This window comes from Sparus aurata, chromosome 19 (genome assembly GCF_900880675.1).
Source record: "Sparus aurata chromosome 19, fSpaAur1.1, whole genome shotgun sequence".
Lineage (NCBI taxonomy): Eukaryota > Metazoa > Chordata > Actinopteri > Spariformes > Sparidae > Sparus > Sparus aurata.
In genome coordinates, this window is record NC_044205.1 from 27756949 (window position 1) to 27818849 (window position 61901).

At 41.3% G+C, this 61901-nt stretch overlaps 5 protein-coding genes and 1 pseudogene across 5 annotated transcripts; 2 read left to right on the forward strand and 4 right to left on the reverse strand.

The window, feature by feature from the left end:
• Positions 1 to 3855: 3855 nt before the first annotated feature.
• Positions 3856 to 5205, reverse strand: LOC115569932 (NACHT, LRR and PYD domains-containing protein 1b allele 2-like; annotated as a pseudogene).
• Positions 5206 to 9006: 3801 nt separating this feature from the next.
• Positions 9007 to 10332, reverse strand: LOC115569823 (NACHT, LRR and PYD domains-containing protein 1b allele 2-like). The gene has a single exon (XM_030397989.1). It carries the CDS (start codon positions 10138 to 10140, stop codon positions 9007 to 9009), a length of 1134 nt encoding a protein of 377 aa, XP_030253849.1. The 5' UTR covers positions 10141 to 10332.
• Positions 10333 to 34419: 24087 nt separating this feature from the next.
• LOC115569923 (uncharacterized) lies at positions 34420 to 37200 on the forward strand. The gene has a single exon (XM_030398156.1). It carries the CDS (start codon positions 34808 to 34810, stop codon positions 36314 to 36316), a length of 1509 nt encoding a protein of 502 aa, XP_030254016.1. The 5' UTR covers positions 34420 to 34807; the 3' UTR covers positions 36317 to 37200.
• A 1939-nt stretch (positions 37201 to 39139) lies between these two features.
• LOC115569906 (uncharacterized) lies at positions 39140 to 44229 on the forward strand. Its single transcript, XM_030398124.1, has 2 exons — positions 39140 to 39400; positions 41115 to 44229. The coding sequence occupies exon 2, from the start codon at positions 41195 to 41197 to the stop codon at positions 43340 to 43342; it is 2148 nt and encodes a 715-aa protein (XP_030253984.1). The 5' UTR covers positions 39140 to 39400; positions 41115 to 41194; the 3' UTR covers positions 43343 to 44229.
• A 1627-nt stretch (positions 44230 to 45856) lies between these two features.
• On the reverse strand, positions 45857 to 47546 carry LOC115569933 (NACHT, LRR and PYD domains-containing protein 1b allele 2-like). The gene has a single exon (XM_030398173.1). The coding sequence runs from the start codon at positions 47521 to 47523 to the stop codon at positions 46192 to 46194; it is 1332 nt and encodes a 443-aa protein (XP_030254033.1). The 5' UTR covers positions 47524 to 47546; the 3' UTR covers positions 45857 to 46191.
• A 9694-nt stretch (positions 47547 to 57240) lies between these two features.
• On the reverse strand, positions 57241 to 59079 carry LOC115569825 (NACHT, LRR and PYD domains-containing protein 1b allele 2-like). Its single transcript, XM_030397990.1, has one exon. It carries the CDS (start codon positions 59077 to 59079, stop codon positions 57691 to 57693), a length of 1389 nt encoding a protein of 462 aa, XP_030253850.1. The 3' UTR covers positions 57241 to 57690.
• Between the last annotated feature and the right edge of the window lie 2822 nt (positions 59080 to 61901).

The window sequence follows — 61901 nt, forward strand, 5'->3', positions numbered from 1 at the left end:
TAGTCAGTAATGTAATTGAAGTAAAACCGTCCACTCATCTAATTCATAACTGTTCACTGTGTATTTCAAATAAGTACATTAATTTAATACATCAGCTGCACCAGTAATGGTCAGATTTTTCTCTGAATATTTTTTTCCCTCTCTCACTTCACCTGTTTGTTTTCAGCTAATTCAGTCTGACCCTAAATATGCTCTCTGAACTTTAAATATTAATGTTCATGTTTTCAATTTGATCACAGCAAAGGAAAAAGTGTGTGTGCGGCTTGTGCTTTTACTCTATGAACAATTTGAACTTACAGAAACAATATGGACTAAGGTACGTTTTAACCGTTTGTTTTTTTGGTATAAATGACACATTCAGAAACCAGAAACAGGTCGTTTTTTCGTTTTTGTAATTGTGGGCAAAAAACAGAAATCACCAATATGGCTCAATTTCTTGTTTCTTGTTCGTACTGACAAAACAAATTTACCACTCACTATTTCGTTTCCATTGGTGGGTGGGCCTTCAGCACCCCAATGCCTCTGATTGGCTAGTGTGCTCTATCAATTATATTTGTGCTGTGCTCTTCAAAATAAAGGTTTAATTAATTAAAAAACCTACTGATGAAAAGGTTCACATTGCATCCTTCAGAAAACATACTATAGTACTTTCATTTTCAAAACAGACATAGTGCAGTTTTAGTCTATCAGCTGCACATTAACTGTCATTACAATATTTATTTGATTTATTTATTTAGGCTATCTTTTTCTCTTGCATTACTTTATAATCCATGCACCAGCAGAACATTTCAAAAAGGAATGAAAGGTTGTTCATTTGATATGACAAACATTTTTGTTGTCATTAAAGGTGATAAAACAAAATCATGTGCGGCACTTCTCAGTGAGAGCATAATGAGGCTAAAGGCCGTCAGTATGGTCTGTGATCATAATGCAGTCTCATCTCGTCTGTCTGTCGCAATTTGTGTTAACATTGCACTGTCTAAAGGCCGAGACGTACGCAAGAACCTTTATTGTGAAGAGCACAGCACAAATATAATTGATAGAGCACACTAGCCAATCAGAGGCATTGGGGTGCCGAAGGCCCATCAACCAATGGAAACGAAATAGTGAGTGGTAAATTTGTTTTGTCAGTACGAACAAAAAAACAAGAAATTGAGCCATATTGGTGATTTCTGTTTTTTGCCCACAGTTAGAAAAACGAAAAAACGACCTGTTTCTGGTTTCTGAATGTGTCATTTATACCAAAAAAACAAACGGTTAAAACGTACCTTAGTCCATATTGTTTCTGTAAGTTCAAATTGTTCATAGAGTAAAAGCACAAGCCGCACACACACTTTTTCCTTTGCTGTGATCAAATTGAAAACATGAACATTAATATTTAAAGTTCGGCAAAAAGGTTTTGTAGACTTGTCTGGTGAAAAAAACATTTCCCCTTGGAGCCGTTGTGGTCAGGTGGGATGGACTGAACCATTTGTTGGGTGGGGGTCTTTCCAACAGCCTCCTCCATGGACGGGTCTTTGACTTTATGGTCCTCCAGGGCCCACTCTCTGTTTCGGGCAGCTGAAGGACACAAACGAGAACAGAGATGGTTGAGAATAAGCTGCTGGTGTAAACAAACAGTGTTGGAAATGTTGTTTAAATCCGTATGATTATAGCCTGACCAGAACTGGACTTTTGAGGCCAGTACCAATATTGAGATGTGTTTGTTTATATCAGCCATAAGTACATTTTTTAAACATTAACAGTCTTGATACAAATCAGGACTATGAACGGCAGTATCAGTCTGTCAGCTAGTCGAGTGTCCTGTTTTTCCACAAATCCGGGGTGGCAACCCGAGGCCCGACCCGTTGAGAACTGTACATGTAATAGAGCTACCGTTCCCTCCATCACCTCACAGTCCCTGTATTAACATTACTACCTGCTTACCGGCTGTACTACACTGTCCCTGTTGGTCAGCATCATCTCTGCTGCTCCTCTCCTGCCCGCTGCTGCTGTCTTCACCTTCAACCTGCTGCTGCTGGATCATAGCTGTCTCAGAGGACGTGGAGGCTACAGCAGCTTCTCCAGCCAACATGTCTGTGATCTTTGCACATTGCAGCATCTACAGTGAGATTCTTCTCTCCGCACGCAACTTCTCCGCACCCAATTTCTTTCTCTTTGGTTGCTCCATGTTGCCACTCCTCACACTCAACACTTTGAAACTAGCGGAAGTTACAGTAGACAGCACAGAGAGGGGCCGGGTCGCTGTCGTACTACATCCTGATTGGTTCAGTCCACTGTCTATATTGAAGATGGACCAATGGGCCGCTCCCTCTAAATTGTGGTCCGGTCTCTTAAAAAAAAAAAGAAATCCATCAGCATCGGCCCCTGAGGGCTGTCGGCCCACCGGGAAAATGCCCAGTATGCCAGATTACCAGTCCAGCCCTGGCTGTGGCAAAAAAAAAAAATTAATAATCCACTGGTCAGATTCATACTTCAAACAAAGTGATTAACAGCTAACTGCTGCTATCTGTTGCCGCCAGGATTGGAGCTCAGAGCACCAGGAGAGTGTTGGTCTTTACACATGATATCAAAACTGCAATTTCTTCACATTTTCTTGACAATTTTAGGCAATTTTTTTTTAAAGTTTTCAACTCAAACTTGTACATATTGCACCTTCAAATTCAATAATTAGGCCACATGTAATTTCTGGATGAGAGAGTTCTTCAGTTTATGTGTCATTTCACTTACTGCCAACCACGAGGAGTTAGTGGCATTGTCTTTAATGTTTATTTCCTTATTAATACAGTTATTTCAGTTTGTATTTCTTACTGTTTTAGACCACATACCATAAATTGTGGCAAGGCAGATGGATGAGATGATAAAGAATTGCACCTGATGGTTAAACCAATCACTGAAGCATATCTTGACCCCACGTGACGTATTGTTGAACACAACCAAAACCAACTAAAACCTCCAATATGTTTACTGTCTTTAATAAGACTCTGACTACACATGTTACACGACAAAAAAATGTGTCTGATGTGTTTTTTTCCCCACAAAAAGATGTCAACTTTGGTTTGCAGAGAGACATTAAAAACAGCAACACTGATTAACAGAAGCAATCAATACTGACAGAGATAAAAGTATGTACAAGTAAATAAAAAAATACTTAAAAATACTTTAAAAAAAACAGCAGAAACAACCAAAGAGGGTAGAATGACAAACACTGAAGGGTCAGAATTAATCATAGAGTTCCGCAGTTTAAAGGAGCGCTATGTAGTTTTGTATAAAAACTCAGAATTTAAATATTTACAATACTAATCAGGCGATAATGCACTTTCTTTTCAATAAATGGTTGTATAAGCTGTGCTCAGAGTAAAATAAGAAGAACAATGTTTAAAGCGAGACAGGTGGCAGGGTCCGCCACACATAAACAAAGTAAAACAGCATAAATTGTGTTGTCATAGAAACAAATAGTTTGTTTATTAAGTTTGTTTAGGCAGGACAGATCAGTCAATGGAAATCTATCTCATCTCATTAACATTTCTTCCTTAAAACTACAGACTGCTCCTTTAATCAGAGACACACATCATGAATATTCTTCATTTAGCCACAGAGATCCCACGCTAACAAAATCAAATCTGTATCAATAATAAACATGGCAGGATAACGATTTATCTGTTGTGTCTCCAGATTTTGAAAGGAGGAAGTTCACCTGGACAAGAAGTGCTTAATTTGAAAAATGGACATTTAAAATGATTAATTTCCATGACATCCATCAGCTGAGGAGATTATTTGATACGACTGGAGAGCAGCCTCTGAAAGGACCAGCAGAGGGCTCCAGACCTCCTCAGGTCTCCTCTCAGGTTGGTTTAGCTTCAGATCAGCCCAAGATGTTCACAGAGGAAGGGGTCGACCTCACAGAGGAACTCGATCATCTCTGAACTGGCAGCTTCACCTTTCATCCTCACTGTGTCGATAACAAAACGAGCTTTGTCTCCTCTGTTTCGCATCTCGTCCGCTGACTCCCTCTCAGAATTAATCAGCACCTTTTTCTCAAACAGTTTGTCCAGCAGACTCTTGAGAACAGGTCCTGATATCCCCTCGATGAAGCTGCTCCGTATGTCAAACAGCTTCTCGTGTGAAGGCAGATTCAGAGCGCTCTGTCTACAGGACTTTGTTAGTCCAGCTGATGAAAGACAAACTCGTCTCTCCCAGACACTGTGTCTGTTGGTGTCTCTCAGAAACAGTTTAATATGTTTCAGGATTTTCTCTAAATCCACCTGGAATGATGGGATGTAGTTGTCATAGATGTCACAGTCAAACTCTGCTGTTGTTGGTTGAACTAGAACTGAGTCGTCTTCAGGACAAGTGGACAGTGTGTATTCCTGCCCTGGCAGCAGTTTACAGTGTGAGGATGTCTCTATGTAGAGCTCATCTCCTACTCATTTCTTCCTGGTGCGCTGCACATCTCGGACCGAGACGTTACCTGGTAGCATCAACACATTGAGGAGGGATTCAAGATTGGGATCATCTGCAGGCCTGTAGAACAGCAGAACCAGCGCTCGGACCGGCTCAGGAGGTGAGTCTTCATCCTTGATGTTACCATAACTAGAAAACCCTGAGATGTTGATGATCACATGAGTTTCTGTTATCTTATGAGGGGGGATGAACTCGATGCTCTCATCATTCAGGTGAGCGACTGACAAGAATGGACATCCAGCTGTGGATGGGATCTCACAGTGTGGGAGATGAAGCCGACACACAGACTGCTGCAGACATTTGATGTCAAACAGGGGTCCTGCAGGCTTCTTGTGATGTTGGGCCAGTAGCCTCCTGTCCCAAGAGACAATCCTGTAAACCACGTCCCCTTCTCCCTCCATGTGGAACACCAGGCCCGTCACACTGCACTGGTACAGGCCTGGGCAGGAGCACAGGAACCGGTAGCTTTCATCATCCTCATCAACAGTGATATCAGGTGTAAACTCCTCAAAGCTGCTTTTTAACAGCATGTCAGGTAAGCTCTGTGATGGTCTGAAGGTCTTGTTCTCTGCACAGCTTATTTGACTCAGTGAGGGAACGCTGTGAGAACGAGGCAAACAGCTGGAGCCTCTTTGACTCCAACCAGGATCTGAGGACAGCTGGAGGTGAGGACGGGTCGGCTGGGTGTTTGTGACTGAGGAGCTCACAGCTGTAACAGGTTCCTCCATTTCTTCCAGGGGGTCATAGATATCGCTTGGCCAGCTTTCAGGACACTGATACAACCGCTCAAATGCATCTGGACATAACAGGGCATGTCCAGAGGAATAAGTAGAACTAGCTGTGAATGGGAGTCTATTACCCTCGTCGAAATCGTCAATGTCCTCATAAATCTCTGCTAAAGAAATACAATCTTCAAAATCAGGTTCAGTAAAAGAACTACCTGTGAGTTCGAGCATTTGACTCTCGACTTCTAAATAGTCATCGTCATCCGGGGGACTCCTGATGCTAGTGTTTCCATCATCAGGGGAAGAAGCAGAACTATCTCCACAAATCCTGGACAGGGCCCTCCTGATCCTGCTGGCTGCTCTGCTGAAACATGATGCTCGTCTTCCTCTTCTTCTAGGTTCCACAGTCGACTCCATGTTGCTGCGATCACATTCAGAGTCAGGCTGAATAAGCAGGAGAATCAGGAATCTGCTGAGTTTCTTCTATCTCGTTCTGACTCCCTTTTTCAGCTCCAGATGAACTTTCCTGTCCATCTGTGAGTCTCTTTTGTGTTTCTTCTGCTCCCTGAAATAAAATGATGAACATTCAAAGATTTCTCACAAATCCTTCACTTCATATATTTAACAAAATAAATATCTGTCCAGATGTTTTACCCCAAATACCACCATGGATAACCCAGTTTACTAGTATACAGAATGTTTCAAGTCAATTAAAATCTACAAGGTTTATATAAAAACTATTGGATCTCAAGTTGTGACTTTATAAAATAATCTGAAATGACCTTGAATAAACCAGGAGGAGTTGATCAAATTACAGTTGTTCCTTCACCAGTTTCATGTCAGCTCATTATTCATTCACCTTCTTTAAGACTAAAAGAACACAGAGACTGTAAAATCCAAATATCAGATCAATCCTACTAAATTGAACTTGAATAAATTCTCCACAGATGATCCTGATGTCACTGCATCAGATGCTGCTGAGAAAACAACTACATCTTAAAACTACTTCCTCAGAGAGGTTTAATAAACACAACAGAATGTTTCACATCATTTCAACTGACACACACATTCAACAGTATTATAACAATTAATGAATCATAAACTTTAACTGTTCTTTCTTGCCAGCCTGACTTTTCTCTGTGTGATGTGAATAAACTGAACCTTCCAGACAAATGACTACAAACACAAACACATATCTGATTGTAGATTTTAGTTGTTAATTAAGTTAAAACATCAGTTTTGTGTCTGACTCACCGGCGAGCTGCACTCGATCAGATCAGTCTGAAGAATACATCGTGCCAGAGACGGCTGGTGGCCAGTTTTCAAACTTCTGCAATTTTATTACAAATTACTTCTGTAATTTCTTCCTGTTCTGATTTCAGAACGTTCACACCAACAAGTTAATAATCGGAACTTTTAACACCTCTCATAGACTTTTCTGTAATGATTCATTTCAGTTTGACACATTGGCTAAATCCTGGAAAACAGAACTACAGAACTAGAAGCAGAACTACTTGTACTAATAAGGATGTGGTGTTGTCTTTTTATCTTGTGAACGAAATATTCAGATCTCGTGATCTGTTTTTTTTTTTCTTTTCTATCCTCAGGACGACTTTTTCCAGTTTTTTGCCCTTAGAGATTGTGTTTTTCCTTTTTTGTAATTCATTCAGTTTTTGTAGTTTTAACAATCTTACTTAGTTAATCTTTTTTGTCCGGTCTGTGACGACTGGATGGAGGGCATTGGATATGGATGTGTTGGAGAACCAGTTGTTAAGACTGGACACTGCAGACTTTGTAGGTTCAGGGACGATGGTGTCCGTCTTGAAGCAGGTAAGAACAGTTTCATATGAGAATGAGACGTTTAAAATATTGGTAAAAAAACTGACAAGCTGATTCGTGAACAGCAAGGGATGTTATCAGGTCCAAACACTTTGTTAGTAAACGCACATGTTTTGCATTGTTTTGTCTGATCGTCCACATGGATCCTGTAAACGCACTTTTTTGAAACCTGGTCTCAGGTGGAAAAATGAGAAAACTCCGCCCTTGTGTTCTCGTTTGGACAGCGAATCTGCATACTTTGCGTATCGATGACGCCATCGCCCCACCCCTCGACCTCTGAACCCCGTGATGTCTCACAACAACAACAACAACAACAATGGTGGACTACATGTTTGTGTTTGTGCTGCAGAAGATAATGAGTCTATTTGGGTTACTAGGGCAAAATATTCTGCTCCTCTGCCACTACGCTGAGCGAAAAAAGATTATGGACAACTGCATACGCCACATCATTTGTGTTCAGTTTCTCCTTCGACTGTCTGTTTGTATACAGCTCTTCGCCGTTTTTGGTGAATTTCAAACGCCACCTATAGGCCTGAAATATGAACCAAAGCATGTTGACTCATTTGCAATGGATCCGTTTGGATGCAAATATTCTTGAAATGATGCTGAGGAAGACGGGGATAAAAGATTGTTTTTGTTCATGTGGACATGGCCTCAGAGTTTGTTGAGGAGATCAATACGAGCATGAAATGTGATCAGCTAATCAGGAGTGGCCTTACACATGGTGGGGCATATTTGAGTCACCATGCCTGTAAAAGAACACGCCTTCATCTTGTGGTTAGGTTAGTAATGATAAATATGCAACATCCAGTTAGACTTTCAAAATAAAGGTACCAATACTATTTGGTTAGTTTTAGGACGAGATCATGATTTGGCTTCAAACAACTTCTTCCTTTAAAACAACAACATTTGTTATTGTAACGGCCCCGGATCCAGTGGCGGTTCTAGACCAGTTTTAATAGGGGGGCCAGGTTGGTCTGAGTATTCTATTAGAGGGGCACATACAACCTGGGAAAACAAGACCAATCCCTCAATCAGACGAGGGATACAGTTAATGGGACTTAAACAGTGTTTACAATTTAGACATTTTTAATTGGATAGTAAACTGCTGAGACACTTTATTTCCACCTTTCCCTTCAGTACAAAATCATTGCAAGAAATCTGTCATTGTGTTATTGATGCAGACTTCATGTCGGGGGGCCACAGGGGGGTCCGGACTCAGAGTTACGGGGGCACTGGACCCTGTTGGCCCCCCTAGAACCACCACTGCCTGGATCCCTCATGTTCTGCTCGTGTTCATGTCCACAACCTCAGAGACGCAGTTTAATGGATACAGTTCATTTACAAAAGTGGCTTTCAAGGTATGTGAGTTTTTTTTATTTTATGCTACTTTAATACATTTACTTTTTAATTTCTAACATTCGGTAGCTGTATTTGTTACTTTCTATCAGGAAAAGGTTAAAAATGTATATATTTTTTCCATCTAGCTGTGACAGAAGATGTAGGACAGGTGAAGACTTCTTTTTCTTGGTGAGCACCTGATGGACAAAAACATCAAATGTCCAGTAGATGGAGATATTTTACCAGTTATAGTGCAGATACTTGAAAGGATTGAAGTTCACCTGGCTAAGAAGTGCTTAATTTGAAAAATTGACATTTAACATGATTCATTTCCATGACATCCATCAGCTGAGGAGATTATTCGATACAGCTGGAGAGCAGCCTCTGAAAGGACCAGCAGAGGGCTCCAGACCTCCTCAGGTCTCCTCTCAGGTTCAGCCTGTAAACAGACGGGAGATTCCCCCGAAGCACCTGAACTAGTTCATAGCCTCATCAACAGGAAACTCAGTTTAACCAACCAGCTGAACTCTGTTCTCATTAGCTCTCATGTTGTATGTCACTAAACATTTCATAAGGTACAATATTTACATTTGGTACGACCCTCTTAGACTTTGTGTTTCTAGCTGTTTGTTGAGCTTCAGATCAGCCCAAGATGTTCAGAAAGGAAGGGGTCGACCTCACAGAGGAACTCGATCATCTCTGAACTGGCAGCTTCACCTTTCATCCTCACGGTGTCGATAACAAAACGAGCTTTGTCTCTTTTGTTTTGCATCTCGTCCGCTGACTCCCTCTCAGAATCAGTCAGCACCTTTTTCTCAAACAGTTTGTCCAGCAGACTCTTGAGAACAGGTCCTGATATCCCCTCGATGAAGCTGCTCCGTATGTCAAACAGCTTCTCGTGTGAAGGCAGATTCAGAGCGCTCTGTCTACAGGACTTTGTTAGTCCAGCTGATGAAAGACAAACTCGTCTCTCCCAGACACTGTGTTTGTTGGTGTCTCTCAGAAACAGTTTAATATGTTTCAGGATTTTCTCTAAATCCACCTCAAATGATGTAAAGTAGTTGTCATAGTTGTCACTGTGAAATTTTGCTGTAGTTGGCTGAACTAGAACTGAGTCGTCTTCAGGACAAGTGGACAGTGTGTATTCCTGCCCTGGCAGCAGTTTACAGTGTGGAGATGTTCCTATGTAGAGCTCATCTCCTACTAAGCTCTTCCTGGTGCGTTGCACATTTCGGACCAAAACATTACCTGGCAGCATCAACACATTGAGCTGAGATTCAAGATCGGGATCATCTGCAGGCCTGTAGAACAGCAGAACCAGCGCTCGGACCGGCTCAGGAGGTGAGTCTTCATCCTTGACGTTACCATAACCAGAAAACCCTGAGATGTTGATGATCACATGAGTGTCTGTTATCTTATGAGGGGGGATGAACTCGATGCCCTCATCATTCAGGTGAGCGACTGACAAGAATGGACATCCAGCTGTGGATGGGATCTCACAGTGTGGGAGATGAAGCCGACACACAGACTGCTGCAGACATTTGATGTCAAACAGGGGTCCTGCAGGCTTCTTGTGATGTTGGGCCAGTAGCCTCCTGTCCCAAGAGACAATCCTGTAAACCACGTCCCCTTCTCCCTCCATGTGGAACACCAGGCCCGTCACACTGCACTGGTACAGGCCTGGGCAGGAGCACAGGAACCGGTAGCTTTCATCATCCTCATCAACAGTGATATCAGGTGTAAACTCCTCAAAGCTGCTTTTTAACAGCATGTCAGGTAAGCTCTGTGATGGTCTGAAGGTCTTGTTCTCTGCACAGCTTATTTGACTCAGTGAGGGAACGCTGTGAGAACGAGGCAAACAGCTGGAGCCTCTTTGACTCCAACCAGGATCTGAGGACAGCTGGAGGTGAGGACGGGTCGGCTGGGTGTTTGTGACTGAGGAGATCACAGCTGGAACAGGAGCCTCCATTTTAACCAGGGAGTCACTGTCACCTGCTGATGGGCTTTCAGACTGCACAGACAACTGCTCAAACAAGACATTCAAATCAGCTGAGAGAGCGTGCTCTGATCGAGGGACTAACAAAACAGGATCATCTCTGTCGATGTCACTCTGGGATGCTGATAAAACCACAGTCTCAGGTTCGTCCACTGTTGCCAGGGTGCCAAAGTAACCTGTAAATCTGGACATGTTGTCAGACCTCTGAGACAACAGACTGCCAGGACGATACATGGACGGTTGATGGATAGATCCAGGGGAAGAAGCAGATCTACTTATATGTGGGGATATGAGACCCTTCCATCCCCCCTCTTTTAAACAGTCCGGTTCATATGAGGGACTCATGTGTATAGTGTCACCATAATCAGAAGAAGAGGCAGAACTACCTGTGACGAGGAATATTTGCCTCTCTTCTTCTAAATAGTTGTCTTGACAGGGGGGAATCCTGTCTCTAGTGTCAAAATGAAAAGGGGCTGACCAATAAGTACTAGACCTAGTGAATTGGGGTGTGAAAGGCGCATTAGAATTCCCCCCATTAAAGGTGGACCTACTGTTGCAAACATATTCAAGGGAAGAAGCAGAACGAACGAACCTTCAAGACAAATGACTACAAACACAAACACATCTCTGACTGTAGATTTTAGCTGTTAATTAAAATGTTAAAACATCAGTTTTGTGTCTGACTCACCGGCGAGCTGCACTCGATCAGATCAGTCTGAAGAAAACATCGTGCCAGAGACGGTTGGTGGTCGGTTTTCAAACCTCTGTGTCAGTACCTTCTTCCTCTTCTGATTTCAGAGCTTTCACAACAACAAGCTCAACAGGCTGAACTTTAAACACCTCTCAAACTTTTCTGTAATGATTCTTTTCAGTTTGACACATTGGCTCAATCCTGGAAAACAGAACTGCATAACTAGAAGCAGAACTACTTGTACTAATAAGGATGTGGTGTTGTCTTTTTATCTTGTGAACGAAATATTCAGATCTTGTGATCTGTCCGCTTTTTTTAATCCTCGGGACACCTTTTTACACTTTTCTGTCCTTAGAGAGGCTATTTTCCCTTTTTTGTAACTCATTCAGTGTTTGTATTTTTTGTTTTAACAATCTTACAATCATCATATGTATAAAACTTAATTACTGTGAATGCTAAAGGCATTCACAGTAATTAAGTTTTTAAGCTTTTTTGGCTGTCTTTCTTCATCCTTTTTAACCTTTTTAAACTTGTTCGGCACTCTTACTCTACAGCTATTCACCTTTTCATCCTTTTTTCACCTTTTGAAATTCTTTCACCCTTTAACTTTTTTTACATCTACTAAGAAGGCTCGACACAACATGAAACTTTGAGAACATTGTTTGTGTACAAACACAGAGTTTACTAAAAAGAAGGTTTTTGAACACCTCACGTTAGCAGTAGCTTGTTCTGCTGGACTAGACTGGACACTGCAGTCTTTGTAGGTCCTTTGATGGTGTCCGTCTTCAAGCAGGTAGGAACAGTCTCATGTGGGAATGAGACGTTTAAAATATCGACTAGCTGATTCATTATTACCTTAGACAACATTTCTCTCATTTGAAAAGCACTATACAAGATAAATGTGTTACAATTATTATATCTGCTGAGGCGGTGTCGACTTCACAGCTGAGGGTCCGTCCACATGGAAACACTTTTGTGTGTAACTCACATGTTTTGCATCGTTTTGTCTGATCTTCCACATGGATCCTGTAAACGCACTTTTTTGAAACCTGGTCTCAGGTGGAAAAATGTTAAAACGCTGCCGTTGTGCTCTCGTTTGGACAGCGAATCTGCATACTTTGCGTATCGATGTAACCATCGCCCCAACCCTCGACCTCTGAACCCCACAATTTCTCATAACAACAACAACAACAACAACAATGGTGGACTACATGCTTGTGTTCGTGCTGCAGAAGATATTGAGCCTATTCGGGTCACAAGGGCAAAATATTTTGATCCTGATCTGTAGCCTGTCATGATCTGGTTTGAATTTCTTTATTTTGATAAATAAAACAAGCACAAAATAAAAGCAGTTTTAAAGTAACAATGGCATAAAGTGAAATATAAACACAATATAAATAAGTGGTGGACAAAAAATATAATATCAAAGAAATCGGTGAGAACGCAATCTGTAATGGAGGCAGGTTCAATTGTTACTGGAGAGATGCATTAATGAATCATCAGGTAATGATTAGTTCATAAATATCTGTGAATCTACATTCTGAAAACTTTCATCGGGAGTTCATCTTGATTCATCATAAATACGACTCAAATACAGGTCATTTTCTTTAGCAATAGTGATGTTGACGCCTTGAAAATAATTGTGTGGACCTTCCTGGGCTCTCTGGACGGGCTCCATCCCCAGAACAAACACGTCTCTCTCTATCAAAACACGCTTCCCAGAATTGACAGAGTTGACACGAGGGTGTAAGCTGGTCTGAGATCTGCGCAGCTAAGTCACGAGAATGTTCGTGAAAGCGAAAGTAAGAACTGGGGTCAGTGTGAAGGCCCTCCTCCTCCTCCTCCTACTCCTCCTCCACCAGACCTGTCAGTCACCGACACACATGATTAACACTGATGGAGGAATCTGTGCGTAAAAGTCCGCCTGTGTCCACGGAACAGGTCCGACCCACCTGACCGCTGAAGAAAACACACAGAACTCAGAGGGACTCCTGAAGACAGTGAGAGATAACACCGCGTGGCATCTGTTACAGGTAAGTGTGAAACACGGAGACCCGGAACGAACTGCTGTCTGTACTAGAGCAGCTGATGTAACAGTGAAGGGAAGTTCTGTCCAGCACGAAGAACTGAAGGGAAAATAGCCTTCAGTTGGTTCATCAAAAAATGTCCTCCCTCCAGTTTACAGCTCGATAACATTTACTAGTAAAGATGAAGGCAGCCAAACATCCCATCATGTTATGGAACAGTTACAAACGAGTTAAAATCAAAAAGCATTTCACCTCTCTGGGTGTTGGCCTCAGTGAAGTGGATCTTTTTCCTGGTTTCCATCTTGGAGGACTGTTAATCTGTTCAAAGCATAATTCGGCCTCAACCAAGAAATGTTAACCAGGAAAAGACATTAAATGGATTTGTCAGAATGTTTTTCCTGCAGTAATTTTCTACTCTGATCTTAAAGGAGACACTCATTACATCGCCTTAAATCTCTTAATGCCATAATCTCTTAATTACAAAATGTTTGTCGCCACCAGTGGCAGATTTAGCAGTTTGGGGGCCCAAGGCGAAGTTAGCCAGGGGGCCTCCCACATCCGTTCTTTTAACACAAAAACAGTAGGAATGGCCACCTCAAAGGCACCTGTCAGTACTTGCTCGAAATAAAGATCGAGTGGAATGCAAAAAATAAGTTTCAGATATAACACCAGTGTGTGTCAAAATGCCAAATATTTATTTTTCTAAAAATCTCAACAGACGTGTGTGTGTGTGTGTATGTTTGTGTGTGTGTGTGTGTGTGTGTGTATGTTTGTGTGTGTGTGTGTGTATGTGTGTGTGTGTATGAGTGAGTGAGATTGGAATTATAAAATTAACAATTACAATACAGCAATCGCAATTGCAAAACAATGTATGCAAACAGTCATACAACGTAGTATACAAAGTGTGTATGAGAGGAAGGGTTGAGATGGGGATAAAGGGAGGGTTCGCAAAGATTAATCATGTTTTTGTGTGTCTGTGTGAGAGTGTGTGTGTGTGAGAGAGAGAGAGCTTAGTTGGACGAATGAATAGTGAGTGTATTAGGACTAACAGAGTGATTGTATGGGGTGAGGTTATGATAATGGAAAGGTAATTATTAATGGACGTTGTGAAAAGGAATTCATGCCAGAGAGCGTGAGAGGGAGAGAGTGGAAGTTTGACACATATCCACAATACATATTCTACTCATTCTCTTGTTTGAGTCCATCCATGTGCATTGTTGTCCATGTTTTTCATTGCACACATGTCTAAGAAAGAAAGTCCTGCTTGTTGCTGTAACTTCTCACCAGTTTTCATACATCAGTGATGTGTAGATAGCTGGAACTGCACCTTTAAATAAACAACAAACAAATTAAATACACAATAACATATTAAGAGTTTAACAAACGCACCTTTTTACTTAACATTTTTTCATATGCAATATGATATATAGTATGTACAAAAGTTCATACTGTATATCATCTTGTTTATGAATATAAGAATACTTTTTTCCCACTAAAAGAGTCCTGCTCTTTTTTGTCACTATATTCATCTTCTTATGACCAGGTGGCACAGTTGAGATCATATAGTCATCAAACAAATCTAACCCTTCGTGCTTTGGCCTCAGCAAACTTGTCTATCACTGACTCATATCAAGTGTTTTTTGGACTTCATGTTCTATAGCAATGGTCGAGGGTGGACAGTCTGTCCTGAGACATTGTGGAATGCATATATGTTTTCAGCCACCCGACACTCCCATCGTGTTGTGGACAAGGCCTTGACTGAGAAATCTTTTACGTGTTTTTGAAGAATTGTCCTGCGATAAACAGAGCCACTAAACAAATGTTAAAGTCTTTGCAATGTCCCAAAGTACCCTAGGGAAATTGTAAACGACTTGGCAGCATTCCCAACCACCGGGTTTAAGGGTTGACTGCCGCATGGAACACACAGTGCTTTATGAGTTCAAGGACTCTCGCCTGGATTACCTGCCTTTTCCCTTGCTTATTGCTACCCTTATCATAGGATTGGCCACGGCAGTCAGAGAGATCCAAGCCGAGTGTTTCCAGGTGTCCTAGAAGCAGTGTTGTGTCGCTTAAAGTGAGCCTGAATATTTTTCCAATTATTAGAGCCATTGGAGCTCAGCCATATATCTCCATCCCCCCAAAAAACTACAACCAAAGCATATAACAAAATCCTTTGATTTACTGTATGTCACGAGGGGTTTAAAGGGAAAACTAAAAGGTGGACCCAAATGCAGCTCAGGCAGGAGGCAGGATCAGGGGGAAAAAAAGGCGAGCTTTAGGGGCCGTCCACACGGGCGAAAACGATCTTTTTTTTCTCCGTCTTGCTGGTCATCGTTTTAAGAATATTTGCGTCCACATGGATCCACTGAAAACGACCGAAAACGCTGTAGTTCATATTCCAGCCTCTAGGTGGCGCTTGACATTCACCAAAAATGGAGAAGAAGACACGGAGCATGCGCATTAAGCTTGCGCGCTGTAAACAAACAGACAGTAGACGGAGAAACCGAACACAACAAGAAGAAGATGAAAATGGCGAGTGCAAGGAAACCAGAATCGTTTGTGTGGACCGATAATGAGGTCGAACTGTTGCTGCGACTCACACTCAACTACAAGGAGAGTAAGTTGCAAGAAAGGCTAAATCTCTTCTTCGGCACGAACACGAGCATGTAGGCCGCCATTGTTGTTGTTGTTATGGGACGTCGCGGGGTGGGGCGATTGAGTCATCATTTTGGAAAGTATGCAGATTTGCCGTCCACATGAAAACGGGAGGGCTGCGTTTTCGGATTTCTCCACCCCAAGACCCGTGTTCAAAAAAGTGCGTTTTCAGGATCCATATGGACGGTCGGCTAAAACGATGCAATACATGTGCGTTTTCGAAAAAAAAACCCTTTGTCGTCTGGACGGGGGCCTAAATGATCAAAAGCTGAATTCAAAACAATCAAAAGGAGCTAGTTCCATAAACTAGTAGTAACAGTTGGAAGGCAAAGTAACAAATCAAACAGTAGAACAAACTTCAAATAAAAAGACAAAGTACAAATCCAAAATATAAAACAGACTAAAAAACTGGGGAATGGAGATGAAACACAAGGAAATCTGAGAAAGAAACTTGGAGGAGACAACAAGCACAATAACATTGGACAGAAACAAACGGAAACAATGTACTGACCAAGAGAAGAGGGACAGCAGAAACTAAATTTCCAGGAGCCGGCGGCCTGGAAGCCCACGGAAGATCACAGGGAAGTGGTGGCCTGGAGGCTCCGAGGGGGCTGGCAGAGAGATGCCGGCATCTGTCAGCGGCAGCACTTCACTTCCTGGCGGCTGTCTTTCATCTTTTCGCGGTCATGATGTCACATGGAATAGTCCATTACAGTACGAAAGGGGAAGGGAAGGCAGATAATACAATTTGGGCATTCTGATGGTTTTTTTGTTGTTACTGTCTGTTCAGAAGTACACAATTATAATTCACAAAGGCAATGGTGGGGGGCTGACTGCTGACTAGCATCTGTATTTAAATATTATGGTGTTTGTGTAGATAAAGAAAACAATAATGTCTTAAATCAAATGTCTTTCCATGTCAAACATTCTTCTTTGTCATCTTTATAGAGACATTGGAGATAAGATGGCTTCAGTTTGTGACGGTAAGACTCAGACAGGTGTTGTTGTTGTGTGTTTATTACAATGTGCAAATTTAATACATTCTTTGTACATCAAGCTTATAAAACTCTGCCAGACAGCTTATAAAACACAAACACTGTTATGAATTGTTTTTGCAGGTTCTGATTTGAGAATTGTGATTATTGGAAGGACTGGTAGGGGCAAGAGTGCTACTGGAAACACCATTCTGGGAGTGGAACATTTCACATCCAGACGGGGCCCTTCATCAGTGACAAAGTGCTGTGAAAAAGCTGTGACACACTGGGGTAACAGACGAATTAGTGTGGTTGACACACCAGCAGTGTGCATAATATGCTAAAGGTTCTTAAAGGTTACTCTAGCCTACCAAATTAAAACAGTCTCTTAGGGTTTACCAGAAGCCCTTAAAATCCAACTGAGCACCAGACCAAGTGCACTGATCATTTACAGGAGAGCTGCCATTAACGGGTGTGGCTTGTGGCCGTATCTGACTCAAGGGCTTCATGTCAGGTGCCAAACCAGAGGAAGCTGGTAGACATTCGAATTCAGGCAGTTAGAAGCTTGGCAAGTCTCCTCACTACCAGCTTAAGCAACCCCTATTTGAATTCTCAGTTTTTATGTAACCTTTTGTAGGTTTAGGGATCCTTTATAACAAAGAGCTGGTCCAGTGCCTCCTGGACAGGGTCTAACAGACCCCAAACACTTTTTCACAGAACTCTTACCTTCCTCCCAGAACTCTGAGACCCAAGCCAGAACTATGACCTCAAACACAGATCTCTGACCCCTCCTCCCTGAACTCTGCGCTTAAACCCAGATCTCCCATTTCAATCCCAGATATCCAACCTGTTTTCCTAGAGGTCTGAACTTCCTCCCAGAACCCTGACCCTTTTTCCAGAACTCCAGCTTCTTTCCCAGAATTCTGACCCCAATCCCAGGACCAACTTCAAAGTCAGAACTCTGGGGAAAAAACAAAAAACAAAACAGAATTGTAGATATGGACAGTTTTAAATGTTGAATCTATTTAATATTTTTTAACTAATGAATCTTTATGACATTTTTAACCTGATATCTTGAACACAGTCTGTTTCACTGTTTTTATGATGTTTATCACCTGATTCTTTGATCACTGAGTCTTGGTATGTTTGATTTCAGAACTTCTGTCTCTTTATTTTCTTACATTCTGTGTTTGTTGCTGTCATGTTGCTTTCTGTAAAGTCCCCAACAAGAACCAGGTGTCATTAAATCTGAACTCCAGCTAAAAACCAATGGGACTCCTCAGGTACAGCAGGTAGAGCGTCTTTATTCAGGTAGCCCTTTTATTTAGATGTCACTTATTGTCAGTAGTGTCAGTAACACTGTGACTCTGCAGCTGAGTCACATTGATTCCAGGTGAGATCATGACCTCATGTGGGTGAAGAGAAACAACACTTTTCAGCCTGGTGTGAGTCTTTAAATTCATCTTAAAGGAACTTAAAATCCCTCCTCTTATTCTGTTGTACAATAAATGATCTCATCTTACTGTGTCTCAAAATAACAGCTGTCTTTATATGATGTTATACCTTCATCAGCTAGCAGGGGGAGTCACCTGCTGGTTAATAATGTGAGAGCTGTTTGGACCGAGTCAGAACTTTACTGTCATGAAACAAGATGAGAGGCTTCTGTTTAAAAGACTGCTTTCTGATTCTGTGTCATGTATTATTAATAATCATGTCCTGCCCACGATATGATTATAATATCTTATTGCATCAGAGTCACATTAATGATTGGAAGTCATGTTACTGTTATCCCTTCATTCCCAAGGACTTAGGGTCAGTTGAGAATTGTTCACATCTTCCAATTGGAGAAGGAGTTAACCTTCAATCAAGGGAGGAGTGTGAATCGGAGTAACCTGAATCACATTGGCTGAACGACAGTGGTGGGGAGAGACATCCTGACCTAAGTCTTAACAACTCCTCCTTGTGTGAACAAAGATCTAACTCTGCTGAGTGCAGGTCTTATAAATAGCACATGGCTTTCTTATTAGCCATCTGAACTTCATTGAGGAGACTAGAATTATGCACTCTAAGGAGTTCTAACTCCTGTTCTGGGGTTGTTTTGCTCTGAACAGCAAGGCTGGTTTGCCTGTGGAAGATCAGAAGCAAACATCTTAACAACTGGCCTGTGGATGCTGTCTGTGCATCACAACTGTCATTAAGTAGGGACTCTATCTCTTCATTGCACTCAGTGAGATTTAACCTGCTAATGACTTCAGGGCAGCCAGGTTTTACACTCTGTGCCAGGGAAGAAATAAATCGCTCTACAGAGGGGCTCTCAATTGTTAAGCAAGTTGTCTAAACAACGATCAGTTTTGTTGGCTATTGTGTTGCTTTGGCAAACACTCTGTAGTGTAGCTTGGGGGAAGTACACTAGCCTAACCAAATTGTGTGCTGGCCTACACCATAGGGGGCAGCTTAGTACAAAGTAGTACACAAATTACAAAAGTCTGTCCCACAGGGCCGGTGGCACGCTGTGATTAACACAAGGAACGCTTAAATTGTCATCAACAGCTTGACTACAATGCACTGAATAGACGCTATTCAAATGCTGAACTGAAATTCTCTGAATTTCTACAGAGCACTTTCAACTTGAATCGATAATGGCATTAGCGAATGGCTCAAAGTGCCAGTTAATAACCTCAAAGATTTGGTTAATCGAATAGGTTATAATTTGATTGATAAATCAGTTCTCATCACACCGCAATTGTTTGTAAGTACAAATCTACGTCTACTCCTGTAGTAGACTAGTGGGGTTAAATGTGAAGACTTTAGGCTAAATGGTTGAAGATGTGAATCTTACATTTTAGCACTGTTCAAATTATGCTGAAATGAATATTGCACATTTATGAACGATTGCCAACAGTACACTTCCTCGCACGGGGCACCATTTATGTTGGGCCTCGCATTACACAAGGCAAGGTTAAAGGTCCCATACTATGGTCATTTCTGCTTCTTGATATGGCTCCTTGAAGTCTAAATGGAATGTTAGTAACATTCTTTGGTCGAAAAAAGCTGAAGGATTGAGCACAGCAGGGTTCTTGAAACACCAGTTTCACAGCCCTGCTCCAGGTGGCCTATTTCAGTGCCTTTCCCTTTAAATGCTAATGAGCTACTGCGCGCCGCCCACGGTGCCGCCCACCTCTTCCTGCCTGCGGAAGACGAGGACGGCATCATGTGACCATGGCAACGGTGGAGTTTCTGGAAGTAATGGCCGCCGGACAACAAGACTGCGGTCCAACCCAAAACAACAAGAAGCTCCAGAAGAAAGTAAGCAGCCAAGTAAGAACATTGATGTTTCTCAGTGGTTAGTAGTTAAGTTTGTTACCGCGACATTACTTTTATGTTACTGCAGACTAACGAAAGTTTTACGAGCTTACTGGCCGTCTGCCCCGCGTTGTTTCAAATAACAGCCCTCTTCTCCTGCCCTTAGTGTTTATATCATATAGCTTAGCCAAACCTCGGCTGGTGTTTACTGCTGTTCAGTTGCAGTAACGTAGATGCAATTTATCAACAGCCATTACAAGACAAAAGCGTAACCTCATATTGTTATTTACCTTTATGTAGCCAGGTAAGTTGATTGAGAACCTCTTATTTGTAGTGACGACCTGAAATAAGCAACTGCCAGCAATTTTCAACTGTAATTTTCAATAAGCCACAGTTCCCCCCATCACCTCTCTACCAGCAGTAATATTTTTTTTTTTACAAGTTAGAACGGTTTATAAACTTTAGATATATTACCAAAGAAACAACGTGGCGTGATTAGCGATTATAGTTTCCAATGAATAATAAAAATTCTGCATAAAAGCAGGTGTTCCTGTGGCAATTGTGTAAAAATGCCTATGAACCTGAGAATATCTGCTGTATGGAAATACCACAATGAAGTGTCAACACTAGGTAAACAAGGTTGTCATTTTGCAGTCTCTTTTCTCTAATCTATTGTCACTCACTTACCTTTCATAATTTCCAGGTTACACGAAGACTACAGCGGCCTGTAAACTGTCTGCCTGAATGTATCTGCACTGCAGAATGCACTAAACATTTATCAGACAGACTTTGGACCTTTACATCCGAGGGGAAAAGTGCAGTCAGCTTTTAGTCCCATAAATACTATTCATTTATCGCAAAAGTGTTATGATAAAAAGTACATAACTGATTCCTCTGTCTTACATTGATTATAGTTTATCTTTTACCTATTACCATGAAAATGACATATCAAACAATAAAAACACAGAACAGTCAGGAAAGATGTTTTATTGTAAGAAACATTTGTAAACATGTGTTGACATGAATGAAATAATAATAACAAGAAGAAAATGAATATCTGAAAGTGAAAGTTTGACTTTATATATTAACTCCAATATCAATATGATAATAATAACAAAGAAAGTATCTAGTTGCCATGGGTGTAAACATTCAGTGCTGATTTTATATTGAATTGTGTTCAGCCAATATAGCCTACAGAAGCTTTGTAAGCTGGTGCTGGAGCTCTCTGGGGTTGAGAGTGAGAGTTGTGCTGCCTGTCTGTGTGGTCCGAGAGGTCTTCAGGGATTATGAGTTTCAGCACCTCGTTCACATATGGGGCAGGGTCCTGGAAAACCTTCTCGAAGATCAGGTCCAACAGTGCATCACCTCAGTCTGCAGTACAATAAACAAAAATTTATGTTTACAGGAAAATTGCAGTAGAACCAAAAAGCCTTGTGCTGCAGTGTTGTAAAGTTTCTCTTATTTCTTCTAATTACCTCTTATTTATACATTCTTATTATTTATTTTGAAAACCATCTTAAAATAATTCAGATTTTAAGTGTTTGTGTTTGTTTTCAACCTTTTGTGTGATGCCTGTGTGTCCATGTCTATTTTAATTTGTGAGGTTGAAATAAAAGATTGTAAAACTTACGGAATGTCGCCTCTGTCTTCACTGGTTTGGCTCTGCACTCTCCCTTCCTGGACTTTGGCAAGCTCAGTTTGAAAAGAGGATCTCCTGATGATGTGGTGGCTTGTTCTCTATCAGCCTTCTCACTGTAATGCAGTGCAGCCAGGTAGAGTCTTGAACAGTTAAAACACAACCAAACATGAAAACAACTGCAAGAAATGGGCAAATGTTCTCAACAGTAATCACAGTTTAATTATCCTGCACAGAATTCCCAGATATGGATAGGATAACACATGACAGCACTGTTACAGTATAATTCAAGCACTAAAGGCTGCAACACCTTACGTTACTCTAACCTGACCTCTTTATTTCAGTAACAAGTAATCTAACGCGTTAACATTTCCAAACCAGTGATCAGATTAAAGTTATTTATTCAAGTCACTGTGCATTTACTGCATTACAATTATTTTGGTCATTTTCCTTCATAAAAATATATATTCTTGCTTTCTTCTTGCATCTCGGGGAGTGATGTCACGTAAGTCTCAAGTCACGTTTAGCCATGAGGATAACTCACGTGTAACACCACGCAGCAACACAAAAATGGAGGGAGGAGAGAGATGCGCGTTGTCTAGCTGGAAATATGGTCATTATTTTGAGTTATTAAAAACAAAAAATCACGAATGCTCAGCCAAGGACCCGGCCCGGCCGAGGATAGGCGGGCTCGAGGTCGGCCAGAGAATCTAAACTCTATGTAGCAGTCAACGGTACACTGGTTTTGCCCCGGCCTATGCCAACATTTTCCAGATTAGCAAACGTTTTCAAATGCATTATTTCACAATATCCCGACAATTTAGACCCGGCGGAGGGTGGGTGTATGTACCGCATTGGATCACCTCGGGGCGCCACCCTTTAAGAAGGGAAAAGATGGCAATTTTACTAGATCAGTCTCAGAAAAATGTACTGAAGTGTTTATAACTCTGGTTAATAATTAACTTAATGTCTTAATGACATGATATTAAACATACATAATATAACATCAGAAACATGTGCTTATTTGTCAGAGCAGTGTTTTAAACAGAAGCCTCTCATCTTGTTTCATGACAGTAAAGTTCTGACTCGGTCCAAACAGCTCTCACATTATTAACCAGCAGGTGACTCCCCCTGCTGGCTGATGAAGGTATAACATCAACTAAAGACAGCTGTTATTTTGAGACACAGTAAGATGAGATCATTTATTGTACAACAGAATAAGAGGAGGGACATTAAGTTTATTCAAGATGAATTTAAAGACTCACACCAGGCTGAAAAGTGTTGTTTCTCTTCACCCACATGAGGTCATGATCTCACCTGGAATCAATGTGACTCAGCTGCAGAGTCACAGTGTTACTGACACTACTGACAATAAGTGACATCTAAATAAAAGGGCTGCCTGAATACAGACGCTCTACCTGCTGTACCTGAGGAGTCCCATTAGATTTTAGCTGGAGTTCAGATTCAATGACACCTGGTTCTTGTTGGGGACTTTACAGAACGCAACACGACAGCAACAAACACAGAATGTAAGAAAATAAACAGACAGAAGTGCTGAAATCAAACATACGAAGTGTCAGTGATCAAAGAATCAGGTGATAAACATCATAACATAAAAACAGTAAAACAGACTGTGTTCAAGATATCTGGTTAAAAATGTCATAAAGATTCATTAGTTAAAAAATATTAAATTGATTCAACATTTAAAAACTGTCCATATCTACAATTCTGGCTTTTGTTCTTAGAGTTCTGACTTTGAACTCAGGGTCCTGGGATTGGGGTCTGAGTTCTGGGAGGAAGATCAGAGTTCCAAGAAAAAAGTTTGGGTTTCTTGGTTTGATGTCAGAATTCTGGTAAAGAAGTTCTGGAAAAAGTGCAGAGTTCTGGGAGAAAGTTCAGACTTCTAGGAAAAGGATTTGGATTTCTGGGATTGAAGTGGGAGCTCAGGGTTTAAGTATGGAGTTTAGTGAGAGGGGGTCAGAGGTCGAAAGAAGAAGAAGGGGTTCTGGGAAAAGGGTAAGAATGTTGGGATTGTATTCAGAGTTCTGGTTTTGAGCTTGGAGTTCTGACTTTTCCTCAAAATCCTAATTAGAACTCAGGGTTCTGGGATTAGGGTCTTAATTCTGGGAAGGAGGTCAGAGTTTTTGGATAGAAGTTCTGGAAGAATTGTTTTCCTTTTTTTGTCTTTTTCACTTTGATGATCAGTTTCTAACCAGCAGGTAAACATGTTCTGATGGTATCACCTGTTCATTCAGGTGACTATCAGGCCAAGATGTTTACAGAGGAAGGAGTCGACCTCACGGAGGACCTCAATCATCTCTGACCTGGCACCTTTATCTCTCACTGTGTCAAAAACAAATCGAGCTTGCTCTCTTTTGTTTTGCATCTTGTCCGCTGCCTCCCTCTCCGAATCAATCAGCACCTCTTTCTCAAGCAGTTTGTCCACCAGACGTTTGAGGCCAGGTCCTGATATCCCCTCGATGAAGCTGCTCCGTATGTCCTTCAGAATCTGGTCTGAGCTGCGCTGCACACACTGTTTCTTTAGTCCAGCAGACGGAAGAAAAACCTCTCTTTCCCAAACAATTTGAGAGCTCTTGGTGTCTCTCAGAAGCAGCTTCATGATTGAAATTACAGTTTTTAATGTCACCTGGAATGATGGGATGTAGTTCTCATAGTTGTCACAGTCAAATTCTTCATGTTTCGGTTGAACTAGAACTGAGTCGTCTTCAGGACAAGTGGACAGTGTGTATTCCTGCCCTGGCAGCAGTTTACAGTGTGAGGATGTCTCTATGTAGAGCTCATCTTCAACATGTTCCTTCCTGGTGCGCCGGACATTCCGGAGCACAACATTCCTTGGTAGCATCAAAACACTGAGCACGGATCTGATCTCATTAAGCGGCCTGTAGAACAGCAGAACCAGCGCTCGGACCGGCTCAGGAGGTGAGTCTTCATCTTTGACGTTACCATAACCAGAAAACCCTGAGATGTTGATGATCACATGAGTGTCTGTTATCTTATGAGGGGGTATGAACTCGATGCCCTCATCATTCAGGTGAGCGACTGACAAGAATGGACATCCAGCTGTGGATGGGATCTCACAGTGTGGGAGATGAAGCCGACACACAGACTGCTGCAGACATTTGATGTCAAACAGGGGTCCTGCAGGCTTCTTGTGATGTTGGGCCAGTAGCCTCCTGTCCCAAGAGACAATCCTGTAAACCACGTCCCCTTCTCCCTCCATGTGGAACACCAGGCCCGTCACACTGCACTGGTACAGGCCTGGGCAGGAGCACAGGAACCGGTAGCTTTCATCATCCTCATCAACAGTGATATCAGGTGTAAACTCCTCAAAGCTGCTTTTTAACAGCATGTCAGGTAAGCTCTGTGATGGTCTGAAGGTCTTGTTCTCTGCACAGCTTATTTGACTCAGTGAGGGAACGCTGTGAGAACGAGGCAAACAGCGGGAGCCTCTTTGACTCCAACCAGGATCTGAGGACAGCTGGAGGTGAGGACGGGTCGGCTGGGTGTTTGTGACTGAGGAGCTCACAGCTGGAACAGGAGCCTCCATTTCTTCCAGGACGTCATAGAAATCGCTTGACCGGCTTTCAGGACACTGATACAACCACTCGAATGCATCTGGACATAACAGGGCATGTCCAGAGGAATAAGTAGAACTAGCTGTGAATGGGAGTCTATTACCCTCGTCGAAATCGTCAATGTCCTCATAAATCTGAGCTAAAGAAATACAATCTTCAAAATCAGGTTCAGTAAAAGAACTACCTGTGAGTTCGAGCATTTGACTCTCGACTTCTAAATAGTCATCGTCATCGGGGGGACTCCTGATGCTAGTGTTTCCATCATCAGGGGAAGAAGCAGAACTATCTCCACAAATCCTGGACAGGGCCCTCCTGATCCTGCTGGCTGCTCTGCTGAAACATGATGCTCGTCTTCCTCTTCTTCTAGGTTCCACAGTTGACTCCATGTTGCTGCGATCACATTCAGAGTCAGGCTGAATAATCAGCAGAATCAGGAATCTGCTGAGTTTCTTCTATCTCGTTCTGACTCCCTCTTTCAGCTCCAGATGAACTTTCCTGTCCATCTGTGAGTCTCTTTTGTGTTTCTTCTGCTCCCTGAAATAAAATGATGAACATTCAAAGCTTTCTCACAAATCTTTCAGTTAATTTCTTCAGCAATATACATTTCTGGCCAGATGTTTAACCCCAAATACCACCATGGATAACCCAGTTTACTAGTATACAGAATGTTTCCAGTAAATTAAAATCCACAAGGTTTATAAAAACTATTGGATCTCAAGTTGTGACTTTATAAAATAATCTGAAATGACCTTGAATAAACCAGGAGGAGTTGATCAAATTACAGTTGTTCCTTCACCAGTTCATCATGTCAGCTCATGATTCATTCACCTTCTTTAAGACTAAAAGAACACAGATACTGTAAAATCCAAATATCACATAAATTCTACTAAGTTGAACTTGAATAAATTCTGCACAGATGATCCTGATGTCACTGCATCAGATGCTGCTGAGAAAACAACTGCAGCTTAAAACTACTTCCTCAGAGAGGTTTAATAAATACAACAGAAAGTTTCACATCTCTTTCCACTGACACACACATTCAACAGTTTCACATTTCATAACAATGAATGAATCATGAATGTTAACAGTGTTTTCCTGCCAGCTCAGCTTTTCTCTGCGTGATGTGAATAAACTGAACCTTCCAGACAAATGACTACAAACACAAACACATCTCTGACTGTAGATTTTAGCTGTTAATTAAAATGTTAAAACATCAGTTTTGTGTCTGACTCACCGGCGAGCTGCGCTCGATCAGATCAGTCTGAAGAAAACATCGTGATCATCGTGGTCGGTTTTCAAACCTCTGTGTCCACTGATATCTCCTCTTTTCCTCCTTGATACCTGTTGTCAGTCTTACTCTTGCTGTATTGTTACATTTCCTTGTCACCTGACCGTCACCTTTCCATCCATCCAGGCCGTCTAGTTCATTGTATTTATGTGAACCCAGTATCACACCGGTTCCCTCCGACTCACTGAGCCGTTTTCATGTTTGAGTCACCTTCCTGTTAAAAGAACACGCCTTCATCATGTGGTTACGTTAGTAATGTTAAATATGCAACGTATGAGAAATTACATAGTCTTCCTGTTAGTGGTCAGATGTGCTGTAATGGACAGAGGCAGGAAGAGAGACTGTCACACTGCCTGAGGTGTCACAAGAGCCACAGGAGGGGGCACATCCCCACATGGGAAGATACACAAGTTTAGATAAGATAACATTTGCTGTCCCATCTGTTACATCAAAGTGTCACTATCCTGGGAAGACAGGACACACCCAAATATCAGAGAGTCATTATTCTGTAAAGAAGATGTTTTATGATGTTGTAAATGAAGGTAACCTCCTCTCTGCTTCGTACTTAATGGGCAACAATTCAGAGTTCGGGAGAGAACACTTTTGCCTTCTTCTCCACGCTGCGTGTTATTAAAGAGATCTGATTCATACGCTGAAGTCTGAAATTCTTCGGAGACTTAGCAACTCTCTACCTCACAAAGGAGAATTTCCACTACAAACATCCAGTTAGACTTTCAAAATAAAGGCGCCAATACTATTTGTTTTCTAGTACGTGATGATAATTTGGCTTCAAATAACTTCTTTCTTTAAAACAACAGCACTGGTTATTGTAACGGTCCTGGATTCAGTGGCAGTTCTAGACCAGTTTGTTTAGTTCAGAAATTTTTAATTGGGTAGTAAACTGCTGAGACACTTTATTTCCACCTTTCCCTTCAGTACAAAATCATTGCAAGAAATCTGTCATTGTGTTATTGATGCAGACTTCCTGTCGGGGGGCCACAGGGGGGTCCGGACTCAGAGTTACGGGGGCACTGGCCCCTGTTGGCCCCCCTAGAACCGCCACTGCCCGGATCCCTCGTGTTCTGCTCGTGTTCATGTCCAAAACCTCAGAGACGCAGTTTAATGGATACAGTTCATTTACAAAAGTGGCTTTCAAGGTATGTGAGTCTTTTTATTTTATGCTACTTTAATACATTTACTTTTTAAATTCTAACATTCATTTGATAGCTGCATTTGTTACTTTCTATCAGTAAAGTGTTCAGAATTTATATTTTTTAACGAACTAGTTGTGACAGAGGATGTAAGACAGGTGAAGACTTCTTTTTCTTAGTGAGCACCTGATGGACAAAAACATCAAATGTCCAGTAGATGGAGATATTTTACCAGTTACAGTGCAGATACCAGTACACGAAAACGAAACTAAGAACTCGATGTCAGTGAGGGCCCTCCTCCTCCTCCTCCTCCTCCAGACCTGTCAGTCACCGGCACACCTGAACAACACTAATAAGGAATCTGCGTAAAAGTCCGTCTGCGACCACTGAACAGATCCGATCCACCTGACCGCGGTCCGAACCGACCGGTGAAGAGAACACACAGAACCCAGAGAGACTCCTGAAGACAGTGAGGGACAACACCGTGTGGCATCTGTTACAGGTAAGTGTGAAACACGGAGACCCGGGACAAACTAAAGGCAAAATGGCCTTAAATTAATCAAAAAAGTAAATTTTCTCCCTCCAGTTTGCAGCTCGTTAACATTTACTAGTAAATATGAAGGCTGCCAAATATCTTGTTATGTAACAGTTACAAATGAGTTGTTATCAAAAAGCTCTCCACCTCTCTGGGTGTTGGCCTCAGTGAAGTGGACCTTGGCCCGGGCTTCCATCTTGGAGGACTATTAATCTGTTAAAAGCATAATTCGGCCTCCACCAAGAAATGTTAACCAGGAAATGACATTAAATGGATTTGTCAGAATGTTTTTTTCCCACAGTAATTATCTCCTCTGACCTTATATGAGACACTGATTACATTTCCTTGAATCTCATCTGTTGAAGACAATTTACAAAATGTCTGTCGCCACAACTTTCCAGCACAAGACGCAGTAATGTTAGTGGCAACATGGAGAATGACTGCTAATTTAACTTCCATTTGACAGAAATTCAGGATTGTGACTTTTCCCCCAGAAGTCTGACCCTGTAATCTGATTACCAGAACCTTCAGAGACACAGAGCTTCAGCTGGGTGTATTAGTAAATGTAATGTAATCTTTGGTTAAATGCTGCCAGTCAGAACTTTAATTATTTCACACTTCGGTCCATTATTATTATAAGAAAGTAAAATCACTGCTGAGAAGTATCTGTATAAACATTATGGTGTTTTAAATAAAATAATAATGTCTTAAATCAAATGTCTTTACATGTCAAACATTATTTTTTGTCCTCTTTATAGAGACATTGAAGATGGATTCAGTTCATGACAGTAAGTTTTTGTTTGTTATTCACTACAAAGTCACTGACCTATTTACTAAGTCACACATGCAGTGTGTTTATTACAATGTGCACATTTAACACATTCTCTGTACATCAAGCTCTTGAAACTCTGTCAGACAGCTTATAAAACACAAGTTATGAATTGTTTTTGCAGGTCCTGATTTGAGAATTGTGACTATACAAATGACTGGTTCGGGCAATAGGGCTGCTAACATCATTCTGGGAGTGGAACGTTTCAACAGCATGTTTTCGTCTGGATCACTGATGACCTGTGAAAAAGCTGTGACACGCTGGGGTAACAGACTAATTAGTGTGGTTAACACACCAGGAATCTTGGACATCTGTCGCTCTGACGGAATTGTCAAAAGAGAAAGTCTCAAATTGTCCTGTCCTGGTCCTCATGTGTTCCTTCTGGTCTTAACGATCGGTCAATTCACTGAAGATCAAGACTATATAGAATGCCTGCAAGAGCTGTTTGGTCCAGAAGTTTACCAGTACATGATGGTGCTGTGTATCTATGAAGCTTGTTATGAAGACATGACCATGGATGAGTATTATAAATGTCAGGATTTTCAACGTGTCGTCAACAAATGTGGAAACAGGTTCCACGTTTTGAACAACAGACATCAATTTGTGGATCTGATCCAGAAGATCGATATCATGGTTGCAGAAAACGGGGGGAGGTACTACACAGATAACGAGAAGGTCACTATGAGAGGACTCCGGGACGTCGCGTCCGCCATGGAGAATTTACAAAGAGCTGTAAGCAATGTCAGCGGCATCACATCATACCAGGTGACTTTCAATGTTGATTTGGTTCCGACAGACACCAACAGCTCTCAAATCGATTGGGGAAGAGACAGAGCTGTTTGTCTTCCGACTGCTGAACTACAGAGACTCTGTCTGCAGGACAGCTCAGCCCAGATTCTGTTTGACATACGCAGCAGCTTCATCGAGGGGATATCAGGACCTGTTCTCAAGAGTCTGCTGGACAAACTGTTTGAGAAAAAGGTGCTGACAGATCCTGAGAGGGAGTCAGCGGACGAGATGCAAAACAGAGGAGACAAAGCTCGATTTGTTATCGACACAGTGAGGAGGAAAGGTGAAGCTGCCAGTTCAGAGAAGATTGAGTTCCTCCGTGAGGTCGACCCCTTCCTCTGTGAACATATTGGACTGATCTGAACAGAACCTCCCTGCAGCAGCAACCGCTCTGATTCTCCCCAAAGTCTTTTATTTGTCCTGTTTAAATAAATCAAACTGGATACAGGAAGTTCTCCTCACAATCTTTAACTTAACTTCTTGTGGAATAATTCAAGGATCCATATTTAGGTGTCTGTGATTGACGTTTGAGGCCTTTATCAGACACATTTGTCCGAAGCGACTTACAGTAATTCATACATTCATGTTGGTGGCTGCCGTGCGAGGTGCCGACCAGCACAGCAGGAGCAGTTCGGTGTTCAGTATGTTGCCCAAGGACACTTCGTCATGCAGACCAGGGGAATCGAACCAGCGACCGTCCAATGACAAAACGCAAACTCTACCTGAGCCACAGCCGGCCTTTGATTGTGGGTCACTCATTTTACATGATGTATTCTTAATTCATTGATATTACTTAATAGAAATGTGTTTTCACTTTGACATTATGGAGTTTTGTTTTGGTAATTGTTTTGTTTTACATATTTTTTGTAGATGTTCCATGAATCCAGTTGTGATAATTGTTTCTTTATTCACATTTCATTCTGTAAATATCACTTTATTACCGATGCGGACAGTTTATAAACGTTGAACCTTCAGTATTTACAGATCACTGACGCTTCATATGTTTGTTTTAGCTTAAAGGGGCACTGTGTAGTTCGAAGAAGAGATGCAAACTCAGAGTTTAAATATTTACAGTGTGAATGAGGTAATAATAATAAAAGTGCAGAATTAGAGGAAAATAAGGTCCCAGAACATTGAAAGGTGGCAGGGTCCGCCACATGTAAGCAAAGAAAAACAGTATGAATTGTGATGATTATTCAGTCATGGAAACAAAGAGAGTTTGTTTATTTAGTTTAAGTTTAAAAATATCAGTCAGTGAAGATCTGTCTCTCCTCATTTCTTCCCTGAAACTACAGACTGCTCCTTTAATAATATCCTGATATTGTTTTAAGGAATCTGCCAAACAAAAGGGGAGGAGAGAACTGGACGTCTCAGCATGAGTCTCTTTATGTCACTGTGTCCTCTGTCTAGTTTACAGACTATATTAGCCTCCTACACACAACCTGGACTGTGGCCTTTACATTGACACCTGCTGTCAAATACAATTTTTATTAAATTTTTTATTTTTTACAACTTTTTGTGTGCTATTGTCCTTATTTTAGTTCCAGAAATGTTCTTTTTTTTTCCTATAAATTATATTATGCACATTCTTGTCATTTCCATATTTAAGAAGCAGAGTTTGCACTGATTGTATCGCTGCGCTGTCTTCTTCACATTCTTTTTACTTTTACTATTATATTTCTGTGAGTGATCTGTTTTTTGTGGGGGAAATATGTGTGTGTATAAGCGACTCTACCTCCCTACCTCAAGCCAGAAGCGTTATGGACAGTTTTTAATTGTAGAATCTACTTTGAACCAGATATCTTGAACACAGTCTGTATCACTGTTTTTATGATGTTTATCACCTCATTCTTTGATCAATCACCATTCGCATGTTTGATTTCCGCAATTCTGTTTGTTTATTTTAACTTCATTATATTTTTTTTTCTGTTGCATTTCTTGATAATTACATGATATTATTTTAAGGGCTAAACACAAATCAGAACTTTTACTTATGTGCAGTATTTAACCTGATATCTTGAACACAGTCTGTTTCACTGTTATGATGTTTATCACCTGATTCCTTGATCACTGAGTCTTCGTATGTTTGATTTCAGCACTTCTGTCTGTTTATTTTCTTACATTCTGTGTTTGTTGCTGTCATGAAACAAGATGAGAGGCTTCTGTTTAAAACACTGCTCTGACAAATAAGCACATGTTTCTGATTTTATATCATGTATTATTAGTAATCATGTCCTGCCCATGATGTGATGATTATTATATGTATCTTATTGCGTCAGAGTCACATTAACACATTAACATAATGTATTTGACTTTCAATCAGATTTATAAAAATTTTTTTCAAACGTTAATTGGTTTTATGATCTGTAATACTTCAGCAACACAGACTCATATCGTCCTGCTAATAAAGTTATTTTGAATTTCTAAGGGTCTGTCTACTTCTTGGAGTAGTGAAGTTTCATTCAGGTCTATGGACGTGACTGATTGTCTCCCAGTTATTAGCCTGACCCAATTAATCTCCATGGAAAAGGATCTGGTAGTGTTTAATCATCTTGAGAGCTAACTGCTTTGATTATATCTTTATTTTGTTGGTAATAAGTTTGATTAAATTATAATATTACGCTCTTTGACGTCACAATGACCTCATCACTTTCTCTGGAAGTTGAGTTGGGAAACGGACCGGGACCGTGTGGTTCCGCCCACTTCTCGGAAGTCTGAAGTCCGCCGAGGAAACATGACAGTCACCGGCACACATGAGCAACAGTGGTGGAGGAATCTGTGCGTGGAACAACGAACAGGTCCGATCCAAAGAGGGACTTCAGCTGTCAGAACCGACCGGTGGAGAGAACACACCGAACCCAGAGAGACTCCTGAAAACAGTAAGAGAAAACACACACACACACACACACACACACACACACACACACACACACACAATGAACCAAGCCTAACTTAAAGAGACACACACACTGAGACACACACACTGAGACACATACACAGCTTCAACACACACACACACACACACACACACACACACACACACACACACACAATGAACCAAGCCTAACTTAAAGAGACACACACACTGAGACACATACACAGCTTCAACACACACACACAGACACACACACACACACAGGAAACAGACAGCTGACTGGTCATTCTTAAGTAACATCCACTCTTGAATCACAAAATGTCTTAAAACGAACTTGTTCTTCTAACATTTAGACTCACAGAGTCTGTGAATACACGTGAAAGATTAATGAGCTTTCATCTCTTCTTACGTTGTGTTAAAAAACAGAGGAAGTAACAGCAGAGAAAGTCATTGTACATTTTACCAAATGGCTCCTACAGAAAACAAAACAAAAAAATCACAGTTTGTCAATCAAAAATATAAAACTCACAAAATCACATCATTTTCCTTCTTTCTTTCTTTCTTTCTTTCTTTCTTTCTTTCTTTCCAGTTCCCTGTTTTTGAAAAACAATGAAGCTTCCTGAAGTCTTAACATCACAGATGATTTTGTTGTTAACGCAGTTCACTCGTTTTTAAATATCTAGAACAACTGGCACAATGTTATAATTCTCCATCTGCTGCTTTATTTTAGGTTCTGGGACCAGAAGAAAAACACAAAGCTGTTTTAAAAGTTTCTATTTGAGATCAAGTTGTAAAAAGAAGAGATGGAGCAAACAGAGGGAGCACCTCCTCCTCCTTCTCCTTCTTCTCCTCCTCCTCCTCCTCTTCTCTCTGCTCAGCATGATACAGACTGTGGTGAGGAGGCAGATGACTCACCAGAGACTGAAGAGGAAGAGCTGACGAAAGATGGAGATGAGTCGTTACACAAAAATCAAGGAGGTCAAACTTCAGTCTCAGAAAAACAGACGACTGCAGATGAGAAGTGTTCAGAGGAAGGTGTTCAAGATGAACTGCTGAGACAAGAAGCCAGCGGTTCGTCTCACAGATCTGCCTCCACTTCCTCCTGCCTCGATCTCACGTTAGATCTGAAAGAATACATGGAGCGTCTTAACTCCCAGATTCTACTACAACTACCACAACATGAGCAAACTGTCTCATCTCAGTCCAAAGATCATCAGGGTATCCTTCAACATCTATCATTACCTGGATCATCAGACTTAATTGATCTTGTTAGCTCCAGAGCAATGGACTGTGGGATTGTGGAGGAAAGGGATGAGGCTGCCCTGTCATCAACAGTCCATCATGACCCAGACATAAGACATACTGCATTTTCTGTCTGTCCTTTGAAGCATACCAGGAAAGAGACTGGTGCCTGCCGGGAGTTATTCACCACAGAGCCACAAGTAATGTCCACAGTTATTTCTGACACTGACATCAGTAGGGATCATCCAGGATCCAGCACTGGAGAAAAACAAGAAGAACAAGATCGGGTCAGTGAACCGATTCTTGGAAAACGAATCCTGACGGATCCAATCATGCTCTCAGAAGGAAGTAGCTATAGTAGTTCCAGTTGTCCAAATGATGATGTTCTATGCATGTACGAAGTCTCCCCTGATGGCTCGTTGGCACAGAACTGGAATGTACAAAGGTCAGATAGAGATTTTTTTTTGCCTGGCTCCAGTTCAACCGAAGCACATGCTGACCCTCAAAGCCTTTGTAACCCTCCATCCTCTGTCAACCCGTCTACTGGTCCTCAGTCCATCGTCCCTCCTGATGCAGGCCCTGCACCAGGAGCCAAAAGGCCTTTCCTTGGTTGCAAACTGTCAATTGGTAAAAAAACTAAAGCATATCGTGAAGGAAAAAACAGAGGCAGAATTCAGAAATGCAGCACTAGAAGGAAGACATCTTCCCCTGGTGTTGCTTCTCCCGTTGGATCCTCTGGCTACACATTAGGTCGACCTCCACCGGGTCAGCTCAGAGAAACAGGACTGATAAAGACTCCCTTCACTGCAGCAGATGCTACGACAGAACACAGTCATGATAATATCAGGGAAATGCAGATGCATGCAACAGCTGGTCCATCAGCCCTTCAAGCCTTCCCCAAAGATGGTGATGATTCAGACTCTGCTGAAAAAGAAAGGGTTGAGTCATCTGGTAGCACAGATTATGGATTATCAATGGTACCTAATCTAGAATATGGAGGCGATTTACCTTCTGAGGTTACTCAGTGTCTTCTTGACTCTGTACTATTAAACCAGTTCTCACCTTCTGAGGACACAGATGATGATTGCATCACCTGTAAATACAGCTCTACTGTCTGCACCACAGGCAGGACAGAAAATATGACTGAGCTGTTGTCTGAAAGCACATCAGGAGGTGACAGTGATGCCCTGGAACCAGGCTCCGCTGTTTGTTCTAACTTACCTGACATGCTGTTAAAAAGCAGCTTTGAGGAGTTTACACCTGATATCACTGTTGATGAGGACGATGAAAGCTGCCGGTTCCTGTGCTCCTGCCCAGGCCTGTACCAGTGCAGTGTGACGGGCCTGGTGTTCCACATGGAGGGAGAAGGGGACGTGGTTTACAGGATTGTCTCTTGGGACAGGAGGCTACTGGCCCAACATCACAAGAAGCCTGCAGGACCCCTGTTTGACATCAAATGTCTGCAGCAGTCTGTGTGTCGGCTTCATCTCCCACACTGTGAGATCCCATCCACAGCTGGATGTCCATTCTTGTCAGTCGCTCACCTGAATGATGAGGGCATCGAGTTCATCCCCCCTCATAGGATAACAGAAACTCATGTGATCATCAACATCACAGGATTTTCTTGTTTCGGTAATGTCAAGGATGAAGATTCACCTCCTGAGCTGGTCCGAGCGCTGGTTCTGCTGTTCTACAGGCCTCCAAATGATCAAGATCTTGTATCTCTTCTCAATGTGTTGATGCTACCAGGTAACGTCGTGGTCCGGGATGTGAGGCGCACTCGGAAGAAATTAGTTGGAGAAGAAAAATACATAGAGACATCCTCACGTTGTAAACTGCTGCCAAAGCAGGAATACACACTGTCCACTTGTCCTGAAGACGACTCTGTACTAGTTCAGCCAACAACAGCCGAGTTTGACTGTGACAACTATGACAACTACATCCCATCATTCCAGGTGGATTTAGAGAAAATCCTGAAACATATTAAACTGTTTCTGAGAGACACCAACAAAAACAGTGTCTGGGAGAGACGAGTTTATCTTTCATCAGCTGGACTAACAAAGTCCTGTAGACAGAGCGCTCTGAATCTGCCTTCACACGAGAAGCTGCTTAAGATACGCAGAAGCTTCATCGAGGGGATATCAGGACCTGTTCTCAAGAGTCTGCTGGACAAACTGCTTGAGAAAAAGGTGCTGACTGATTCTGAGAGGGAGTCAGCGGACGAGATGCGAAACAAAAGAGACAAAGCTCGTTTTGTCATCGACATAGTGAGGAGGAAAGGTGAAGCTGCCAGTTCAGAGATGGTCGAGTTCCTCTGTGAGGTCGACCCCTTCCTCTGTGAACATCTTGGGCTGATCTGAAGCTAAATGAACAGGTGATGCAGGCAGAACCTGTCGACCAGGTGTTCAAAACTCATCATGTTGTTTCTGCTTAAAACTGTTTCAGTTTCCCTGACAAGAGAACGACAGAATCTGTATTTGAGTGGTTTTCTTAACCACCAAGGACCTTCTTGCTGTGAGGCAATGGTGCTTACCACTGCACCACCATGCTGCACATTTTGTCAAAGAAACTAAGAAAGAACTGGCTTCGACGTATCTATTATAAATGTGAAAAGACTGTTTCCCAAGTTTAATCAGTTTCCTTGTCTGAGATAGGGGAACTATGAATACATATAGTGATGGTGCGTTCAGACCAAACAGGAGGTGAACTATTTGTGCATCTTGATTGCATAAAAAGTCAACCATAAGATGTGAATAGATGTTATTGTCGCTGACCGTTTGCAGACACCCAGTGCTGTACGATGACATATCTACTCGTACTGAGACAGGAAAAAGTAAGGAGCTACCGTGGAGGGAAATGAACAAGAAAGTCGGGCTACCTGGTAAGTTTTGAAAATACGTCTCAGCACAGCATAGCTCTGATCCATCCGAACTCCATCCAGGGAACAAGCATTTTTTAAAAGTTGTTTGCTTGTCGTCTGGCCCACAGACCTGACCATGAAGACCATGATTTCAGGGTTTTTACAAGATGTCATTATTATGCTGTTTATTCACATCTTTCCTATCCATTTATTGATTCAGATCACAGAGAAATCTGTGTTTACAGATGGATTTAGTCTACGTCTACTTGCTGGTCACAATTTACTGATTTTAACACAACTATTAAGAAACTGCCCCTTGGTGGAACCAGATGGACAGATGTATTTTCTTCGCATTTGGTTTGAATGCACCATGAAGTCAAACAGCCTGGGACCACTATTCAAAATACTTTTATTTTGTATTTGTTGTTTTAGAGAAAAAGCTGAATCTTTGAAAAATGTCCTTGAATGTCGGAATATCTGTGGGGTTTGTCCCCCGTTCTGCTTTAACGACAGCATGCACTCAAGCTGGCATGGACTCTACAAGTGAGTGTTAAGGTCATGTTATCCAAGCATTATTTAACATTTGTTCCACAAAGCTTCTTGTGCTGTCAAAGAACGCTTGACTAATGATGAGGAAATATGGTGGAGGGTAGTCCATGACAGTCATTGGTCTTCAGGTAGCTTGAGGTGTGTTCAGGCTCATTACCCTGCTATATCTTGAAAACGGTCTGTTACACTTCTTATGATGTTTATCTCCTGATTGCTATTGACCACTGACCCTTCACATGTTTGATTTCAGCACTTTTGTCTGTTTACTTTAACTTCATTTTGTATTTTTTTCTGTGGCATTTCTTGAGAATAACATGATATTATTTTAAGGGCTAAACACAAATCAGAACTCTGTAGATAAGGACAGTTTTATTTTTCTAAAAAAATGTTTTACTTATGTGCAGTTTTAACCAAATATCTTGAACACAGACTGTTTTACTGTTTTTACAATGTTTATCACCTGATTATTTGATCACTGAGTCTTCGTGTGTTTGATTTCAGCACTTTTGTCTCTTTATTTTCTTACATTCTGTGTGTGTTGCTGTCTTGTTGCTTTCTGTAAAGTCCCCAACAAGAACCAGGTGTCATTAAAGAGATCCAGGTGAGATCATGACCTCATGTGGGTGAAGAGAAACAACACTTTTCAGCCTGGTGTGAGTCTTTAAATTCATCTTAAAGGAACTTAATGTCCCTCCTCTTATTCTGTTTTACAATAAATGATCTCATCTTACAGTGTGTCAAAATAACAGCTGTCTTTAGTTGATGTTATACCTTCATCAGCCAGCAGGGGGAGTCACCTGCTGGTTAATAATGTGAGAGCTGTTTGGACTGAGTCAGAACTTTACTGTCATAAACAAGATAAGAGGCTTCTGTTTAAAACACGGCTCTGACAAATAAGCACATGTTTCTGATTTTATATCATTTGTGTTTAATATCATGTCTTGGTTATTTTTTATTTAAAAACGAATTAAACATTTGGGTTTCTGTTTTTAACTGTTGGATGTTTTATTTCCAGTGAATAAAGCAGAAGAAAGGTGTTTGTGCTGTTCATCATTGCTCCTGTTTTACTGAATACTCATGTCAATACTCATAATATTTAAAACTGATATTGGTTCTAAAGTGTGATAACAGTGAGACTGTCAGGTTAAGATTTTTTTTAAATGTCATAAATACAGAAAGATTTACATTCATGAAATAAAATCAAGTATTTGATACATTTAAGACATTTTAAGACTTTAAATCATCACTCTGTAGTTTTGGAGAAGAAATTCAAATTCTGAATTTTAATATTTACAATATTAATGAGGTAATAATACAAACTGTTTTCCATTAGTGAATAAACAAACTGCTCTCAGAGGAAAATAAGATCCCTGAAGACACAGTGTGAAGCTAGAGAGGTGGCAGGGTCCGCCAAATATAAACACAGTGACAAACTTTAAATTGTGTTGTTCTTTAAGCCAAGTTTGTTTATTCAGTTTCAAATTCTGAGTTTGAACTTCTACAAAATAAAGCTGCAGGATATGGTCAAAAGGTGATATTGCGATGATTTCAACAGATTGTGATATAATCCATGATTATTACGGATGATTACATTTTACACCACAATTTTCTTTGTCATTGAAAAACGTGCATTTCTCCCGGTCTCTGCCAAACAAACCTGTTTTATTCAAACTGGAGAACAAGCATTTCTGCAGCACTAATACCCGTCATTGATACCTTTTTACAGAATTAACTTCAATCATACTTTGATTATTTTGCCATTAATAAAGGAGCCCGACTCCAAAACTACTTTCAATGGACACAAAAAATGTGACATGCGCACACGTGGCTGCCCTCTCTCTCCCCCTCCAGGGTTTTGGGGAAGTCGCGTGTGAAACCGAAAGTAAACTTCACTGGAAACCCGAAGTCGACTGCGGAAACCAGAAAGTTCCAACAGAGATGGAGGAATGTCCGCCTGTATCCTCCGATCAGATCCAACGAGGGAAGACATCTGTGAAGACAAAACGTCGGTCCTGAAGACGGCTGTCCTCTCTCGGTAAGAGACAACACTGATCAACACACACTGAAGTGCAGGACTTCCCCCGGTGAGGATCCTCTGTGAGTGTTCGGGGTCCTGTTGACTGTTTTTAACAGAGACTCCCAGAAAAGTCACATTAAACTGAAGAAAAGCTGAACGGAGTGACTTCTGCGACACGTTCAGGACAGAGAGGGTCGTCATCGCGCTATTATAGAAAACAGCTGTGCAGGAGCGGCACGTGACACGTCAGCTCCATCTAACGGTCCAATCTACGTATTGTGACGTGTTCACTGTCACCACGTCACGTCCGCGAGTCTGCAACAGGGCACTAATGCCGCTTTTCTAACAACATTAGCAAGTCGAAGCTGTTTTTTTTAAACACAGGTCAACCATTTAAAAATCTTCATTGACCCTATTCACACCTCCTGCAGCCCGACTGCCTCTGAGTTCCCCCCCAAGTCATCTTTATTGTGAAACTTGGTTTACAGTTCAGCAGTGACTTACAAAGACAGAAATATGTAATAATGAACAAACATATAAAATACAGACAAGGCGAAATTAGGAGGCTTATAAGTTATTAAAAGGAGAAAGAGGACCACATGTTGACAGTTTGAGCCAGAAATCAAATGAATATAATGTACAACTTAATGGAAAAAAGATGTAAAATTAGGTTTTTTACTGTTGAATTTACATTTATGAATGTGGAACTTTGCCAGCAGAATTAGTACATTTATAATTAAGTATATATTTTCTTTACTATGACTTCTATAAATGCAAAATACCACATTTTCCCACAATAAAGCAAAGTCTTTATAAACATGGTCAATGACAAATCTGCTGAAGGTTTGCCAAAATGTCCTGATGTGTAAGTGATACCAAAAGAGGTGCAAAACAGTTTCTGGGTGGTCTTCACAAAAAGAACAGTTTGTATTGATATCTCTTTTAAATGTAATCATGTAAGGATTGGCAGGGTAATATCTGTGAATTATTCTGAACAACATCTCTTTCACCTGTTTAATAACAGGTATCTGTGAGGAATCATCCAAACTTTTTTTCCAGTCAACGTTGTTTACAAATCGGTTCCAGTCCGAGAAAAGCACGATATAGCCGTTGTGAAAGAAGCGTCTGTAAAACGGTGGATACGTTATTTTGAGCGTCTCAACCCCGTGATGTGACTCGTTTCACGGTCTGAACTTGAGCCATTCAGTCCAGTAACATTTGAAAAGTCTAGAGGAGCCGCTCGATACATTTATTCTATCCCTTCAAACCGGAAGTTAGCCGGCTTGGTCGGTGATCCAATTATTTTCATATCTGGGAAGTCGAACTTTTTGGTCCTAAAACAGCACTGAGCAGCTTTCATAGGAATAAATGGGGTTAAAACGTCCTGAATGGATTACATCCCAGAGTCCTTCTTTATTTAAGCGCCACCACCGGATGTTGATACCGCGTCATCACTTAGCGCGGGCTGATGCAGAGTTTACACATTACCATCACACAAAAAAGCCTGATTTCAGTGGGTTTAAGTGGGATATTTGACCAGTGGAAAAGATGTATGATACCCCCTTTTCTGCACAATTCCACGAAAACATAGCCTCAACATATTCATAAAATCATTTAACAACTATAAAACCTGCTAAATAAGAAAGTTATATCAAATTCTAGTGTTCTGTTGAACACTTCAGGAAGAAAATCTAACATCTGGTTTTGATTTCCATTCTCTGCTTTGCTTCAGGGTCTGGGTCCAGAAGAAAAACACAGAGAAAGCTGTTTTAAAGGTTTCTACTTGAGATTGAGTTGACAACAGAAGAAAAGATGGGACAAAGAATGGGAAAATACGGAGATGTGTCATTTTCCAAAAATCAAGGATGTGTCTCAGGAAAACAGAGGACTCAGAAAAAGAAGTTCTCAGAGGAGGGTATTCACGACAGTCACCCCCCTTCTTCTCCCTCTTCCATCTTGAGACCTCATAATTATAATCGGCGGCATAAATTGAGGCGACATCGTCATGGCCCGGGACCGCCTCCTTGTACCCAACGATTGAAAAAGCCCATCAGATCAGCCCGGTCCAGACGTACTACTACCAGAAATAAACATCAGCTGTGTCTTGAACTATCAGGCCTCTCTTTCAAGCAGTCACTCACCAGCCGGAGTCTCATCTGCAGCAGCAAAAGTGAAGTTGAGGCGGTGGAGCAAGAAAACAGAAGTACCCCAGAGAGAGTGTCAGAACATGGCAGCTCGTCTACCAGCTCTCCTCTCTTTGCATCAGATAAGCTGCCAAACAAAAGCATCAGCAGATATCCTGAAAATTCTGCTTCTTCCATCTTGCGTGCAAATGATTGTGAAAGTTCTTCTGAATCTAGGAAACGTCCTGACCGCCTGAACAAACCGACTCAACTGAAAGATGAGTTTGATTCCGTCTCTCACCCCGGACAACAAGGCGAGCAGAGCTTGAGCCTCGTCTGCAGCAGCAAAACCAAAGATAAGACTGTGGTTTTATCAGCATCCCAGAGTGACATCGACAGAGATTATCCTGTTTTGTTAGTCCCTCGTTCAGAGCGAGCTCTCTCAGCTGATTTGAATCTCTTGTTTGAGCAGTTGTCTGTGCAGTCTGAGAGCGTGTCAGCAGCTGACAGTGACGTCCTGGTGAAAATGGAGGCACCTGTTACAGCTGTGAGCTCCTCAGTCACAAACACCCAGCCGACCCGTCCTCACCTCCAGCTGTCCTCAGATCCTGGTTGGAGTCAAAGAGGCTCCAGCTGTTTGCCTCGTTCTCACAGCGTTCCCTCACTGAGTCAAATAAGCTGTGCAGAGAACAAGACCTTCAGACCATCACAGAGCTTACCTGACATGCTGTTAAAAAGCAGCTTTGAGGAGTTTACACCTGATATCACTGTTGATGACAACGATGAAAGCTACCGGTTCCTGTGCTCCTGCCCAGGCCTGTACCAGTGCAGTGTGACGGGCCTGGTGTTCCACATGGAGGGAGAAGGGGACGTGGTTTACAGGATTGTCTCTTGGGACAGGAGGCTACTGGCCCAACATCACAAGAAGCCTGCAGGACCCCTGTTTGACATCAAATGTCTGCAGCAGTCTGTGTGTCGGCTTCATCTCCCACACTGTGAGATCCCATCCACAGCTGGATGTCAATTCTTGTCAGTCGCTCACCTGAATGATGAGAGCATCGAGTTCATCCCCCCTCATAAGATAACAGAAACTCATGTGATCATCAACATCTCAGGGTTTTCTGGTTATGGTAATGTTAGAGATGAAGCATCGCCACACGTCCCGATCCAAGCGCTGGTTCTGCTGTTCTACAGGCCCCTGAATGAGCTCACATCCCTCCTCAATGTGTTGATGCTGCCAGGTAACGTCATGCTCCGGGATGTGCGGCGCACCAGGAAGAGTTTAGTTGGAGATGAGCTCTACATAGAGACATGCTCACACTGTAAACTGCTGCCAGGGCAGGAATACACACTGTCCACTTGTCCTGAAGACGACTCAGTTCTAGTTCAACCGAAAGAAGCTGAATTTCATTGTGGCAACTATGATAACTACATCCCATCATTCCAGGTCAGATTCAAAACAATCATGTTGAATATGAAGGTGCTTCTGAGAGACAGCTCTCACATTGTTTGGCAAAGAGAGGTTTGTCTTCCGTCTGCTGGACTAAAGAGACTCTGTGTGCAGGGCAACTCAGTCCAGATTCTGTTTGACATACGGAGCAGCTTCATCGAGGGGATATCAGGACCTGTTCTCAAGAGTCTGCTGGACAAACTGTTTGAGAAAAAGGTGCTGACTGATTCTGAGAGGGAGTCAGCGGACGAAATACAAAACAGAGGAGACAAAGCTCGTTTTGTTATCGATACAGTGAGGATGAAAGGTGAAGCTGCCAGTTCAGAGGTGATCGAGTTCCTCTGTGAGGTCGACCCCTTCCTCTCTGAACGTCTTGGGCTGATCTGATCATGATCATGTTGTCCTGGTGGTTAGATACTGATCTGAGCTCAAACACTGAACTCTGACTTCAATCCCTGAACTCCAGCCCTTTTCCTAGAACTCTGACCTTCCTATCAGAACAGAAGACCAAGTTAGGACCCTGACCTCAGAGTCAAAACTCTGACCCATTCTCCAGGAACTCACACTTCTTTCCCAGATCGTTGATGAAGTGTAGATATGGACAGTTTTTAAATGTTGAATCCATTTCAGATCATTTTTTTAACCTAATGTATAATTTTATAACATTTTAAACCAAATATCTTGAATGCAGACTGTGTTTTTTATGTCGTTCACCACCTGATTCTGACCGATCACTGACGCTTCATATGTTTGATGTTAGCGTGCTGTTTGATACTTGATGATGTCTACAGTTTACGACCTACCAACACGAAGCGTCAGTATTTGACAAGTTGGGAACGAGACTCCGCAATCAACCGTCTGACAAATGGGCAGTAGTTACGTTACTGTAACACGTTACAAACTACTTTTTGTGGGTAAAAAGTAGTGTAACGCATTACTACTGAAAATATGGGCTGTACACTGTGCCCTGCCAGAAACTTTTGTCCACTGGTGTAAACTCAACAGCCAACCTCACCAAGCATTTAAAAGCAAAACATGCTAACATGAAGCTTGTAGCTCAAGATCCCCGGGGAAATGATGATATGTCGAGTCAATTTGCACTATAGCTTTGCACCAATTTCAGTGTAGCCTGTTTAATGTCAGAGTTATGTATTCATGTGTTTTGTGCCCATAAGATGCGTCGAGGCTTAATATTTGGTACTATTGTTTGTATTGTTGTTTCTTGTCAAGTGCTCTGTTTGTGGCATTTTTCATAATAAAGAGCACAAAAGAAATACCTGTTATGTCCTCCATAGTAGAACTTTATGTGGCCTATACACATTTAGGAAATGAGATGGGTTCTGCCCAAAGTCAACGTAAAAGTAACGAGTAATGTAAAAAGTTACATTCCATAGAGGGTAACTAAGTAAGGGATTACTTTTTAAAGAAGTAACGAATAATGAGCAAACACTACTTTTTAAAAGTAACTTCCCCAACACTGCAAATGGGACCTTCAATGTGCAGTCATACATCAGTCATTAGACTGAAACTTGTCTGTCGAAGATACATTCAGTCAAATAAAGTATGAGCTGGTGATTACTGTCACAGTTTGTTTCGAGTGTCCTGACTGTGACCTGATATTCACATGATGGACAAAAATGGTTCATTCTGAAAAAGACATTTTTGTCCATTTATCTGCCAAGATTTGCATCCAATATCACAAATATGAAGTAACGTGAGCTGGTCAGTGTTTCACATCAAAGTTTTATAAAGGAACTCACGAGGTGGATGCATTATTTGCCCCAACAGATTCTGGACCTGCTGAGAGATTTACATTCAGCTGTTGTTTGTTCAGACCAGCCAAGCAGACACTCAACAAACAGACAAGATATCTTTAATAGAAATGACAACAGACATTTCACTGTTGTTCAGATTTGCAAATATTAGATTTAAGGTCATGAATGTAAATTATTCTGTATCCAAAATGAGACAAATTTCATTTCATTACAGTCCAACAAGAAATGTACTTTTAGACCGTCAGTTTTAATATTAGAGAGTATTTTACTGACATGAATATTAAGTGATACAGTAACAATGATAAACAGAACAAAAACATGTTTTCTTCCTTTTTTTGATCCTTTTTCACCCACTGGAAACAAATCATCCAACACATGAGACTGAAACAATGTCAGAGTACTAAATGATATTAAGTTTTACATTCATACAAAACATGATATACAATCAGAAACATGTGTTTATTTGTCAGAGCAGTGTTTTAAACAGAACCATGACAGTACAGTTCTGACTCAGTCCAAACAGCTCTCACATTATTAACTAGCAGGTGACTCCTCCTGCTGGCTGATGAAGGTATAACATCAACTAAAGACAGCTGTTATTTTGAGACACAGTAAGATGAGATCATTTATTGTACAACAGAATAAAAGGATGGAAATCAAGTGCCTTTAAGATTAATTTAAAGACTCACACCAGGAACATTTAAAAACTTTCCATATCTACCATTCTGACTTTGAACTCAGGGTCCTGGGATTGGGGTCGAAGTTCTGGGAGAAAGATCAGAGTTCCTAGAAAAAAGTTTGGCTTTTTTCATTTGAGGTCAGACTTCTGGTAAAGAAGTTCTAGAAAAAGAGTCAGAGTTCTGGGAGGAAATTCAGACTCTTAGGAAAAGGGTTTGGATTTCTGAGACTGAAGTGGGAGTTCCGGGTTTAAGCATGGAGTTCAGGGAAGGGGGGTCAGAGTAAAGAAGAAGAGTTCTGGGAAACAGGTTAGAATGGTCTGTAAGAGTTGTAGTTTTGAGCATGGACTTTTGACTTTTTCTCCAGATTCTTAATCGAGTCGATGGGCCGGCCTTCCAACCTACCACCAGGCTTAGAAGTTTTCTGGGGGAAACCCTGAGAGGTAGGAATATTCTGGTTGGGTCTCAGAATCGTTGAAGTCGGCATTCCGGGCTTTAGCTCGGAATTCCTGAAAAAGGGTCCAAGTTTTAGGATTGAAATCAGAGTTCTGGTTTTGGTCTTGGTTTTCTGACTTTTCACCCCGGATTCTGAATTTGGGGTTGGATTTCTTGGAGGAGGGTCAGAGTTCTGTCAAAATCGTGTTTGGGGTAGGAATTCTGGGAAGGAGGTCAGATTTTTTTGATAGAATTTCTGGAAGAGTTGTTTCCTCTTTTTGTCTTTTTCACTTGGATGATCAGTTTCAAACCAGCAGGTCAACATGTTCTGACGGCATCACCTGTTCATTCAGGTGACTATCAGGCCAAGATGTTCACAGAGGAAGGGGTCGACCTCACAAAGGAACTCAATCATCACTGACCTGGCAGCTTCACTTTTGTTCCTCACTGTGTCGATAACAAAACGAGCTTTGTCTCCTCTGTTTGGCATCTCGTGTGCTAACTCCTTCTCAGAATCATTCAGCACCTTTTTCTCCAACAGTTTGTCCACCAGACTTTTAAGGCTAGGTTCTGATATCCCCTTGATGAATCTGCTCCGTATCTTCAACAGATTCTTCTTTGAAGGCAGATTCAGAGCGCTTTTTCTACAGGACTTCTTTGGTCCAGCAGATGGAAGAGGGACGCGTCTCTCCCAGACACTGTGTTTGTTGGTGTCTCTCAAAAACAGTTTAATATGTTTCAGGATTTTCTCTAAATTCACCTCGAATGATGTAAAGCAGTTGTCATAGTTGTCACAGTAAAATTCTGCTGTTGTTGGTTGAACTAGAACTGAGTCGTCTTTAGGACAAGTGGACAGTGTGTATTCCTGCCCTGGCAGCAGTTTACAGTCTGGGGGTATGTAGAGCTCATCTCCAACATGTTTCTTCCTGGTGCGCCGCACATCACTGAGCACAATGTTATTTGGTAGCATCAACACATTGAGCTGAGATTCAAGATCAGGATCATCCGGTGGCCTGTAGAACAGCAGAACCAGCGCTCGGACCGGCTCAGGAGGTGAATCTTCATCCTTGACATTACCGAAAGCAGAAAACCCTGAGATGTTGATGATCACATGAGTTTCTGTTATCTTATGAGGGGGGATGAACTCGATGCTCTCATCATTCAGGTGAGCGACTGACAAGAATTGACATCCAGCTGTGGATGGGATCTCACAGTGTGGGAGATGAAGCCGACACACAGACTGCTGCAGACATTTGATGTCAAACAGGGGTCCTGCAGGCTTCTTGTGATGTTGGGCCAGTAGCCTCCTGTCCCAAGAGACAATCCTGTAAACCACGTCCCCTTCTCCCTCCATGTGGAACACCAGGCCCGTCACACTGCACTGGTACAGGCCTGGGCAGGAGCACAGGAACCGGTAGCTTTCATCATCCTCATCAACAGTGATATCAGGTGTAAACTCCTCAAAGCTGCTTTTTAACAGCATGTCAGGTAAGCTCTGTGATGGTCTGAAGGTCTTGTTCTCTGCACAGCTTATTTGACTCAGTGAGGGAACGCTGTGAGAACGAGGCAAACAGCTGGAGCCTCTTTGACTCCAACCAGGATCTGAGGACAGCTGGAGGTGAGGACGGGTCGGCTGGGTGTTTGTGGCTGAGGAGCTCACAGCTGTAACAGGAGCCTCCATTTTAACCAGGGCGTCATCGTCACCTCCTGCCTCACATTCAGATGGTTGAGGCTTGTCATTTATATTTTCTCCACTTCCTGCAGTGTTGACAGTAGAGCTGTAGCTCGAGAAAACACCATCCAGCTGTTGTAACTCTTGATCTAATTTGGATAATTCTGCAGGAGACTGAACCCTGAAGTCTTTTAGTTGAAGCAGGGGTGGACCAGCTGACGCAGTTGGCAAGGTGTTTGTGGCTGAGGACTTCACATCTGTTAGAGATGTCTCCATTTCCATCTGTGCACCACTTTCAGTGCCTGACGCCCTTTCAGACTGCACAGACATTATCTCATATCTTTTTTCTCCACTTTCAGTGTAGAATGCAGGGCTGCAGCTACGGCTGCTGCAAAGCAAACAGCTGGAGCCTCTTTGACTCCAACCAGGATCTGAGGACAGCTGGAGGTGAGAACGGGTCGGCTGGGTGTTTGTGACTGAGGAGCTCACAGCTGGAACAGGTGACTCCATTTCCATCTGTGCATCACTTTCAGCTCCTGACGAGCTTTCAGACTGCACAGACACCATCTCATGTCTATTTTCTTGACTTTCAGTGTAGAATGCAGAACTGCAGCTACGGCTGTTGCAGTCCCGATCTCTGATCAGGTCTAATGTTTTCTGAGAATCAGAAAGAGAGCCATCGAGAGCCATGAAGCGTTGAAGGGTGGATGGACAAGCTATAGAATGCAGCTCAGTTTCGCTGGTATTATCCTGACTGTTTCCTGGTGTAGCATCTGCTGCAGTGGAGAGAGTCTTCATCAGTCCTGTTTCTCTGAGTGGACCAGGTGAAGGTCGATCCAACGAGTAGTCAGAGGAATCAACAGTAGAAGCAACATTAGGGGGACATATCTTCCTTTTCTTCTTCCTTCTGGAGCTGTGGCTTTTTGATTTTCTCTTGTGTTTCACAGCTGACTTTATGTTTCTGTATTCAGAAGTGTCCCAATCAGAGTCAGAGGAGTCAGTATCAGCAGTTATTTTAGGCATACACTTCGCAGCGTGTTTTAATGACCTGTCGGACAAGTTGTCAGCCTGTGTTAACGTCCCATTCTTGGAAGACAATATTTGACTCAGCGGGGATGTGCTCTCAGAAGGAAAGTAGCGGTCTAATGTTCCTCCCCTAAAGGGAGGTGAAGGTTGTTGAAGGTGAAAATCAACAGACAAAGAGTTTTCAGTTGAGTGGTTCCCAGCAGCAACAGCTGCAGACTGAGGGCAGGTAGCTGGGGTTCGAAATGAAGCAAGCTCTGCCTCCTCAGGAGAAGAAGGTTCCATCTTTTCTTTTTTCCAACTTGATCTCAAGTAGAAACTTTAAAACAGCATTTTCTGTGTTTTTCTTCTGGCACCAGAATCTAAAACAGGGCAGAGAATAGAATGGAGAATTAAAATATCATACAATATAATAAGTTCTTTTACATCTTGAAAACACAATACTTCATACTTATAACACAGTTGATAATAATAAAAATATGGATAATAACGACAAAGACAGAGGACTCAGCTGTCACTTATTAAACATTGATAACTTGGTGATAAGATGTGAGGAAGCAGCTGTTGTTCCCCAAACTTACTTTAATTTCATTTACATAATTACATATTTTGTTTAACTACAATCATAATCATGTACAAGTTAAAATGTATAAGCTCTAAAACCTTGAGAGTGCACAAACCACAAGCAGCACCCCCCTTAGCAAAAAGTAGTTTATTCAAGTGCATTACAAGTATACTTATTTCATACTAAAACTGAGGCAGTATACTTGAAGTGTACTTTTTATATACTACATTTTATATACTTAAGAAAAGTATAGTGAAGTATACTTGGCTTATACTGAAAAGCATAAAGAATAGTCTAAGACTAAGTACATTAATACTTAGACTTATACTTTAATACTAAAGCTTATACTTGTACTTTAGTATACTGTGGACTGTGGCGCAAAGGCTCTTGGGTATTCTTTTGTTGTTGGTGTAATTATGGTTTGTGAATGTGTTTGTGAATAAGATGATGAGTAAGACGGTTGCGGGTTAATTCACATCCTTGTTCTGTGGTTAAACTGTGTCGACTTAACAAAGATGATAAAATTGTTGGCACCGTGAGTGAAGGAGTGTTTTCCAGGAGACACTTCCCGTCTGTTAAGCTGTGGGCATGTGTGATAATAAATGGTGAATGTCTTGCTAGAGAGATACATTACAAGTGCTGGTACTTACAATATCTTGATGCAAGTACAGAAAAAGGTTGAGTCATTGAGTTGTGCTTACATTTAATTTAGCAGAATAAAAATGTTTTTCACTACACACATTTGCTTTGAGGTATTACCCCTCAACTTACATGTTAGTAAACTAAAATGTGGACTAAAAGTATATTCTTAGTACACTAGTAGTATATAGATGAGTGTACTTGTTGTATACTTGAAAGTGTACTTCTGTAAACTTAAAATGTCCTTATAAAGTAAACTTAAAGTATACTTTTATAAACTTAAAATGTTCCAATTTAGTCCGAAGAAGTATTAAATTAGTATACTTTCTAGTATGCTACAAGTACATGGTCCATAGTATACTTGCTACACTTATACTTATACTCAAGCATACTTAATAAAATGAACTTCAAGTATACTACTTTTTGCTAAGGGCCTGCTATAAAATCCAGCTGGAACCAGCTTTAAAACATTAATGGTCATTAACTGGTCTTGCTGGATTTACCTGGTTGGCCAGCTTGCTCAAGCTGGTTTCACTGGTGACCAGCTGGTTGACCAATTTTGTGTAGCTGATTGAATGGTTAGCAGCCAGGTTGGTACTTCTGGTGTAACTGGTCAAGTAATGGCAGACCAGCACCAGCACAGTCCTGCTGATCAGGTCTGAGATGACAGATCAGGTGGTTAAAAAAAGAGCAGAAGTTAAGTGCTTAGTAACTGGTCATAATCAAAAATATGAGCTGGTAACTGGTAAGAATAGGAGCTGTTAGTTTGCACACCAGCTGTCAAAAGCCCAGCTCAAACTGGTCAAACTGGTTATCAGCTACAAGCTACCTGCATGGATTTTCCAGGATATTTCACCTGACGGTTTCAGACGTCATTCTTTAATCTATCTTGTGACCACAAACAAAGTCATCTTTAAAAACACAAATAAATAAAAGTATGTAAGGTTATTTTGTATTTTATATTTCTACACTCAAGTCGTTAGTGTGTGTGTGTGTGTGTGTGTGTGTGTGTGTGTGTGGCTTTAAGTTATGTATAGTTTAGTGTGTGTTGACATCACATTGTGTGTGATTGATACATATCACCATAAATAACATGCAGGCCTTCACAAGACTATACAGCCATCTTTGTCTAAAAGTCAATAGAGTCATCGTTTTTCTTGGATTTCCTCCAGCAAGCAGTCAGAGTGTGTATCTTAACTGGACAGTGTGTGTGTGTCTTTAGGTTGTGTGTGTTTCTTTAAGCTATGTGTGGTTCAGTGTGTGTGTTGAAGCTGTGTGTGTTTGTGTGTGTAGACATCAGTGTTGTCTCTTACTGTCTTCAGGAGTCTCTCCAGGTCGGTGCGTTGTCTTCAGACAGCTGTAGTCCCTCGTTGGATCTGGACGGATTTTAACACCTTTATCTCTGTTGCTCATGTGTCTGTGACTTCCCATTTTTTCCTCCACAAGCATTCATGTTGATGTTTCATGACAAGCACTGTTGGCCACACCTGTTGGGGTTGTGGTTTGGGATTGATATGACTGCGCATATCCAGTGTGGGTTACAGTTAGTCACAGACGATGGAAGTGGTACTCACATCAACATCTTCCTTTAAGCGCAAAAGATTTTTGTTTAGATAAAGAATTGTTGCATCAATTTGTCTGACTTTAGTTTCTAAGTATATTTGCACCATAAAATTGGAATTAATGAATGGAAATGGCTGCAGTTAATTATGGCACACCGGTGCGCACTTTCCTTTTATAAATCCCAAATTAAGTTGGAAATGTGCGCACATGGATCAGCCCACTTATTGAATGATCATTTACAGTGATTCACGCCCAGGACCGAGAGAGGAACGAAGAAAATCAATATTTCTGGCACAGAGAACGAGGCGATGGTGTCTCAGGTGGAGGTTAGAACATTCTTGTCCTTTAACCGCACGAGGACAGTGGAGGTCCACGCATCCATCAGCATTACGTGCAGTGCCACTGCAGTATTTCTATGATTACAGCGATCAGACTGCTTCAGGTGCCCAAATTATGCGCAACAATCACTGGTTTATCTCAGCCTGAGATATCATCTGAAAATGAAAGTTTGATACGTGAAGACAACTTATTTACTGAAGTGTAGTTACAGTGAATTCAGCCTGCATCATGATCAGGACTCACAATGAAGTTATGCAGTCTGTTCACTGCAGCGTTTTCACACACAACTACATGAAAACTAAGATCGTACTCGTTGAAAAATGCACAGTATTCATTCTTTGATGCTATTTGATGTAATCTTGGATTTCTACTGCTGTTTGTCTACAGCCTATGTCTCTAGGCTCGACAGGTAGAGCAGACAGGCTGGATGGTGGAGCAGTGGACAGCTGGCCTGTCAGCTCTACATGAGCAGCCTGGAGACACGGACTCTGGAGGATGAGTGACTACAACAGGAGCAGCAGAGGACAGGGAGAGGCTGAACAGGCAGAAGGAACAGAAGGACAAAAGTATTGTGAGGTAACAATACACAAAACTTATTGTGAGAGAACACAAACATTTTGCGAGGTCATACAAAAGAAGTAGTAAAATAAATTACATTTCGGGGCTCCATCTGACCTCATGTGGGTGAAGTGAAACAACCATTTTCAGCCTGTGTTTTATCTTCAGGTTCATTTTTAAAAAGGCACTTAATTTCCCTCCTGGTGAACGCTTAAGTCTATTTTATTGTACAATAAATGATCTCATCTTACTGTGTCTCAAAATAACAGCTGTCTTTAGTTGATGTTATACCTTCATCAGCCAGCAGGGGGAGTCACCTGCTGGTTAATAATGTGAGAGCTGTTTGGACTGAGTCAGAACTTTACTGTCATGAAACAAGATGAGAGGCTTCTGTTTAAAACACTGCTCTGACTTATAAGCATGTTTCTTTTATAGTATGTACTTGATATGATGTCGTCAAAACTACTGTAAAATTACATTTGTTTTTTTATCAGGAGTTGATGCTTTGTGTCCGGTGGCAGGTGAAAAAAAACACAATGGAGGAAAACATGTTTTTGTACTTTTTGTAAATGAATAAAAATACTCAAATATTGGTACTGACATTGTGTAACTGATCACAGCCCCAAATTGCTTTATCAGGCACTGGGCGGTACAGAGATAACCTCTATAGAAACCAATAATCAATGGGACTAGTGTATCAGAAGAATCAAAGTTTGTCCACTGGAGAAATGAGTGCTGATATAAGTCGCAAAAGCAAATAAGACTCATCAACGACAGGTAAGTTTTATTGAATAATATTTGTGCTGTATAAGTTGCTTTAAGACATGAAATGAAATAAAATGTTAACACATAAGCACAGCAATGAGTGTATTCAGTCTCTTTGAAACAAAAATTACTCACTGGGTTGAATGGTCTTTACAACATTTTTACATTTTAAACCCCTTTAAAGGTTTTTTATTTGTTTTCTTTAACCATTTAAATGTTAATTTGCTCTGGCTAGGTTTTGGACCTACTTGAAGCCAATTTTTAAATCAATTTTATATTTGTTTTAGCCTATTTTGATCTTATTCTGATATATTTTTTAAACCTTTTAACCCCACTTTAACTTATTACTGAATTTATCATTTAAGCTAATATCTAAATCCAATTTAACATACACTTTGGTCCCTTTAGTGAGTAAATTCTTTTGTGAGTTTGCAACACACCTTAAGGTCTCAAATCAAATCAAAATAACTTTCAAAATTCCTCAACTGAAATGGACCCTTTAAATTACAGCATCCCTTAACAGGTTAACAAAAGATTGTTCAACACCTTTAACAATAATCAGATTTTAGAGTTTATTTTTCTTTTTAGTCCAGTTATGCATAATAATTAGGCTAAACGAAATAATCCTTAATAGGTGTCCTTTAACACTGGCAATTATCAGTCCTACCAGAACTCACAAGATAGTCACAGTTCTACTCGGTTCAGGATCGCTTCATCCGCTGGGCTCAGCTCGCCACCACTGCTGGACTCCTTAAACTCCAAAACACCAAACAAAAGAAAAGATCCAGCCTAAAAGTCCAAAAGAAAATACATTCTTCGTTTTCTGTACATGTCTTCAAGCTGAGATTGCCGTGGACTGAACCGACATATTTCACTATCTGGTTAGTTTCCCTCTCACTGACGACTGACTGCTAAGTGTTGTGAGTGAGTTGCCATGGCAACTAGTTACCATGGCAACGTTGTTGGGCAGGGCTAGGACGGTTAGCAGTTTTCCCGCTGTTGTCTTCTTCCCTTTGTGTTATAAAGCAGTCAGAGAGAGAAGTTGTTCACTTCCTATTTTCCACAACTTCTTCAAGGTAATGAACTATTTTTAAATCACTTTAGACTTTGTCTCTTAACTCTTAAACTAACCATAAACATTGAAATCACCAAAATACCTTCTGGTACATTAAAATATTGAAAGATGAATAAGTTGCTCCGACCCAAAATCTGCTTCTTCTCATTCAATTTAACCACGCTGTGTTTAACAAAACACACACCCAAGCGTAAAGCTTTGCCATTATGTAAAATGGAGCGTTAGAAATCAATACAGGTCAGATTCAGCTAAATCATTCACAGAAATAACCAAATTCGCTCAACAGTAAGTTAGTAAATGTTAGGTACAATCTCAGGTTATCAGTCCGTTTTTGCTGATCCAGGTGACAATGAGAGTAAAACAAACATTATTTTAGCAACTAGCTTCTCACAACTACCTAGTTTAGAGCTAATTATGCAGCTTAGTGGCTAAGCGGCTAGCGCTAGCTAGAAAAGAGAGCGGAAGAAAGATGAAGTAATTTACCTCTCCTTCGGAATAACACAATGCACAGCGGTTAAATCCTTGTCAGTTCAACACACGTGCAAAATATCTCAGTGGAGGAACTTCTACCTTTACAGAAAAGTAAGAACATTATGTTTTTTTCAGGAAAATTAGCAGCACAATGTCAAAGTTAATCCTTCTTGTCCATCTGCTAGCTGTTGTTGCGGACTTTTTTTCTTCCATCACACCGCGAGGCTGAATCCTGATTGGCTCCTTACATGTAGCTATCACGTGCGTCTCACATGAACTAAAGGCTTATTTCACTCGAATGTCAAAGAACGACAATGGAAAATGGAGAAGAACGACATCACAACCATTGGACTGAAAAAAATTAACCATGTATACAGTATAGATCAACATGACCATTGTATGTCTTCTCTCGTTTTTATTGAGTTGACAGTTACCTATTTTATCTTAATGTCTCCTTTTTAATAAACTACAGTTAACCCTTAGTTTTTACTATCATATTTTTCAAATGTCTTACCTCTCATGTTAGGGCCTAGTAATCTGGGTTACACTGGGGTTACAGATGGTGTTAAAACATTAATGACTTTAATGCACAGCAACATATCTCTTAATACATCCATGATACACCAATAAATCCTCCTGTAGGGTTGACAACAGCAAAAGTCCTTTAATGGCCTTAAAATGTCTTAAATTCAGTTTTATACATTTTAAATTTCTGTATCCAAAATGAGACAAATTTCAATCTTACAGTCCAACAAAAAATGCACTTTTAGACCAACATCACTTTCAATTTTAGAGAGTATTTTATTGACATGAATATTCAGTGATACAGTAACAATGATACCCAGTACAAAAATATGTTTTTTTTTCTCTTTTTTGTGTTCCTTTTTCACCCACTGGAAACAAATCATCCAACACCTGAGACTTAAACAATATTAGTACTAAAGGATATTAACTTTTACATTCATACATAAACATACTTGATATAAAATCAGAAACATGCGCTTATTTGTCAGAGCAGTGTTTTGAACAGAAGCCTCTCATCTTGTTTCATGACAGTAAAGTTCTGACTCAGTCCAAACAGCTCTCACATTATTAACCAGCAGGTGACTCCCCCTGCTGGCTGATGAAGGTATAACATCAACTAAAGACAGCTGTTATTTTGAGACACAGTAAGATGAGATCATTTATTGTACAACAGAATAAGAGGAGGGACATTAAGTGACTTTAATAGGGCCCTATAAAATCCATTTTATTTTTTCCCAATTTCCATTTAATTTTTTCCCAAATTCCGTTTTTTCTGTTTTAATTTTCGGGAATTCCGTTTTTCCCATTAAAATTTGGGGAATCCAGTTTTTTTTTTTTTTACCTTTTACTCTTATTTTACTACTAAAACAGTGTTTCTTTAATGTAAATGACAAGACTTACACACATTAAAAATTACCTTAAATTTATTGAGGTGACAAACAAATTTCCTCAATACTGTACCGTAGAGTACACGAAGTACCACTTTAATTTGGGTTTCATTGAATAAAAACATGGTCAGCTCTCAGGCAGATCCAATAAATGTTTGCATACCAAAATTTAAGTTGTAAATAGTCAAAAAAAATAGCAAAGATGACCAACAAAATGAGAAATTATACTCATGACGTTAGGTCAATAACATACTAACTAACAGCTAGCAGTGAAAACACCAACCCTCCCCCTGTCCTCTGCTTCCCTCCGTTCAGTTTTCTTCAGACATACATTCCTCTTCCACACGAAAACAGCATTTCACTGAATTATGTCAAATTCCGTGATATTCCACGTTTAAGAATAAATTCCATTTTGATCGGCCAATTCCGCGATTTCGTGATCACGGAAATCATAGGGCCCTACTTTAAGATTAATTTAAAGACTCACACCAGGCTGAAAAGTGTTGTTTCTCTTCACCCACATGAAGTCATGATCTCACCTGGAATCAATGTGACTCAGCTGCAGAGTCACAGTGTTACTGACACTACTGACAATAAGTGACATCTAAATAGAAGGGCTACCTGAATACAGACGCTCTACCTGCTGTACCTGAGGAGTCCCATTAGTTTTTAGATGGAGTTCAGATTTAATGACACCTGGTTCTTGTTGGGGACTTTACAGAAATCAACACGACAGCAACAAACACAGAATGTAAGAAAATAAAGAGACAAAACTGCTGAAATCAAACATACGAAGACTCAATGATCAAAGAATCAGGTGATAAACATCATTAAAACAGTGAAACAGACTGTGTTCAAGATATTTAGTTAAAAATGTCATAAAGATTCATCAGATAGCTATACATTAAAAAACTGTCCATATCTACAATTCTTTTTTCTTAATATTTTCTTTTTGGCCTTTTTATGGCTTTATTGATAGGTCAGCTGGAGATATGACAGGAAACAGGGAGAGAGAGAGGGGGAATGACATGTAGCAAAGGGACCCGGGCCGGAAGTCGAACCCAGGTCCGCTGCAGAGCCTTGGCACAGGGGATGCGCGATCAACTGAGCTAAACGGCGCCCCATATATCTACATTTCTGACTTTTGTTCTCAGAGTTCTGACTTTGAACTCAGGGTCCTTGGATTGGGGTCGGAGTTCTGGGAGGAAGATCAGAGTTCCAAGAAAAAAGTTTGGGTTCTGGGTTTAAGCGTGGAGTGTGATGAGAGGGGGTCAGAGTTCTAAAGAAGAAGTCGAAGTTCTGGAAAAAGGTTAGAATGTTGGTATTGAATTCAGAGTTCTGGTTTTGGGTGTGGACTTCTGATTTTTTGCTCCTAATTCTTACCTTGAACTGAGAGTTCTGGGAAAGAAGACAGAGTTCTCAGAAAAGGGTTGTAGTTTAAGGATTGAAGACAGAATTCTGGTTTTGGATTTGGAGTTCTGATTATTTCCTCCAGATTCTGACTTTAAACTCAGGATTCTGGGATTGGGGTCGGAATTTTGAAAGGAAGGTCACAGTTCTAGGAAAAAGGTTGGAGTATTGGGATTGAAGTCAGAGCTCTGTATTTTAGGTCAGGATTCTTGGTTTGAGCTTGGATTTCTGACTTTTTCTCCAAATTTAAACTCAGGGTACAGGGATTGAAGTTGAAGTTCAGGGTTTGGGAGGAGGTCAGAGTTCTGGGAAAATGGGTTTGGGGTCAACATGCTCTGATGGTATCACCTGTTCATTCAGGTGACTATCAGGCCAAGATGTTTACAGAGGAAGGGGTCGACCTCACGGAGGAACTCAATCACCTCTAAACTGGCAGCTTCACCTTTCCTCCTCACTGTGTCGATAACAAAACGAGCTTTGTCTTCTCTGTTGTGCTTGTCGTCCGCTGACTCCCTCTCAGAATCAGTCAGCACCTTTTTCTCAAACAGTTTGTCCAGCAGACTCTTGAGAACAGGTCCTGATATCCCCTCGATGAAGCTGCTCCGTATGTCAAACAGCTTCTCGTGTGAAGGCAGATTCAGAGTGCTCTGTCTACAGGACTTTGTTAGTCCAGCTGATGAAAGACAAACTCGTCTCTCCCAGACACTGTGTTTGTTGGTGTCTCTCAGAAACAGTTTAATATGTTTCAGGATTTTCTCTAAATCCACCTGGAATGATGTAAAGTAGTTGTCATAGTTGTCACAGTGGAATTCTGCTGTTGTTGGTTGAACTAGAACTGAGTCGTCTTCAGGACAAGTGGACAGTGTGTATTCCTGGTTTGGCAGCAGTTTACAGTGTGGATACATCTCTATGTAGAGCTCATCCCCGACTAATTTTTTCCTGGTGCGCTGCACATCACGGAGCACGACGTTACCTGGTAGCATCAACACATTGAGCTGAGATTCAAGATCTTGATCATCAGGAGGCCTGTAGAACAGCAGAACCAGCGCTCGGACCGGCTCAGGAGGTGAGTCTTCATCCTTGACGTTACCGAAAGCAGAAAACCCTGAGATGTTGATGATCACATGAGTTTCTGTTATCTTATGAGGGGGGATGAACTCGATAAGGTCATCATTCAGGTGAGCGACAGACAAGAATGGACATCCAGCTGTGGATGGGATCTCACAGTGTGGGAGATGAAGCCGACACACAGACTGCTGCAGACATTTGATGTCAAACAGGGGTCCTGCAGGCTTCTTGTGATGTTGGGCCAGTAGCCTCCTGTCCCAAGAGACAATCCTGTAAACCACGTCCCCTTCTCCCTCCATGTGGAACACCAGGCCCGTCACACTGCACTGGTACAGGCCTGGGCAAGAGCACAGGAACCGGTAGCTTTCATCGTTGTCATCAACAGTGACAGGTGTAAACTCCTCAAAGCTGGTTTTTAACGGTATGTCAGATAAGCTCTGTGATGGTCTGAAGGTCTTGTTCTCTGCAGATAATATTTGACTCAGTGAGGGAACGCTGTGACAACGAGGCAAACAGCTGGAGCCTCTTTGACTCCAACCAGGATGTGAGGACAGCTGGAGGTGAGGACGGGTTGGCTGGGTGTTTGTGACTGAGGAGCTCACAGCTGTAACAGGTTCCTCCATTTTAACCAGGGCGTCACTTTCAGCTCCTGACGCGCTTTCAGACTGCACAGACATTATCTCATATCTATTTTCTCCGCTTTCTTCACTGTCGCTCCACCTGTCGTTTTCCTCAAGACCTCTGATCTGGCCTAACACATTTTGAAAATCAGAGTCATCGGAAGATGAGGAGTGTTGAAGAGTGGATGGACCAGCTGTTGCATGCAACTCAGTTTCCCTGTTATTATCCTGACTGTGTCCTGGTGTAGGATCTGCTGCAGTGGAGAGAGTCTTTATCACTGTTTCTCTGAGTGGACCAGGTGAAGGTTGAGCTAACGTGTAGTCAGAGGAATCAACAGCAGAAGCAACACTATGGGAAGAATTCTTTGATTTCTTCCTCCCTCTGAGGCTGTGGATTTTTGATTTTCTTTTATGTTTCACAGCTGACTTTATTTTGCTGCGTTCAGAAGTGTCACAATCAGAGTCACAGGAGTCAGTATCAGCAGTCACTTTAGGTATACACTTCGTAGATAAGTGTAATGACATGTTGGACACGTATTCAACCTGTGTTAAGGTCCTGTTCTTTGCAGAGGGTGTTTGACTCAGTGAGGATGTGCTATAAGAAGGAAAGTAGTGATCTGATGGTTCTCCTCTGAAGGAATGTGAAGGTTGTTGAAGGTGAACAGTTAGGGTAGTAGAGAAGTAGTGCGCTCCAAAACCACTGCTTAATAGCTGGACTGACCTTGAACCGGGCAGAAAATATCCTCTGCCTGACATTTCATGTGAAGGTTCAAATGGACTTCTGACATCCCACTTAGGTGTAGTCGACAAAATGGATAACAAATCTGACCGATTTGGTTGAGTCAGTTCACTGGGAATTGCTTGTTCTTTCTGTTTTTCTCCAGTTGTGGAGTCTTGCAGATTCCTGGTGCTGTTTTCTGGACATGGAGGATCAGTGACAAAAGGATTAAGGGGCATTCTTTGTTGCAGCATGAGGTTCCATCTATTCTTTTTTTCCAACTTGATCTCAAATAGAAACTTTTAAAACACCTTTTTCTGTGTTTTTCTTCTGGTCCCAGAACCTAAAATAGGACAGAGAATAGGATGGAGAATTAAAATCTTTTTAAAGTTCTTTTACATCTTGAAAACACAATTCTTCATACGTATGACACAGTTCATAATAATAAAAATGTGGATAATGATCATGTTTACTTGTGAATGCAGACAGAAGACAGAGGACTCAGCTGTCACTTAGGTTATTAAACACTGACAACTTGGGGATAAGACTGAGGAAGCAGCTGTTGTTCCTCAAAAACTACTTTAATTTAATTAACATAATTATATATATTGTTTAATTACATTCATAATTTAATTTAATTTAATTTATTGTTTAATTACATTTATCTTCATTCCTACCCTCACCTATGGCCATGAACTTTGGGTTATGACCGAAAGAATAAGATCTCGGAAACAAGCGGCTGAAATGAGTTTACTCCGCAGGGTGGCAGGGCGCTCCCTTAGAGATAGGGTGAGGAGCTCTGTCACCCGGAAGGAGCTCGGAGTAGAGCTGCTGCTCCTCAACATCAAGAGGAGCCAGATGAGTTGCTTGGGCATCTGTTTCAAATGCCCCCTGGACGGTGTTCCTGGCATGTCCTGTCGGGAGGATAGTGGGAACCGCGCTCTGCTTCCTCAGATGAGTAAATGTAAGAGTTGCGTTTGCATGCAAACTGTAATATATTGATGTGGGTTTAATAACTCAGACGTCAACAACACGTTAAAACAGGTTACAGATTGGGTCATTACCTATAATATCCACAAGAGGGCAGTGCACTCTAGTAGTACGTTCTCAGTACACTACACAAACGGGAGTGTGAATGGGGCTGTGACAGAGAGGTCCCCTTCGATACCAGTGGGGGTGCTGCTGCTAACAAAATGACCGGTGAGTCATTATCCCAACTTTTTTTTCACGCCCCATTGTCTAGCAATTCGGTTTGTTTGACCAAAATAACAGACACCATCTCGTTCTTTATTTGAGTTGTAATGTGTACCTGTGTGAAAATGTTTTGTTATCTTAATTGCTCACAGGAAGAGCAGCACTGTTTCTGTTAAGGGCTGAGTTGTCCCTCCTGTAGTGTGAAGCAAACTGTAGAAATGGATTGTAATCTGTTTAATTGTACAGCAATCTGTACAACTTTTGCCTTCATTCAGTAGCTTGTAATTACCAAAAGGCACCACTGCTTTGAGTTGAGGGAATTGTCTCCGTGTCCCTGTTAAAAGTGTGAAGCACACTGTAGAAATAAAGAACGGACATGAACTAATACTTTGTATTCCATTTTACAATATTTTTCTGCATCACACCATATCATATCGCATCTTATCGCATTGTATCGCATTGTGTAATATCAAATCGTACCGTATCGCACTGTATTGCAGTAGGTGGGAGAATCGTATCTTATCTTATCGGTGGTTGTTTCATATGAATCTTTCATGTATCGTTGGCAGTGTATCGAGATGTGTATTGTATTGCCTCAGTGTTGACTATGCACATCTCTACTTTAAAGCCATCTTTGTCTTTTTCTTTGATTTCCATCAGCCAGCAGTCAGAGTGTGTAACTTGGCTGTAAGATGTGTGTGTTGAAGCTGTGTGTATTTCAGTGCATGTAGACAGCTAAATGCTTCTGTGGTTTTCGAGCTCAACAGATGTTGAAACAGAACGTGATAACGTAGTTGTCCTCGGACATGCATCTTTGTTCATGTTTTCTCTGTCCAGACACAGCGGATCCATGTTTGGGCTCCTGTTTGAGGAAACAGGTCTAACGTTCAGTGGCTGTATCAAAGCTGCTGGTTGTTACGGAAAACGTTGTGAACAGGAAAAACAATTTACAACCACAGACGCATTC

What these genes read in the sequence shown, in the direction of transcription:
- LOC115569823 (XM_030397989.1), bottom strand. Translation starts at nt 10,140, where the DNA reads ATGCTGTTAAAAAGCAGCTTTGAGGAGTTTACACCTGATATCACTGTT.
- LOC115569906 (XM_030398124.1), top strand. Translation starts at nt 41,195, where the DNA reads ATGGGACAAAGAATGGGAAAATACGGAGATGTGTCATTTTCCAAAAAT.
- LOC115569825 (XM_030397990.1), bottom strand. Translation starts at nt 59,079, where the DNA reads ATGTCTGTGCAGTCTGAAAGCGCGTCAGGAGCTGAAAGTGACGCCCTG.
- LOC115569933 (XM_030398173.1), bottom strand. Translation starts at nt 47,523, where the DNA reads ATGGAGGCTCCTGTTACAGCTGTGAGCTCCTCAGCCACAAACACCCAG.
- LOC115569923 (XM_030398156.1), top strand. Translation starts at nt 34,808, where the DNA reads ATGCAGATGCATGCAACAGCTGGTCCATCAGCCCTTCAAGCCTTCCCC.